Raw genomic sequence first — 72,089 nt, forward strand, 5'->3', positions numbered from 1 at the left:
GAGTATTTTTGCAGAGAAAAACAAAATTATTCTTTTATATTAAAATATCACAAAAGGTTTCATAAACTCAAATATCAAGGGGCAAAAAAACTCACAAATAGAACCATTAAGTGAAATTTAACAGCTTATTGCAATTGTTGAAGTCTAATAACATGTAAAAATAAAAAAGAGGAAAAACGGTATAGTATGTTTCCAAATAGTATATATCATTGAATATAATGACACATTCTTTTGCAAAGGTCTTCCCTTCTCCCCTTCTCATAAGAATTTGTATATCATGCTTTCATCTTCTCTAAAGATCATGAAAACAAGAGTCCATTATCTGTGAATAAACATTTCTTGACCACCTCATTCTCCCCTAACGTTTCTTTATTTGCAGCCCATGAAATATTATTTGAGCAAAATTAAACATCTTCACAGAGGAAAAATCAGGATGCACAGTCTATTATAAGAGATACTTGTGTGTTATAAGAACTGGCATAATGGCATCCTATTTCATAATGACTGTTGCCAGGTATAGAAATTACAGGCATCTTTTACAACCAGGCAGAATTCTGACCATCTCAACTGTGTCTGTTTTCCATCTTTCAAGCTTGATATTTATTTCTTTCATAAGGACAATGAGTGCCACGCTTGATTATACAACCCAGCTACATCTGTTCTCTCTTGTTTTCTAGATATTACATTCATTGTATTTCACACCATGAGCCCCCAATCAAGATCCTGAATATTGCTTCATGATAAATGTCGCAGATGAAAAAATGGTCCAGCGCCAAAGTCATTATCACAGCTCTAGCCCATCTTCTTGAACAATGCCTCTCATTGCTGACATTTTTCCTTGGACAAAGGTACCATAGAAACTGCGATTTCAAACTAAGAAACTTTCTGTCCGATATTTATATAAATATGTCAGTTGCGAATTGGCTGATATGACTTGCCTGAACACCACCCTATTTGGATTCATTCTGTTATTCTGCTTGTCATCCCTCTGTGCTCACCATCCCATAGCATTTCACTCTTCAGGGTAGGAAAGCACCTAATAGAGGGCATGTCACATGGAACCGCATGGCCTTGCCCCAGAGCTCTTTGATGAAGCAGGGTCTAAGGGGTTCACAGTATCAGCCAGAAAGAGATTTTTTAGGCAACCTGTAACTTCAGCTAACCAGAATGCCCAGGATTTGGTGCATTCTAGAATCATAGACTTAGAAATTGTCAAGGGACCTTAGAGCTCAGCTAATTGAACCCCTCATATTAGACATAAGCATATGGAGGCCCCGACAAGCTAAATGAGTTCTGTCGACTCACATAGCTGCTTAGTCACAGAGCAAACACTTGAAATCAGAACTCAGCTTTCTGGCATGTGCTCTATGATGCCAAAAATGCTTTGTTACTTACACTAAATGGAAGCTTCTATTACATTTAAGAGCCAGATTTGTTTTCTGTTATTTTAGACTTTCAAAAACTTATCTCTAAAAACATTTATCAAAATATGAATTCAATTTTTATCCTTGTACATTAAGTGCATTAACGACGATTGAACTTTTCTTTGATGATTGGTCTCCCCTAAAGTTGGCATTTTGTAGCCAAGTTATCATAGTAGAGTGAGGTAAATGGAAATGTCAAAATTATAGGTGATTAGATAAAACCTATATTGGCCTGAATCAAATTACTGCTTTAAATACATACTGATTATTTTCTTGTGGTTTTTCTTATTTTCCATAAGGTTAAGGACAAAAATAATTTGAGTTAGCTTCTGGTGTCACATAATTGAGGTTTTTCCGTATTTATCTTGGGCATCTAAAAAATAGGACAGATTGGCCAGGAGTGGTGGCTCATGCCTGTAATCCCAACATTTTGGGAAACCAAGGTGGTGGATCACGAGGCCAGGAGTTCGAGACCAGCCTGGCCAACATGGTGAAACCCTGTCTCTACTAAAAATACAAAAATTAGCCAGGCATGGTGGCACACACCTGTAATCCCAGCTACTTGGGAGGCTGAGGCAGGAGAATCGCTTGAACCCAGGAGACGGAGCTTGCAGTGAGCCAAGATCACGCCACTGCACTCCAGCCTGGGAGACAGAGCAAGACTCCATCTCGAAAAAAAAAAAAAAAAAAAAAAAAACACAGGACAGATCCTGATATAACGGTTAGCCCAATTTTTCAACTCCAATTTTTTTCATATATTTCAACATAACTCATATTTGATTTAATCCAGCAAATGTTTTTCAGTTCTTGTGATACATGTTTGGGAGAAAAAGAGAGAGACTGAAATAATCCAAGGTACAGGTGTTCTATTCTATAATCTTTCCTTTCTTTTTCGCCCTACTGATATAGAATTTCTAAATTGTGCTTTTGGGTTTTTTGTTGTTGTTGTTGTTACCCTTAAATCTTAAAATAGTGTCATCTTCCTGACAAAGACGTTAATATGTTTCTGGACTATGACCCTTTCCCTCTTTTCTTAAAATATAAATCTCTTTCCTTCCAGATTAATTTATTCTTACTGAAATATCATCTTGAATAGTTCTTCTAATAATGGCTCATAGGTAGCAAATGCACTCTTAGTCTTTATAGGTCTGTAAATGTCTTTATTTCTCCCTCTCTCTTGAATGATAATGTAGCTAGATATTGAATCTCAGACTAACATTTATATTCTCCTCAGACATATGAAGATATTACTACACTGTCCTCTGGCATCTTTTATTGTTGTATCTTATTAGTCTAATTTTCATTTTTTGAAGTAATCTGTTTTTCTCACTGACAGCCGTTAAGATTTTCAATTTATCTACATCTTCAGTTTCATTACAATGTCCATAGTTTGAGTTATTTTTTATTTATTCTGCTTAGATCTCAAAATGCACTTTTATCTGAGGACATTGACTTTTTTAATACTGATAAATTTTCAGCTATTTTCTTTTCATATTTTTTCTGCCATTCCCTCTAAGTGTCTTATTTTGAAAGCCTATTAAACATATATTAAAGTCTCTCAATTATGCTTCCATATCCCTTATCTACTCTCATATTTTTAAAAAATCTTTCTACATCATGGTGCTATGTTCTGGGTACATTTTTCAATACTATCTTCTAATTAGCCAATTATTTTTCAACTGTATCCAGTCTTGAGTTTATACTAAATGTTGGAGTTTTTTATTTGAATGATTAATTTTTTCATTTGTGAAATTTCAAAGTGGTTCTTCTTCATATCTACATGGTCTTTTTTCATTTATGCCCAATCATGTTCATTATTTATCTGCTTTATTTTTAAATGTTATGCTTTCTTTCACCTTGCTGGAGCTCTTAAATATACAAAAACTTTTTTAGACGATACTTCATTTTTTTACAAGTAGAGTGAGTTTATTTTCTATTTGACGATTTTCATGACTGTCACATTTATTTTCTGTGAGTGAGTTAAAACTTTGGTTCGGAGACTCATCTCGCATATGAGTATTTTTCCTCACTCTGTATGTTTACCTACCTCTGACTAGATGTCTGGTTATTGCTTCTGTCAGTTCTTCAAGGGACCCTCAGGCAATCCAATAGGACTCTTGATCCATAAAGAGGTCTATCATTGACAGGGTCACTGAGCTAGTCGGTGGCTTATCTCATATCCTAGCTACTAGGCTGCATCAGGGATCTTTTGCTCCCCTAAGCACTCATTTATAGCTTTTGTGGACATTTTCACCCCAACAGAATTGGACACCTAGCTAACTCTCTCTACCTCTGGCCCTGGAGTTCGGAACTATTCTCTGCACACCACCTTTTATTTCTGTTCAATTTTGGGGCCAAGGTGGTGTTGATTTCAACATGGCTATGATAATAATAATAATAATAATAATAATAATAATAATAATTTCCATCTAACAAATATTTCCACCTTTCCTTCCAGGCACTTGGTAGGATATTACTTCTCTACCTTAGACATGGCCTTGTTATTTGCTTTGGTAAATAAAATATGAGTGGATGTGGCATGCGTCTCCTTTAGGTAGAAGCTGTAAAGAGCTAGTACCTGATTCATCATGCCCTCTTTCCTCAGCTATAGCAACTAGCAATGCCCCAAGTAGTAGTCCTACCATCCTCCTGGATGTCAAGGTGAGGATATCATGAAGCAAAGCCCTGAATCAACACACAATGGGAATATAGTGTGAACAAGAAATAAATCTTTCTGTTTTAAGCCACTGAGATTTTGGTATTGTTTTCTATAGCAGCCTAACCTAGACCACCCAGACAGATGTATTTATGTCTTTTAAAATTTTTTCTTTTTAAATTTTAATGTTACTGCTATGCGTTTTTAGCTAAGAGAAGTTTCAAAGCATGAGTTTACAATGAAGCCTTGCTCTAAATCCAATCTAAGTCTTCAAGGAACTTTAAATAGTGTGGTATTAAACAAAATAAATGTGCATAAAATATTAAGTGAACAATGCAAGTATGTGTTTATGTGTCAAAGTATGTGGTTTCAGTAATAAGTGCTACAAACTGCTAACTTGAATATACTCAAGTTCTTCACTTGTTTCCGTTCTAAATGTATTTCTTATACTTGAAAAGCCTTTCAATCTCTTTTTTCTTTTCTGTAAAAAAACCTATTATTAGTAAATTTATCACTTTTGTATTACTCAGAAAATTCCACTGTATTTTTTTCTAAAAGTCTCTAGTCAGGAACTTTAGTGGATAAAGCCGCAAATAGTCATTTCCCTCTTTTCCTTTCTTTGTTCCTTTGTTTCTCTGTTTCCTTTCTTTGTTCTTTTCTCTGTAGCATCAGGTTGCAGTTGCAGACAAAACAGAAGGAAATGGGAAATTCCTCATTTGGCCCCTGAAGATAATTCTTTTGTTCTTTTCTTCATAAGTTCCTTTATTTCCAGTGGTAGAGAGCAATAGATTTAACAGGGATTTTTCCCTCTGTGTTTTATAAACAATACTCAGAGTAACAGCTAGAAGCCAGGGACCTAATCAAGTACTAGAAGTACGGTGATTCTGCTTACAACTAAATTGACAAGATGGAAACATTACAGAGGAATTATGCCAAAATCACCCAGGAATTTTGAACTTCCCACTTCCATCTTTAGATGTGGAATTCCTTCCTTCACTGATTCTTCATACCCCTTCTTCTAATTCAGCACTCACCTAAATCTTTTCAGACCATGCACAAAAGTGCATTCTGTATATGAGCATAGCTGTATAACTTGGTACACAGAACCAAGATAGACAAAGGTATTGCCAATTTTAAAAGCATAACCTAAATAATATTGTACTTTATACTTTTGTCTTAATTAGTATTCTATTAAGTTTCTTAAATTCAATATTCTGTAGATAAAAATAATATTATTTTTCTATTTAATCTCTCTCTCTTACATTTTCATGAGTCTCCATGTTTTCTATGGTTCCTCTAGAGAACAAGATAGTATGTTATAATTCACCCTTTGACTGGGAATATCCCATTTTCCATATAAACCATTCAGAAGGATTTCTGAGGCAGGATGAAATGGACTTTTGAAATGTACACCAGAAGGGCCTTTCCTTAACTTAATCACGGACTTTTAGTGCAGAAAAGGACCCCAAAAATTATCTAGTCCAGTGTTTCTCAAAGTGTGTTATGCATTCTGCTAGTGGTATAAATTGCAAACTGCATAAGTGATGATAATACAATTATGGAAACATCATTCTTGATACAATTTTCACTGTTGGTCCTCAAGTGTATCTCCTTTGATTTTTATTTATTCATTTCAGGGTTACATTTATTACAAGTGGACTGCTTTTGTGCTTGTTATTTTAAGTTTCCTTTTCAAATATATATATTTTTATGAGTTAGTTGAGACAACGAAATATGGTAGGTTAAAAAGCGGACAGTTAGTATATAAAAGTGTAAAGGCCTTGAAGGGGGTACATAAATGACCAAAGTTTGTGAAACAATGATTCTAGGCTTCTCATTTGATATATGAGAACCAGGGAGATGAGGTGATTTGTGCAAAATCATCCAACTTCAGAGCTGCATCCAGACCTCCTGCTCCTAGTCCTATTCCTTGTTCCTGTCTATCCTACTGCCTCCTTAATGCTCCTACCTCTCTTAACAAGAATATTCATTCCTATGTACAGAGTAGGACAAAGTGAACTCTTGTGAATTAGAAACGTTGCAAAATTAAGTGAACATATTAAAAGTTTCTTCTTTTACCAAAGTAGCTGTCCTTTTCCATCAGAGGTAAGAAAATTAAGTTGCTGTCCTTCACTTGCCCAAAAACGATCGTTATGCCATTTCTTATGGGTGCACTGAGCCAGAACTGCAGAGATAATAGGTCATTATAGGAAAATTTGGCTTTGACATTTGTATGATAAATTTGGAGTCAATTAGATGAAAAATACTCCATTAGATAAAGTGAGTGTACCAATTACTGTGAAGATGGCCTACTGCTAATAATATAATTGAAATTTAGAGAGAGGAAGTCTCAACCCTCCAGAAACTGACTACATCAGGGACAGTAATACAATCATGTAAACATGTGTGCTTTTAGCCATTTTCACTTGCTTTCCGAATTCTCCTAATCGAATGTCTTTTTCATGTATATATTAAAATCCCACCCTGTAATTAGCTCCAAGATGAGGGAGTGCTTTGCCATAAAATGTAAAATGTAATGAAACAGCTAGACATCTCCTCATTCTAATGCAAGACATGTAGACACGTAACGTTGGTAGCCCAAATATGATATTTTTGAGATAAAAAATCAAGCCTGTAGCTAGGTAAGTAATGATTGCTTTTTAGTTCATCCTAGAAGGAGGATATTTTAGACTAACTGGGGAAAAAGCAACTCATCCACATAGTGTGCTCTCTACAGCTGTGAAGTAGCTGTCAGGGTCCAGCTGCCAAGGTACTTCAATCTCAATTGAACAAAACGAGAACAAGTACGTTCTAAGAAACAATACTGCAAAAGGATGGCCTAGTATTGCATTCTTTTTCATCTTCAATGATTTTGTGGCCCATATTAATTTAAAATGTAAAATGAAATATTTATCAACAATCAAAAACAGACATGTCCGACTGCGTTATCTGAATTCAATGCTTCTTTCATCTCAGAAAACAGAAGGCTCCTCAGAAGTGCATTCACCTGCGTCAGTAAAGCATCCTTTCAGAGGATACGCTATGAAATTTTAACCCCATCATCTCACAGGGGCTTATCTAGGGAAAGTTACTTTAAATTCAAGTGAGAATTAAACACAAGGTGCCCGCTATCTTACCCAGAATTTAAAATTCTTTTTAATTAGTACTGTAAAATATAATAGCAATAGCTACTATTTTAAGCCCTATTGTGTACCATAGACATTCATACATGGTTTGCACCCTTTTACTTATTTTATCTTTACAAAAGCCCTGCAGAGTAGTTGTTAATATTTATCACTTCATAAATGAGGATAGTGAGGCTTAAATATGTAAGTAAATTATCAGCTACTAAGGGGTAGAAGCTACATTTGGACTGAGATCTGTTTGTCTTTTAAATACTGTCTTCCCACTACCATGAGGCCCCCTTCCACTCATTTCCAAAACTTTTTATTTCTTTATTCTCTGCCTATATGCCTAGAAATACCTCATGATTCTTACTGCTAACAGGTTTCTATTTACATCCTATTGGTCCTGGAATCTTTTGATGGCATAAAGGTGGATATTTGGTCCTAATATTTCAATGACCTTTTTCGCCTGTGTGTTTCCCACCCCATACTGCTCTTTGCCATTTCCACATTTTGATACCTCATATAAAACTCTAATTCCATCTGCTACCTGGATCTCCTGGCCATGACTGAGTCACTTCTGCAAGGATAAGGAGGATTCTCATGAACACCGGTTCCTGGTAGTTTCCAGAAACACCTTGTCTCTCATTCCTTAACACTATATCTGGACTTATATAAGCAACTAATCTAGCTAGTTCTGCCCACCCCCATATTACATTGACTAGTATGTTCAATCAAACAAATACAATCTCTTTGACCTAAACTCTAAAATGAACTGAAAATTATGACTGTCCTTGAAGCTACCTAGAAAATTCATAGGTATTCTTTGTGGTTGTCAGATTCTGTCTTATTCCATGTCTTTCAAAAGCTTCCCTAAAATCTAGACAAACAGGATATAGGCACAAATATTAGAGGAATTTGCTGCTTTCTTAACATGTTTAGGCTGAGAAGTTTCCAAACTTTCAAATTCCTCTTTTGCTCTCCAATAGACTCTCTCTCTATAGAGTATGGTGCATGCACGTGCACACACACACATACACAGAGTCTGAGGCGGGGCTAAGCAGAGTTGAAAAGACTCAGACTACCATGGCTGCAGTTTTAAAGTTGTTTTCCTCCCTGCATGGCACAGGCAATGAAAAGACCCATTTTCTCTGTCTTTCCACCACTGTCTTCATAGGTCATTTGTATATGAGTGCATTGGTTACACTGCTTATATCCATAAAAACAAAGGGTATGGCTGGGGGGTTTATGTTAATAATTGTAATGATAAAATTGATAGCACCTAAAATAGAGTATACACTAGTCTTAACCCTTTAATTGTTTTTACAGATGAACTCCATAGTCAAGCATGTATCCTATTTAATATAGACCGTCAATAAGTGTTAAAAAAATGCACCCTGTCTTTGCCAGAAATATATTCTCTGTTGGGCATATTTTCTGGCTTAATCCTTATGAACCCATAGAAAGATCTGTATCATTCCTATTGTAAAGTTTAAAAACCAGAACACAGAATATCATAATTCAGGTCTATCTTCAAAGCCCATACTCTGTTTCACCTCAATCTTTTGCTTCCTAATCAATTTCTTCCATTTGTCATATCGCTCATCGGCCAATATATTGTTTTGCCTAGGTGGTAGTGATGAGCTTTTCTTTTTTCTTTGTCACATCATTAATGAACTAGGATAACTTGCCTTACATGTGTCACAGGCAGGTACCAAACAGAATTACAATTTTTCAACCAGCTTGTGCTATGTGTTTTTAAAACCCAAAGCAAATGTCATAGTGTGCACTGCCAGTGGGCTCCTCTTTGTTAGCAACATCAGAAGAAGTCCATTTCCCTCCAAGGATAGGAGCCTCTTTTCTTTTATTCAATAAAGCACACAAGACAGCAAAGCCTCGGTAGCACTATTTATGGAAATCATTTATGATTTCACTTGGACCTTCAAGCAGTCAGTTCTGCCCTGGCTCCATTCACAACTTCCAGGAATCTTGCCAGCCTGATGCACTCACATTCCATACATTAAGACTTTATTTTTATTGTCCTACTGGTATCCTATCACTGTTGCTGTAATAAGAAGTTTTATTTCCAGAACCAAACAATTATTTGCTAGAATCTGTGGAAGCTGGAAAATTGGTTTGTACCTCAAGGAGCAGTGAGAATGCAAGAAAATCTCTCTGGCTGCTCCATTGATTCTTGGTTGTAGAAAGAAATGGATAAGAATTAAAATGCCCTCCATCCAGAGAATTGTTCAAACAGGTTTTGATTAAGCATGGAATCTTTTCCGAAGGGTTGCTAAAACAATAGGCCTAGTTTTAAGTCAAGGAAGCAGTCAGACAAATTGATACTTAAGACCAAATATTCAAATGCAGAGACCTATATTTGTACCTGCTATGAATACAGAGGGAAAAAGAAGAACAATTCCCTTACTGCTCACATTTTTAACAACTTACTAGGTATTTCTACTTGAGTTCAATCATTCAATATGTAATTCATTAATTGTCTTCTATGTAATATTAACTCTGCTTGGGAGTAGTAGACTAGGAAGTTCCCAGTCCCCTGAAGGAGGAAGGCAAGTAAACAAATCATTGTAACACGGGATGATGAATATTCTGGTGGAGGTTTAATTAGAACTTTATTGGATCCCACAGGAGGCATATTTAAACCTAGCTGGAGAGTAGGGACATGGAAGATTTTCTTATTCATCCTAAATTGAGTCTTGAAAGACATGCAGAGAGTACAGTGGCTCACACCTATAATCCCAGCACTATGGGAGGCCGAGGTGGGCAGATCACCTGAGGTCAGGAGTTCGAGACCAACCTGGCCAACATGGCAAAACCCCATCTCTACTAAAAATACAAAAATGAGCCGGGTGTGGTGGCACATGCCTGTAATCCCAGCTACTAGGGAGGCTGTGGCAGGAGAATCGCTTGAACCTGGGAGGCAGAGGTTGCAGTGAGCTGAGATCATGCCACTGCACTCCAGCCTGGGAGACGGAGCAAGACTCTATCTCAAAAAAAAAAAAAAAAGAAAGAAAAGAAAGACACGCAGAAATTAGCTAGCAATGAGTGAAGGAAAGGACACAGGCAACAGCACAGAGAAAAAGAGATAGTGTGGTGTTTGGGAAACTACAAATGTTTCAGGATAACCAACAAAACTACATGGAGCCACCCAGATGTCCTACCATCACATTGTTCACATATTTAAAAGTAAATTTATTGCCCTTCCTAAACCTCAAACTTTCCATTCTTCTTGAATTTACACCAAGCTCAGTACCTTGGGTTCTCTTTTAATTTTTTATTTTGCTTCACTCTCCCATTTAATCACCAAATTCTATCTCTTCCAATACCATATCATGTTTGGTCTTAACCTCTTCCTTTTTAATCTCATTACCAATATACTAGTCCAAGCCTTAGACCTTATTCCTAGACTTTGGCAACTGCTATCTTCTCTTTCTATTCCCCCAACACATTCCACTAACTGACATTAGGCTGAATTTCTTGATCTCGATCACATTGCTCTCTCCTCAAAACTCTTTAATGCTGTATAAGATAAAGCCCATTCTCCTGTCCAAACAGGCAAGTGATCCTTAACCCAACCCCTACTGCTTTTCTAATCAGAGCTCTTGTTATGCTTCTGCGGACCCTTCCCTTCAGTCAAATGGGTCTGCTCCCTCATTATATTTTTCCTACCCTAAATTCCTTGTTTCCACCATAGACCACATTTTAAAATTCCCAACTGAATCCTGCATATTCTTAAACTACCTCACTCATTCCTTTCATGCAGCCTTATCAGACCAAACCTTGGTTCTTTCTCCATCCTAAGAACTAAGATATTTTGATGTTTTAAGAACAAGTTTAGTAAAGAAAGGAAAGTGAATGTTTATTGAAAACCTATAAATACCAAGTTATTTAAAACTCTGTGCGTTAAGTGTTATATTAAAAATAAGGCAAACTGAAGTTAAAAGAGGCTAAGTAACTTGGCTGCGACCACACAGCTAATGTATTTGAACACAGGTCACTATCATGCAGGATTTTTTTGTTTCTTGCTTCAGCTAAATCCAGATTCTTGTTTTACGACCAGGAAAAATTAGGCACATGGGCACATTGAAAGGTGAGGAGAGCAGAATTTATTAAAAGAAAGCTCTCAGCGAATAAAGGAGGTCCTGCCAACAGGCTGCCACCTCTCAGATAAAATACCACACACGAGCTGAAGAGGCCAAGCCCCTTCCCCCTGCATAAGGCACAAATTTCCAGTGGCTCCACCCCACCCTCCCAGTGTGCAGACAGGCCCTTAGTCTGAGCCACTCCACATTGATTTATTTCTCTTACTGGGCATGTGTTAAGGGACAGAATTTTTCACTGTGGGCATGTTTAGGCAAGCTCCCTGTGCACAATTCCCTGGGTGGCATTTTGCAGTCTCCTGTCTCTCTCAACTATAACTCCAAAGCCTTTGATTTTTTACCTATGCCATACAGCCATGATAAGTTAATCATCGTTATCATTGTTACCAACAATCTAGTGCTTAGTATGTGCCAAATATGTATTAATACCTTGAGATGATCCCAAAAGTGTTGAATATGAGTTCACAAAGGAAAGACCAGAGAGAATGGGGAAATGATAATATTCAGAGATAGTAACTCAGAATATCTTAGAACTATTGAAAGATATGAATTAACTCTCACATACAAGCCTTAGCACAAATCTAAGCAGACTAAATAAAAAAGAATTCACTCGGCCGGGCGCGGTGGCTCACTCCTGTAATCCCAGCACTTTGGGAGGCCGAGGCAGGTGAATCACGAGGTCAGGAGATCGAGACCATCCTAGCTAACACGGTGAAACTCCTTCTCTACTAAAAATACAAAAAATTAGCCGGGCGTGGTGGCAGGTGCCTGTAGTCCCAGCTACTCGGGAGGCTGAGGCAGGAGAATGGTGTGAACCCGGGAGGCGAAGCTTGCAGTGAGCCGAGATCGCGCCACTGCACTACAGCCTAGGTGCCAGAGCGAGACTCCGTCTCAAAAAAAAAAAAAAAAAAAAAAAAAAAAGTATTCACTCTTGGACAAATTGTACTGAAAACACAAGACGAAAAGTTTGGTTTTTTTTTTATTGTACCTTATCCTCCAAGTATCCTCTTTTCAAATGTATACACCCTTGAAAGTAACAATATTCAGTAATTTATGGATAGCTAGGAATAATTGGTTGGTTGGTTTCTACCCACATCACCTGGATGAGAGGGTTCTGGGGCTTTAGTGGATGGAGGGTCATTTGGGGACATGAGCATTCACTCTGAAAGCCAGTTTTGAGTGACTTGCAGTAAAGGCCTTGGATATAAAAGAGCACAGACAGAATAAGAGCACTTGATGCTGAGAAGGAGAAGGAAACACAGAGAACAAGGGAAGACAAGGCAAGGGGGATGATGACACATTCTACCTCAAATTTGGCTTCAAATTTCTATTTGCTGCTATAAGAAATTTTTAGAAAATTATCATATGCCACATTTACCTCTGAAGGTCCCAACAACAAATTAGGCTAATCCTATAACAAACTATACCTGGCAAAATGATATAGCAATGACATTACATAACAGAGAATACACCTAAGAGCTGAGTTTCAGCCTTCAGTCCATAGTATGCCGATTGTGTAGTCTTAGAAACTGTGCTACACCAGCATTAGCAACTATAAACAGGTATAATGCTACCTGCACTATCTCATTTATGAAAATGAAATGAGTCAACAAATGTAAACATCTTATTCGTCTATGACATGTGAAAACATGTGAAGTATTGTGGTTGTTATGTCAAATGAATCGTGATAGAGTGGTGAAGCATCCACTTACATTCTGTGTAACTAAAGCCTATCATGAGCCTCCTAAGAAAAGCCTTGGCCTTATGTGGCGACCCTTCAAAAGCATTTAAACAGACATTTCCCATGCCCTAGAATTCAATCATTTTCAAGGTCATAATATAGAACCCAAAGTAGATTCAAAGGTCACCCAGTCACCCATGAGGTGTGTGATGGTAACAGCATTTTTAGTTCCTTCTGAATGATCAGACCCAAGTTGGGTTATTGTCTATAGGTGGCCCAGACTGGTATTTTTCTCTCTCTGCATCCTTCCTTCCAAAAAGCATTGGAGCACATAATTACTTGATTTTCACACAAATGGCCAACTGTCTCAAATAACAGGGAGGTGAGGCTAATTTAATTCTGAGAGCACAATTTCAATGCGTGTCATTGAAAACATATCCATTTCACTTATTTTTGTTTGATTCAAACAAACACATTTTTAAAAGTTAAAATAAGTCTGATTTGCTTATTTAAAAAATTCTCTTTACTGACAAGCTGATATTTGTATTGTATCTTAGATTTGTTCTGAGCCGCTGTGTTAAAATAAAATCAGACCAGATATAATGAGAATGAATAAATTTAAAGGACAGCCTTGCATACGTTTCTTTAGGATTGAAACATGTCATCACTAATTCTAAGGATCAAGTAGAGTAGACAAGGGCAATATTTAGGAAATACTTTCACCACAATCATGCGGAAGGTCTCTAGGCTGTTTAATAAATGTTTAATAAATCCTCTGAGCTGACATGTCCATAAGGTAAAATGCTGAAAGATGAATCAGCTTCTCCACAGCTCACATCCTCTAGCTACAGAAATATTCTAATGCCAACACTTAAGCTATTACAAATAGTGAAATAAATTCCTACTCTAAAAGGAATCTTGGCGACACCCTATATAATTTGTTAACATCAAATGGCAATGGGTCTTCCCTAGGCATTTATTTTTCATCACCCTTTGTCCTATATTACCCTGGAAGAAAATATAAACAACTGAAAAACTTCACTGGTCTCTGACATTAAAAAATTCCAGTTACAAGATTTTATCTTTAAAGATAGGGATTAAAAGCCCTGACTCTGGAGACAGGTATCCCTCATTTCAAATCACAACTCCTCCTCTCTTATTAGCTACAGAACATAGCACAAGTTCACTGGGTTCTCTAATTCTGATACCTGTTGTATAAATACAAGTGGGGATGATATACCTACCTCCTAAGGGTGTTGGGAGCATAGCATTGTGGTTAAAGGTATGGATTCTGAAGCCAGTCTGTCTGGATTTCTATCCTGGTTCACCACTTACTAGCTGTGTAACCTCAGACAAGTTACACAACCTTTCTATACCTCAATGCTGCCATTTTTAAAATAAGCCTCCTGGGATTGATGAATTATTAAGTAAGATAATGAATATAAGTAAGGTTGCCAGATTTAGCAAAAAAAACTACAAGACACTCAATCAAATTTGAATTTCAGGTGAAAAACAAACAGTTTCTTGTCTCACAATTATACCAAAATTATTTGTTTTCATCAGAAATTCAAATGTAACTATGCATCCTGTCTTTCATCTATTTTATATATAATGTACTTAAGTAAATGTTAGGCCTGGCAAGGTGGCTCACGCGCCTGTAATCCTAGCACTTTGGGAGGTCAAGGTGGGTGGATTGCTTGAGCCCAAGAGTTCAAGATCAGCCTGGGCAATATAGCAAGACCCCAGCTCTACAAAAAATATAAAAATTAGCTAGGTGTGGTGGTGTACGCCTGTGGTCCCAGGTACTTGGGAGGCTGAAGTGGGAGCATTGCTTGAGCTCGGGAGGTGCAGGATGTACTGAGTCGAGACTGTGCCACTGCACTCCAGCCTGGGTGACAAAGCAAGACTCTCTCTGAAAAAAAATTAAAAAGAAAGAAAGAGAGAGAGAGAGACAGAGAGAAAGGAAGGAAGGAAGGAAGGAAGGAAGGAAGGGGAAAAGGAAAAGAAAAAGAAAAAGTGCATCCTGAGTAATCAATATGTGAGCTGGTATTTAAATTCATGAACACAGGGCTTAGCACACACTAACTGCTCAGTAAATAAGAAGCACTGATAGAAATCCACCATTGGCTCTGCCTCTCTTTTAGTCTGGGCTACCAGCAGGCACAGAGCTGGGTTCAAATATAAATTTTAGGACAAGCGCAGTGGCTCATGCCTGTAATCCCAGCACTTTGGGAAGCTGAGGCAGGTGGATAGCTTGAGCTCAGGAGTTTAAGACCAACCTGGGATGGTGGTAAAACCATGGTGAAACCCCATCTCTACCAAAAATACCAAAAACAAATTAGCCGGGCATGGTGGCCTGTGCCTGTGGTCTCAGCTACTCCAGAGGCTGAGGCGGGAAGATGGCTTGAGCATGGGAGGCAGAGATTGCACTGAGCTGAGATCGCACCACTGCACTCCAGCCTGGGTGACAGAGTGAGACCCCATCTTAAAATAGAAAAAATAACAATTAAAAATTAAAAACAAAACCCAAGCAAATATAAATTTTAAATACACTTTGGCACAATAACACTGCCCCTCCATTCACATTGAAATAATCAGGCCTTGCTCATCCAAGCACTTATTTATTCAATAAACGCCAACCATTCATTAGATAGTTATTATGTGTTAGACACAGAAACTGGTTCTAAAAGCATGAGAAAGCTAAGAAAGAGAAAGGTAGGGAGTGTTCCCACAAGAAGCAAGAGGTTACCAAGTTTCCTCCCACATCTCCAAAATCATTGTTAGGATTACATAAGATATCACAGGTAAATTACTTTGCACCTTGCCAAGTACCTGCTACATGTTCAGAAAATGGAATTGCCATTCTTATTGTTATTTATTTTATTTTTGTCAATCTTAGCAGATAAAACTAAATCAGCTTGTATATCTCACATATATTTTGTTTATCTGTTTTCTTTAAGAAAACCAATTCTTATATCTTACTGAGCAAAAACTATCTTCTTTGTGACATGGTTAATTTTATAACAGATGTTAGCTACATATATATTATGCAATAGTATGCATTGTAGTGGGATAATCCAATATGCCTTTCAGATGATAATCAAAATTCTTTCTACAATACCCCCAAATGATTCCAGGTATCTAAAGATATACTCACAAATACAGTATCTCACACAGCATTTCATGGATAGATGCCATCAGAAGACTTTTAACTTCACTGGGAAGCCAGAAATTGATTACCTGTTTATCAGCTGAAGTTTTCTATAAGTTTCCCAAGTTTCTCTTACTATAAAATCGCTTAAGATAAAACAAAAGAACCTTGTCACCCATCATCTATGGTATTCATCTGTATAGAAGTTTCCAAATGAATAGGGCAAGTGAAATTTAACAACACAGTCATACAATGTAGATACTGGAAAATTCTTGAAACAAGATTTAAAGACGTGTTCATAGTCACCCAATCACAGCACAGTTGCACAGGTAACATTCAGTGAGCTGTTCATAGTCACACAGCTAATAAGTGGCAGAATCCAGCTTCTGAACTCCAAGAGCAGGTACCTTTCAGTTTTGTGGCTTTAGTGTCTGTTGCAGTGAAGTGTGTTGAAGACAAGAATTGCCTGTACAGTAGCATTTTAAGTTCTAGTAACCATCACCACTCGGTGGAGAATAGAAATATTCTGTTCTCCTGGAGAACAGAACTATTAAAATTGTTGTTTAAATAAATTGGCTTTAAAAATGCAACCATGTCTTCCAATCCCAGGAAATCCTATCTGGATCTCAGCACTGTTGGACCTGGAGTTTTCAGAGTGAGAGAAAACAATTTTTGCATTCTAGGGTGGATGCTGAAATATATTTTCTTCTTAAAAAGCTTGACAACACTGATGAGCCCTTATGGTCAGCCAAAGAAAGGCAACAACCTACCTACAGTTGGAGGGAATTCTTGAACTAGCAAATTTATTCCAAATGTAGGAGATTCATAACAAAATGTTTAAAAAATCTATTTAATGCAGAAAATGTTTGACTTTACTGTAGGCAAAGTACATTGCTCGAGAGATTATTGTGATTTGAGTGTTGCTCCTTCTGGATAGGTTAGAGGAAAAAAAACAGTCTAGATACAAGGATCAGAACCCCTTTCTAGTAACAGAAACATAAAGAATAAGGAGACAGGATGGTGTCAGAACTGTCTAAGGAGCCAGACAGCCAACAGGGGGACCTCCTATGAACGGGACCAGCTAAAAGGCTAAGAAAAATGATACCCAGCGGGGTGACACTGTAATCTCCTCATGGTGTCCTCAAGCCTTCAGTAAAACACTATTAAAAACAAAATGGGTCCTCTCAGGATACAAAATGCATGAAAAGAGCTGTAGCAAAAGAGAATGGGCCAGAAGTCATCAGTGGAGAAGCCCAGAGTATGTCCCTGGAGAGAGAAACCAGCACATCCAATGTAGATTTGTGGAACATGTCAGTGCTCCCCAGTGATTTTCAGAAATACTTAAGGCAAGAGTAGAGCTCCTGTGATCATGGAGTCCAAAGCCTGGGCTATATGAGCTGGTACTTAAGAGAAAAGCAACCTGGCCCTTCACCTCATTTCATCTTTACTTCACAAAGGCAGAAGAACTTGGGAATGTCTGGGTTATCTCTGCTGTATCTTCCAAAAGTATTTTACCAGGAAAACGCTTACTTTGAAATAAGTTCTGTGTACTCTCCTTATGAATTCCACCTTCTCTTTATTCTACTCACAAATTCAATCTTTCCTGCTGTTCCCAAATTATCACTTTTGTTCCATTACATGTTTAGAGATGACTTCACTTTGCTATGCCTTCATTTATTCGGATCTGATTGTTGGAAATGTTTTCAATCAATGTGCTCCATGCTTTGTTTTGGCCTTTTTCTTTCCCCAGTAGGGAGGGTAGTGGGAAGGGCAGGAAGGACCAGGTGCTTGAGGAATAGTCCTAAATGTATTCAAACGGAAACTAAAATGAAGCAAAATATGTGCTCCAAGCTTTTTGCATTTTTAATACTTCCATTCAAGAGAAGAGCAATGCTTTTGTAATGCCATTTTCTTAGGCTCCTTTCACTATTTGTCTTGCATAGCAAGTTGTCTCACTTCCTTCTTCTCCCACAGAAGTGCTACAGTCTCTGTTTAGTGGTCCTCCAGGATCCTGTATAATTCACCATATTGCCTTCCAACCAGCTTCTGTGTAATCACTGCTAGATGAATTGCCCAGGCTACAGATGTTTCACTAATTATCTTTTCATCATAACGATATGCAAACCCATTTGTATCCCTCCACACCCTCACTCATTATAATAATAATGTCTCCTTCCCTTTCTACAGTGTCTCCATGCTGCAGGACCCCAGAGTGCTCAAGAAAAACAGGAATCGTTTCCTACTTCCCCTACTATTAGTTAAACATTCCTCATGCTAAGAAATCCCTAGCAAAGTTAAACAATTGAAGAGCCAGAAGTGAGAAGAATTTATTTGATTAAGGTCTCAGGAGACCACTATTTGGCAAGAGTAATTCCTGGGAGATGGGCTTTACTAAACCCAAGCCTGAGTGACACTGGCTGCAAGCAGTGTCTTAGATTTTGTTTCAAGGGCTTCAATGGCACAAGCTCGTTTGTATAAAACCTATTCTGTAAGACATGACTTGTAAACAAACTCTAAACCTTGCAGATGGGTTGTTCATGATCAGCTTTGCACAGTGATAGATAAACTGATGTGACTGGCCCGTTCATAGAAAGAAGGGTGAACTGAATCATGGGGTCATTGTGACATTAAGTAGACAGCTTTCTAGTTCCTTCTTAATTTCTCCCATCTATAAAATAGTTACTTCACTTGTTCTTCTTCCTAAACTGCAAAAAAATCATGAGCTTTTCAAGCTACAGTTCAACTTTCACTAAGTTTCTTGCTGTCTCTCAAGTACTCCATACTATCTCTTTTCCTCCCTTTTCACATCCTGGTCCATCTGTGTCCATTACACCTATAAGCCCACTCATCCTTCCAGGCTCATTATAAATAACACCAGTTTTTACTTAACATCTATTGTGACGGGTTCTGGAAATACAAAAACTGAAATCATTTCTGCCATCAAGGAGCTTGTAATATAGTTAGGAGAAGAAGATACGTAAAAAAGGAAGCATTATAAAATGTGTAACCTGAATATGACTGGAGAACCTCAGGGTCCATTCTCTGTGTCACAATGATTAAAAGAAACTACAATCTAGCAAAACTAGACAATTGAAAATAATTCCAGTTTTTACATGATCCCTTGAGATATTATATAATCCCAAAGGAGTGTGTGATAAATAATTCCTTGAAGATTATCTTCCAGCATGCTTTGTTATATCCTTATTTATAAGTATTGCTTATAGTTTGTCTTCTCCCATAAGTATGTAAATTCTGTGAAGTCAGGGGCTTTTGTTCTGTTCACTGAGTATCTTAGGAGTGTTAATGATACCTAGCTCACCATAGTCACTAAGTAAATAATTATTGAATGAATAAATTGCCTTATCTTTTATACTCAATACATTCTGACCAGATGAAGCTGTTCCTCAGAATTCACTACAAAAAAAAAAAAAAAAATCCCACGACCAGCTTTCAGATGCCCCTCCTCACTGAACCACAGCTGCAATAAATCTCTTTTATCTTCTCCTGCTAGGCAATATAGAATGCTAAACAGGGAGGCAGGGAAGACTTCAACTCTTCTAGAGTTGTTGCTTCAAGATACCGGATGTAGACTGTGAAGCAGGATCTATTGTTTCATTGTAAGTATGCGTGTGTTTACTTTTGAGTCAGCTTTTCCACTGGGACATAAGAGCCCCACAATGCTTTCTTTAATATTGTAACACCCAGTGCATAACTACGTTTTTTTAAAAAAGGAGGTGCTCAATAGGTATGTGTTGAAAAATTTAATGAATGAATAAACTAAATTTATATGCAGGCAAATTGTTAAGTTCTGGAGCCTCTCACACTAGAAGAACTGACCTGGAGTCAATTCTCAGAGTAATCGACTCTACATCTAAATATGTTCATCTTTGAACAAATTCGAAGATGGGCATGACACACTTAAAATGGGAATTATTGTGTTGTTTCCAGCATTAGCTATGATTGATTTCTTCGAATGTTAGGCATTTTTCTGGAAGGAGATAAAGAGAAAGCTGATGATGCTACTGTTAAGAAATGTTGGCTTTCTCAACAAATGCCACATGATTTCACTTACAAGTAGGAGCTAAATAATGTGTGTGTACACACGGACATAGAGTGTAGAATGACAGACAACAGAGACATGGAAAGGTAAGGAAATGGGAGGAGGGTGGACGATGAAAGATGACTTAACGGGTACAGTGTACATTATTAGGGTATATCCTAAAAGTCCTAACTTCACCACTAGGCAATTTATGCATGCTATAAAATTACACACTTTACCCCACACATTTATACAAAAAAGTTTGCTTTTTCAATGTAATTTTTAAAATATAAAAAACTCGATCTATATATAATTCAGCACATAGGACTCCTGTCATTTACCCAGATTGTACAATAAGGTGTGTGTGTGAGTGTATGTACGTATATGTGTGCATACATTTAAAAATCTGTGTCGATTATAAATGATAAAAGAGATCTCATAGTCTGTGAGGTCTCAGGGACTTATTGGGTTTATTAGCAGGACAAAAATTTGTTTGGTATTAAGAGGCAATGTCCCATAACACCAAAATTCCTTCTCATTCTTTCAGGCCACAAATCAAACAAGAAAGTAAAGCAGAATTCCTACTCAACCTGTATGGCTATTTCATAGATCTAGTGCCAACAGTGTTTTCCTTAAGCAACAGAAAAAGGAGAGAACAGGATGTTTTAATTTATATGTATTTATGTACACAAACACACACACACACACAGATACATATTTCTATAATTGATGGAAATGCGGAGCAGATAGCAATTGAAAGCGAAAAATGGGGACTACGTAAGCAACCTGAAACAAATGAAGCTCCAGATAACTAGGGCAGAATTTTTAAAACTCACGTCTATCAGTTACTAGGTATCACCTCATTATTATAACTTGATATTTGAGGCAATAAATCAGAACCTAACAACTTAAGGTAGAAATTAGTAGAGTATAACATATAGAACAAATGCAAAAATTAAGTATGAATTTTAATTAAAGAGCACCTTTTAAAAGTCTTTGCTTTGTACTTAATCTAATGAATTCCTCTCTAAGAGATTGCATTATATTCTCAAAATTATTTATCCCTCTTTCTATTCTCACTTTTTAATAATAGGATTTTGGACAGTACGTTTTCCTGGTCTTCTGATATTGGCCTTTTGCTTTGTCCAAGAGAATGTGAACAGAAATGACTAGGTCCCTGTTGCGAATCCAGACTTTAAGAGTCATTCCATATTTCTACTTGCCCTTCTTCTCACTTCTGCCACCAACATGAGAAGAGCCTTCACTGATTTTCCTGTTGGACCAAAAAAGATGACAAATACACAGAGTTGCCCTTGCCCTAATCAGCAGTTTGGAGTCAAGCCCTGCTGATTCCAGCTTTGATCAACAATCTCAGTCTATCTGCAGATGTGAGACAAGGAATAAAATGACATGAACTGCGAATTTTATCCCTGATCTTAACTCCAAAAATCTTCAGTAAATTTCCAAAAATTGTATGTGGTTTTGTGTAATTGAGTTCTTTGTTAAAGATGATTAAAAAAAAAAAAAATCTGGGATTGTACCCAGTCTAGAATAGGGCTGAAAGAGATACAGCTCATATAGATGAACAGCCAAAATCTGTGTGACAAATGAGAACATAAATCTACCTATAATTTTTTATAAATATACTTTAAGGTAAAAAGTATAATTTTGTGACTCAACTTAGTGTCTCAGTGAATTCTGGCTATAATTTATAATTTGACATGACTGAATGATTATTGAGATTTCTTATTTCTTTCTGAAAAAAATACATTCATTGATTTTCATCATTGTACTGCTGGGAAAAAATATTAGAAAAGTAGACTTGGTGACAATGGGGCAGAATTACTATATAGTAATTATCTTATCTATTCAGACTGCTATGACAAAACACCATGAACTGGGTACTTTACAAATGACACAAATTTATTTCTCAAAATTTGTGTAGGCTGGGAAGTCCAAGATCAAGGTATGCACAGATTTGGTATCTGGTAAGGACCCACTTTCTGATTCATAGATGGTGTCCTCTAACTTCTCCTCACAAGGTGAAAGGGAGAATTAGTCTCTTCAACTCCTCATAAGGGCATAATACCATTCACAGGGGCTCTACCTTCATAACCTAATCACCTCTCATATGCTCCACCTTCTAATACCATCACATCAGGGATTAGGAAGCTACATATGAATTCTAGGGGACACAAATATTCAGACCAGAGGAAAGGCTAAAACTATAACTGCTATGGGAGCATTGTCAATCTTAGCAAACAATGTGGTTGGATTTTTATAACTATGCAAAATGCAGAGGACAAAGTCCATTTCCCATTAACAGGATAGCACTACATAACTTGCTCCATCAAGTTTCTAGCTTCTTAGAGGAAGATGAGTAGAGAAAACTGAATTGACCAAGGAAACCTAGAAGTGACTGACATTAACCTGAGTTATGTACAATTAAATTTCTGCCATGGGGCTAAGTGATCCTTAACACAGAAATTAACTTCAGTTATATGAAAATAAAGAAAGAAGGTATTTTGATATAACTGAGCAAGTGGTTTATAAAATTCATACCTTTTATATGTGTATTGAGTACTTACTATATGCAAATCACTGTGCTAGGTGTTTGTGGGATACAATGCTGAGTCAAACACCATCCTTAAATGAGTCTAGTTTGTACAAATTATGTGATCACATACAGTGATTCTCTCAATGTGAAGCAGCTTAGGAAGAGGATCCACAAACTCTGCAAGTGTTCAGGAAAGGGAAGAAATTATTTTGATATGGTATATTCTGGGAAGTTTTATGGAAGGAAATTGGATTTTAAGGAAACAGAGATGAAATTCCAACATTCTGGGTGCTCCTTTGAGAATGTAATAAAACATTTGAATTTACAGGAATTAGATTTGTACAAACATGTGGCTGAAACATAATCTGTTAATTTAATTTTGCTTTTTCTCCAGCACTGTCACGCACTTGCTAGCTTGAAGCTGCTATGAAAGCAGTTTTGGGCATTTACATAATGAAGCACAAGCATTAAGAAATGGCACTTAGAGTCAGGATTTGAACTGAAAGTAGTAGCACTAACAAGCAAATATACATATAAGCTTTAATGCTTTCACCTCAGCTTTTACTATTTTCTTCCTTTTAACTACAACAGAAGTCAACTAAGAGATTGTCACATTCCTGCCACCATGGCAGTTCCTAGCACATGAAACAGGCCCAGCAGGCAGGCAGGCAAAGACGCTGTGCAAAGGCCACAGTGCAGGACAGAGACCAAGTTAGGAATAAACCAGGGGAACTCCTGAACACAGGCTCACTGAATCCACATGGCATTAATCATAAGAACAGAAACCAGGAAGAAAACAGACCAGCCTAACCAGTTGAATGTGTTCTCAAAGTCGTGTTATGTTGATTGATTCTCTGGATCACTTGCCCACCAAAATAAACGAGAAAGAGGAGACAAAAGATAAAACTTATCAGCTATATTCTGAGACAAGCTAAATACAAAATCATGAACAAGAGATTCTGGTTTCTGAGTCTCTGTTTCCTCGTTGATCAGAGGAAAATTAACTGGATGATTTTCAAGGTGCTTTTCTGCTGTGGAAATTCAAATCCCAATACAACTGAAAGAGTAAACACACACACACAAAAAAACTATAAAAAAATCTAGAAGAGGAGGTGAAAACAGATGAAGGAGGAAATGGGTGAAAAAGGAGAGGGGCAGAAAATTTCCTTCTAGGAGCATCCATACACAGAAATGAGAAAGAACCAGTGCAAGAACTCTGGCAAGTTATATGGCCAGAGTGTCTTATGTCCTCCAAATGACTGAACTAGTTCTACAACAAGAGTTCTTAATCAGCCCGAGTTGGCTGAAATGACCCCAGAAACAGAATTCAGAATACAGATAAGAATGAAGATCATCAAGATTCAGGAAAAGGGCAAAACCCAATTGAAATAAACTAAGAATCATGATAAAAACAATACAAAGCTGATAGATGAAATAACAAGTATTTTAAAAAAAACTGACCTCATAGAGCTGAAAAACACACTATAAGAATTTCACAATGCAATTGCAAGTATTAACAGCAGAATAGGCCAGGTGTGGTGGCTCACACCTCTAATGCCAGCACTCTGGGAGGCTGAAGCAGGTGGATTGCTTGAGCTCAGGAGTTCATGACCACCCTGGGCAACAAAGTAAGAGAAACAAAGTTTCTCTACACAAATTTCAAAAATTAGCCAGGAATGGTGGCACACCTCTGTGGTCCCAGCTACTTGGGAGGCTGATGTGGGAGGATGGCTTGAGCCTGGGAAGCAGAGGTTGCAGTGAGCCAAGATTGTGCCACTGCACTCTAGCCTAGACAACAGAGCCAGACTCTGTCAAAAAAAAAAGAAGGAGGGAAGGAAGGAAGGAAAGAAGGAAGGAAGGAAGGAAAGAGAAAGAAAGAAAAATAGACCAAATTGAGGAAAGAATATCAGAACTTGAAGACTGGCTGTCTGACATAAGACACTTAGATAAAGGTAAAGATAAAAGAATGAAAAGAAATGAACAAAACCTCCAAGAAAAGCGGTTTTATTAAAGAGGCCAAATCATAGGCTTCTCTGAAAGGAACAGACAAAAAGCAAACAACTTGGAAAACGGTTCAGAATATCATCCATGAAAACTTCCCCAACCTTGCTAGAGAGGCCAGCAGTCAAATTTAGAAAATACAGAGAACCCCTGCAAGCTTCTACACAAGAAGATCATCTCTAAGACACAGAACATCCCTAAGACATAAAGATCATCCCTAAGATTTTTTCCAAGGTAGAAATGAAAGAAAAAATGTTAAAGGCAGCTATAGAGAAGGGGCAGGTCACCTACAAAGGGAACCTCATCAGGCTAACAGTGGATCTCTCAGCAGAACCATACAAGAAAGAAGAGAGTGAGGGCCTATGTTCAACATTCTTAAAGAAAAAAAATCTTCAACCAAGAATTTAATATCCAGACAAACTAAGCTTCCTCAGCAAAGGTAAGATTCTTTCCAAATGAGCAAATTCTGAGGGAGTTTGTCGCCACCAGATTTGCCTTACAAGAGTTATTGAAAGCAGCACTAAATATGGAAAGGAAAGACCATTACCAGTCAATATAAAAACATATGTAAGTACACTGATCGCTGATACTACGAAACAATCACGCAAACACGCCAGCATAATAACCAGCTAACAACATAATGATAAGATCAAATCCACCCATATCAATATTAACCTTGAATGTAAATGAGCTAAATGCCCCCATTTAAAAGGCACAGCAGTGGCAAGCTGGATAAAAAAGCAAGACCTAAAGTGTGCTGTCTTCAAGAGACCATCTCACATGCAAAAACACCCATAGGCTCAAAATAAAGGGATGGAGGAAAATCTACCAAGCAAATGGAAATCACAAAAAAGTAAGAGTTGCAAACCTAATTTCAGACAAAACAGACTTTAATCCAGCAAAGATCAAAAAAAGACAACAAAGGGCATTACATGATGGTAAAGGTTTGAATTCAACAAGAAGACCTAATGATTCTAAATATATATGCACTCTACACAGGAGCAACCATATTCATAAAGCAAGTTCTTGGAGACCTATGAAGAGACTCAGACTCCCACACAGTAATAGTGGAGATTTCAACATTCCACTTACGTTATCAGACAGATCATCAAAGCAGAAAATTAACAAAGATAGTTAGGACCTGAACTATACATTGGACCAAATGGATCTGATAGACCTCTACAGAACTCTCCACCCAGAAACAGCAGAATATACATTCTTCTCATCACTACATAACACAGACTCTAAAATCAACCACATAATTGGACATAAAACATTCCTCAGCAAAATGCAAAAGAATCGAAATCATACCAAATATACACTTGGACTACACTGCAATAAAAATAGAAGTTAAGACTTAAAAAATCACTAAAGTCCATGCAATTACATGGAAATTAAACAACATTCTCTGAATGACTTTTGGGTAAATAATGAAATTAAGGCAGAAATCAAGAAGTTTTTTGAAGCTAATGAGAACAAAGATACAACATACCAGAGTCTCTTTTACACAGCTAAGACAGTATTAGAAGGGAAACTTATAGCACTAAATGCCCATACCAAAACATTACGAAGATCTCAAATTTATAATCTAATATCACAACTGAAAGAATTAAAGAAGCAAGAGCAAAGCAACCCCAAAACTAGCAGAAGATAAGAAATAACCAAAATCAGAGATGCACTGAAAGAAACTGAAACACAAAAAGCTATTCAAAAGATCAATAAATCCAGGAGTTGGTTTTTGAAACAATTAATAAGATAGATGGGCTGATAGCTAGACTAATAAAAGACAGAAGATTCAAATAAATACAATTAGAAATAACAAAGGAGATGTTATCACTGACCCCACAAAAATAAAAATAACCATCAGTAACTACTATGAACACCTCTATGCACACAAGCTAGAAAATCTAGAAGAGATGGATAAATTCCTGGACACATACACTCTCCCAAGACTGAACCAGGAAGAAATTGATTCCCTAAACAGACCAATAATGAGTTCCAAAATTGAAACCATAATAAATGCCTACCAACTAAAAAAAAGCCCAGGACCAGATGGATTCACAGCCAAATTCTACCAAATGCACAAAGAAGAACTAGTACCATTACTACTAAAACAACTCCAAAAAATTGAAGAGGAGTGACTCCTTCCCAACTCATTCTATGAGGCCAGCATCATCCTGACACCAAAGCCTGGCAGAGACACAACAAAAAAGAGAACTTCAGGCCAATATCCTCAATGAACATTGATGCAAAAATCCTCAACAAAATACTTGCAAATCAAATCCAACAGCACATCAAAAAGTGAATCCACCATGATCAAGTATGCTTCATCCCTGGGGTGCAAGGGGGGTTCAACATACACAAATCAATACATGTGATTAATCAAATAAACAGAACTAAAGACAAAAACCACATGATTATCTCAATAGATGCAAAAAAGGATTTTGATAAAATTCAACATTGCTCCATGTTAAAAACTCTCAATAAACTAGGTATTGAAGGAACATGCCTCAAAATAATAAGAGCCATCTATGATAAACCCAAAGCCAACATCATACTGAATGGTCAAAAGCTCAAAGCATTCCCCTTGAAAACTGGCACAAGATAAGGATGCCCTCTCTCACCACTCCTATTCAACATAGTATTTGGAAGTCCTGGTCAGAGCAATCAGGCAAAAGAAAGAAATAAAGGGCATCCAAATAGGAGGAGAGGAAGTCTAACTATTCCTGTTTGCAGATGACATGATTCTATACCTAGAAAACCCCACAGTCTTAGCCCAAAAGCTCCTTCAGCTGATAACATTAGCAAAGTCTCAAGATGCAAAATCAATGTACGAAAATCACTAGCATTATTACACAACAGCCAAGCCAGGAGCCAAATCAGAAACACAATCCCATTCACAATAGCCACAAAAAGAATAAAATATCTAGGAATACAGCTAACCAGGGAGGTGAAAGATCTTTACAATGGGAATTACAAACACTGCTCAAAGAAATCAGAGATGACACAAACAAATGAAAAAACATTCCATGCTCATAGATAGGAAGAATCAATATCATTAAAACAGCCATACTGCCCAAAGCAAATTACAGATTCAATGCTATTCTTATCAAATTCCCAATGACATTCTTCACAAAACAAGAAAAAAAACTGTTTCAAAATTCAAATGGAACCAAAAAAAATTCCAAATAGACAAGGCAAGGCAAACCTAAGCAGAAAGAACAAAGACAGAGACATCACATTACCCAACTTCAAACTATATTACAGGGCTATAATAACCAAAATAGCATGGTACTGGTACAAAAACTGACACATAGACTAATGGAACAGAGTAGAAAGCACAAAAATAAGGCCACACACCTATGACAATCTGATCTTTGACAAAGCTGACAAAAACAAGCAATGGAAAAAGGACTCCTTATTCAATAAATGGTGCTGTGATAACTGGCTAGCCATATGCAGATGATTAAAACTGGACCCCTTCCTTGCACCATACACAAAGGATTAAAGACTTAAATGTAAAACCCAAAGCTGTAATAACCCTGGAAGACAGACTAGGCGATACCATCCTGGACTTAGGAGCAGATAAAGACTCCCCGACAAAGATGCCCAAAGCAATCACAACAAAAGCAAAAATTGACAAATGGGAACTAATTAAACTTAAGAGCTTCTGCACAGCAAAAGAAATTATTAATAGAGTACACAGTCTACAAAATGGGAGAAAATATTTACAAACTATTCATCTGACAAAGGTCTAACATCCAGCATCTATAAGAACATAAACAAATTTACAAGAGAAAAACAATGATTAAAAAGTGGGCAAAGGACATGAACAGACACCTTTCAAAAGAAGACCTACATGCAGCCAACAAGCATATGAAAAAAGGTCAAAATCACTGATCATTAGAGGAATGAAAATCAAAACCACAAAGATATACCATCTCACACCAGTCGGAATGGTCATTATTCAAAGGTCAAAACATAACAGATGCTGGTGAGGTTGCAGAGAAAAGGGAATGCTTATACACTGTTGGTGGGAGTGTACATTCGTTCAACCATTGTGGAAACCATTGTGGTGTTTCCTCAAAGAGCTAAAAATATAACTACCATTTCACTGAGCAATCCCATTACTGGGTATATACTCAAAGGAATAGAAATCATTCTATCATAAAGACATGCATGCGTATGTTCATTGTAGCACTATTCACAATATAGCAAAGACATGGAATCAACATAAATGCCCAGCAATGACAGATTGGATACATAAAATGTGGTACGTATACACCATGAAATTCTAGGCAGCCATATAAAAGAAGGAGCTCATGTCTTTTGTGGGAACATGGATGGAGCTGGAGGCCATTATCCATAGCAAACTAATATAAGAATAGAAAACCAAATATTGCATGGTCTCACTTACAAGTGGGAGCTAAAAGATGAGAACACGTGGACACAAAGAGGGGAACAATGAACACTAGAGCCTACTTGAGGGTGGAGGATAGGAGGAGGGACAGGATCAGGAAAAATAACTATTGGGTACTAGGCTTAGTACTTGGGTGAAGAATTAATCAGTACAACAAAATCCCATGACACAAGTTTACCTATATAACAAATCTGCGATAAAAGTTTTTAAAAAATAGAAAATTTCCTTCTATTTTCTTTAAAGTGGACATGTGTTGTCTATATAAATATTTTAGTAGTAACAGGCAGTTTGCTATACTTTCTTAACCCATGATGTATTCTTGATCTCATTAAGACCCAAGCCCAGGCCGGGCATGGTGGCTCCCGTCTGTAATCCCACCACCTTAGGAGGCCGAGGCAGTCAGATCACTTGAGGCCAGGAGTTCGAGACCAGCCTGGCCAACATGGCGAAACCCCATCTCTACCAAAAATACAAAAATTAGCCGGGGGTGGTGGCACACACCTGTAATCGAAGCTACTCAGGTGGCTGAGGCATGACAGAATCACTTGATTCAGAGGCAGAGGTTGCAATGAGCCAAGATTGCACCCCTACACTCCAGCCTGAGTAATAGAGTGAAATTCTGTCTCAAAAAAAAAAAAAAAAAAAGACAAATCCAATGCCTTGTAACTCAACTCACATTGACAAAATGAGATGGTGGAGTAGAGAAAAACCCAGGCATTTTTTATAGATGTGGACATCTTATCTCCAAAAAAATTTAATCATGCTATGTGGTATTCCTGTGACATGCTGTCGCAATTTTCATAAAAGCTGCATTATTTTCTTTTAATATTTCTTTATCAGGGCTATATTTCCCAGTTACATTTGGTCCTATGTGCATAAAAGTCACCCCCTGTTACCAGCAGGTCTCATTTTATTCACCAAAGTGGTACATCACTACACACTTATGTCTTCTCTATGAGAAAATTCCCAGTTGCTCAGAAAGCAATAAAATACATCTCTGTTTAAAACTTCGATAGTGTTCGTACTATCTCTGAACACAATGCTATTGAACCATGTACAGACTAACACAGGCATTCTTTTATTCCCCAAATAAGCAAGCACTAATATAGACATTAAAGAGCTTCCAAGTCTAACTTTATTTTGTTAGCCTCAGGCTGGGTGCCGACTTGCCCTGAAATGCCACGAGATAAGTTTGAAGTAGACCTATCACATTCTTCTCCAATAGGAGCTCATATTCAATGACAAATTTTTCATGCAGATGACAAATCTCCAAATATCTGTTTTCAACTTACCATGTATAATTTAAAATAATATTATACATAGACATAGTACATATATGATATATAAATGTACATATATATTAGACATATTTCATAAATTATTATTATACCAAAAATTCTAATTATTATGCCCCAAACTGTAAAGAATACTGAGTAAAATGAGGCATTAATTTCCATGGTCAAGGAACCCACAAACTGGTGAAAGAGACAAGATTATAGGAACACTTTTCTACATAAAGTATTAAAAAAATACTTAACAATTATTGATTATCCACTAGATACCAGCCACTTTTGCACATTACATGTGTGGAGTTATTAAATTGACACAAAAACCCTGCAAGGTAAATGCTGTTATTAAATTCATCTTATAAATAAGGTAAATGAGGTATAGAGAGATTAGGTAAATCACATACAGCACATAACGGTCAGTAAGGATTCTAAGCCAGCATATGTTAACTACTATACCATACTGCCTCAATGCAACAAAAGAAAACAGGATAAATGAGGGCAGAATGCAGTCAATAATAAACTGGCAAATGAGTGGTGCAAATAATATATACTTGAGGAGAATTTAACACTTGATGAGCCCCTTGGTTCTACATGCCCGGCTTTGGGCAATGCAGAACCAAGAAGCTGAATATTCATGCTTTATGCTGTGGGTTTTACACCAATGGTTTAATGTTTGATTATCTACTTTACACAGAGCCTCAATGTGCTATTGCATAAAATAAACCCCATGTTTGTCAATTACCAGGGACCTAAAATTTAGGTCATTGCTCATTAACACATTGGAGATTTCATCAAAAATATTATCTTAAAGGCTTCTGGATCTCAGAAGTGGGAAAAAAAAAAAGAGCCTATGCAAAGCACAATTCCTCTGTTTGGATTCACCTTGAATTATCTATATAACAGTTCATTCTAGAACAGTTATCACAGTGAAGTCTATGCTATATATACCCATTGATATCTACAATCAAAACAGCAAATCCTCTTTATGTTTTCTCCTGTCATTTTCAATGCAAATATACCATGTATTCAAAGCCAAGTATTTGGCCTGACTAAGGTCTCATGAAATTGAATCTTTACATTGTCTTTAGGGGCAAAGCAAGGAGTAAAAATATGTGATGAGCTTTGGTCCTGAAGTACACCCAAGACAATGAAATTGCAATTATTATACTTAAATATCTTCATTTTTCCCATTTGAAATAGGGTGTACAGGAAAACGGAAAATGTAATTCACTGTGAAGAGCCAAATTCGCTTTGTAGATAAGAACTAAACGTCTGTGTGGATTTCACCAGTCTGCCCTAATCTCCCAGGGTCCTCAAGCAGATGATTAAATAAGTCAATCAGCAGTTAGCTTTGCTAGCCCTGCAAAAGTAACCGGTGGCCTTTCCCTGGCTAGCCCAGTAAGTAACTAACGGTGAGATTGATACAATTCCTGGGAGCCACTATCTCCTCTTAACATTTCCAGCAGCCTCTATTACTTAAGAGAATTCCACACACTTTTCTCTAGTGTCTAAGCCCACTTCCTACGTTACAGATCAATTCAAGCCCCACCTTTCACATGTAGGCATCCATGGCTGCCCCACATGAGAGGACTTACTCTACTCTGGATCTCTGTGATGTTTGTTTTCCGCACTTTTTACCTTGGTTCTGAGCATGGGGTCCCTGTCTTCTTGTGCTGGCTACATTTGTATGTGCATATGTTTTATTTCCTAACTAGACACAGGGCATAGCACGAGGCAATGAAAGTCTACAATTGTGTGAAAACCATGGTCTTTGAAGACACACAGAGCTGAGCTGAAACAGAGCATATAGCTGCAAAGGTGTACATTTCTTAACCTAAATAAGCATGGGTTTTCTCTTCTACAAATAGGCCATGAAGGGTTGCCACAAGGAAAAAATAAGAAATAAATGTAAACTAGCAGAAGCAGGGGTGCATGCATGAACAAACACATCATTAACAAAAGCGTATACCTTTCCTAAGCACAACAAATGTTTTTCTTTTTTCTTTTTTTAACTTTGAAGTTCAGGGATACATGGGCAGATTTGTTATATAGGAAAACTTGTGTTATGGGAGTTTGTTGTACAGATTATTTATTTATTTATTTATTTATTTATTTATTTATTTATTTGAGACGGAGTCTCGCTCTGTCGCCCAGGCTGGAGTGCAGTGGCATGATCTTGGCTCACTGCAAGCTCCGCCTCCCGGGTTCATGCCATTCTCCTGCCTCAGCCTCCCAAGTAGGTGGGACTACAGGCGCCCGCCACCACGCCTGGCTAATTTTTTGTATTTTTTAGTAGAGACGGGGTTTCACCGTGTTAGCCAGGATGGTCTCGATCTCCTGACCTCGTGATCCACCAGCCTTGGCCTCCCAAAGTGCTGGGATTACAGGCGTGAGCCACCGTGCCCGGCATGTACAGATTATTTCATCACTCAGGTATTAAGCCTAGTACCCATTAATTATTTTTCCTGATCCTGTCCCTCCTCCCACCACCTTCTGTCCTCTGATAGGCCCCAGTGTCTATTGTTTCCCTCTATGTGTCCATGTGGTTCTCGTCATTTGGCTCCTACTTATAAGTGAGAATGTGTGCTATTTAGTTTTCTGTTCCTGCGTTAGTTTGCTAAGGATGATGGCCTCCAGCTCCATCCACATTCCTGTAAAGCACATGATCTCATTCTTTTTTATGACTGCATAGTATTCCATGGTGTATATGTTCCACATTTTCTTTATCCAGTCTACCACTGATGGATATTTACGTTGATTCCATGTCTTTGCTATTGTGAATAGTGCTGCAATGAATGCACACGTGCATGTGTCTTTATGATGGAATGATTTATATTCCTTTGGGTATATACGCAGTAATGGGATTGCTGAATCAAATGGTAGTTCTATCTTTAGCTCTTTGAGAAATTGCCACAATGCTTTCCACAATGGTTGAACTAATTTACACTCCCACCAACAGTGTACAAGCAATAATTTTTCTCTACAATCTCACCAGCGACTATTATTTTGAGTTTTCAATAATGGCCATTCTGACTGGTGTGAGATGGTTTCTTACTGTAGTTTTGATTTGCATTTCTCTAATGATCAGTGATGTTGAGCTTTTTTTCATATGCTTGTTGGCCACATTTACGTCTTCTTTAGAAAAGTATCTGTTCATGTCCTTTGCCCACTTTTTAATGGCGTTGTTTTTTTCTTGTAAATTTGTTTAAGAACACGATACATTTTTGCTTTAAGTTCCTTTGTATCCTTCAGCTCAACTAGGACATTGATTTGCACATAGTAGTTACTCACAACTTCAGAACATTTTTTAAAAAGCAGAATTTGTTAAATAAGTTAAGTATACTCTTTGCAGTGTACTTAAAGGACTTCATTATTCAATACAGTACCACATTTACCAAGGAGGTATGATTCTGAGGCCTCAGTGTGCTTCAGAGACTTGGGCAATTTGCTCAGCTAAACTAGCAAACAACATTCTCTGCATCTGTAAAAGGTTGGCAAGTTCATATTCAACATCATGAAAACACCATAAAAAATTTTAATTATTTTAAAATTTCACAAATCTAGCATCCCTCCTCTAAAGGTATTTTTATTTCCCCTATGTCTCTGTTTTATTTATTTCCTTAGCTGCTTCTCTAAAACAGAGAAATTAAAAAGAAGTTTTTATAAATTATACCAAGAAATAACAGAAGAATCCAGATGAGGATTTTTCCAAGGAAAAGGGCAGGCAGAAATAGAATTTGGAGGCTGGCAGTTTTTAAATTACCATCAGGGTAAGGATTAGGATGACTTTGATTTCAAGTGATAGAAAACCAGCTTGAGCCAAAATAAAGAGAGGAAAGGAACATTTAATAATAAGGATTCTTAGTACTCATGAAATCCAAAATCTATGGAGCAGCTCAAATCAGTTAAAGTGCCAGCAGTTCTCTCTCCATTTCTCACAGCTCATCATTGCTACCTCTAGCATACCTGTTTCATTTCTCTCTCTTTCCTGCTTGCTCACTCACTCACCCTCACTCTCTCTCAATTGCCTTCTTACTTCTCTTTCCAGATGGCCATTAACTTAGCCACCAACAACTCTCAGGCAGCACATCTTCCAGCTTTAATTATCAGTAACTTAAGATATTTCTCAGTTTTAGTCCAAAGTCTTAGGACAAAATGCTAATTGGCCCAGTTTGGGCTGGGTACCCAAATCTGGAACTACAGACTGTAGCCAGAGGATAAGGTCACATTGCAAGGATAAATCAGAAAAAGGGAAGAGAGAATCTAAGCAGGATAACGAAATGTTCCATGCGCATATTTGGCCTTAGGTACTTCTCATACCTCCAACAGAAGGCCCTTTTTGTTGTTCCTTATCTGTCACATTGTACCATGAAACAAAATGCCAAAATGTCTTTACCCAGGCATAAGGGAGTTTCAGTCACCCCCACTGGAGATGATGATCATAAATTCCTGCAGACATATTCAATGATGAAACACAGTGAAGAATTCCTGACTCTCTAGAAGAATAGAGATGAAATAATCTATTAAAGCCTAATGATACTTATATAACTTCATGGTATTTCAACAAACTACTTTGCAGCCATTAAAATCTTACTTTTTAAAATAATCGAATGATACACAGCAACGCTCACACACCCAAAAAAGTTAAGTAAAAGGGCAGGTGAAAAATTTACATAGCACAATTCCAAACATGCCATAAGCTGAAAACACACCAATAGGTATATCTGGATGTCAGAATTATGATATTTTATTTCTTTCACTATATCCTTTCTATAGTTTCTAGATATTTTACTAAATACATATTATTTTATAACTATAAAATTAAATGGTTAAAAGGTTTAGTAAAGGGTTAGACATAGGTCACTAGAGGGTGGATTGTACCATAGGTACCAGGAAGCTATGGGTCAGGAGTCCTGTCTTTCTTTTTATAATTCTCCTCATTTTTATCACCAACAATTAGCCTGTAGTTAAGCTGGAAAAGATTTGTCAGAAAAAAAAAATGTACTAAGCTGTTGGGAGTAAAGAGGAGGCTGAGGGAAGGAGAGAAGTCTGAAGGCAAGTCAACCACCCACCCCAAGTCCCATACACAGGTTTCCCCGCTTCACAGACACACTGTGAACCCAGGCCTGCCACATAGACTTCCTTGTCTCAACAACTCTTTTGTGGCTGCATCGCACATGGACTTTCTAGGCTCACTATTTCACTACTGAAACCAAAGAAAAATTTTTTTTAATTCATTGGTGTTGCTTTTTGCGAGGAGCCATTATGGCCTTGCTCTGCCTTAGCCTCTGGTCATGGAACTAGATCAAGAGAATGCGTTTCAAATCAGCAGCAATGAAGTCAAAGATTCGGGCCAGGCTCCACCCAGGCTTACTGGACATTTATAATTGGATTTATAATTTCCTACCCTTAAGCACTGGGGATCAACCACTTCTCTGTGGTCCAATCTAGCACTTAGATTGGTAGTATCAGCTCAACTTTTAATAAGAAAAACAAAGTTAAGAGCTTACAAATTCTCTGAGTCTGTAAATTTCAAGAGAACTCTCCAAATGTATAATCCAAGATAGCTTTGATAATCACAGAGTCATACATGAGTGAACATTTAAATGGTGCAGACTCTTTCTTCGTGTTTACTGAGATGGACATTCTGGCAACCTTTGTCTTCCCCAGTCTCTCAAACTTGAGAGCATTTGAGTGCCAGGTCAAATACACTCTTCCCCAGGTGGCTAAAGCAGCTTTAAAAAATATTGTTGTCACTGTGTCAGATCAAGTGGAGAGGAGCAGAAATATGACTTGGGAGTCTCTATTGGTATTAGGCAGCAGGTTAGGTAGAAATTAGATTTCATTTGCTGGGATTCCATATAATGCCCTGAGAGAGCAAAACTGTTCAGTTCTCTTTATTGTGCTAGATTTATAGTTCAAAATGAAGATTAAATTAAGAAAAAATATCAAAGTTAATGTTCTAAAGAGCTCTTTAAATTCAAGATGTTCAGTAATGTGCTTTAGCATCTGATCTGGCATCCCCAGCTCCAGAGTCGCTCTTGAGCTAATCTGTCGGGCTCATTGCTATTGAACCAGTTTTTATAAATCTACTATCATCATGCCAGCCCTGTGCTTGGAAAACCGTAATAGCTTTTTTTTTTTTTTTTTTTTTTAAGACGGAGTAGCCAGGCTGTAGTGCAGTGGCTCGATCTTGGCTCACTGCAACCTCGGCCCCCCAAGTTCAAGCAATTCTCCTGCCTCACCCTCCTGAGTGGCTGGGATTACAGGCACACACCATCATGACTGGCTAATCATAATAGCTTTTGAATGCTCATGAAACAAATCTGGATTCCTCTGTCCAGTTCTCAGGAACTTCCAAAACTCAGACTAAATCTCCCTAGTCCACCTCCTCAGCAGCTGCTCCAATTAACCTTCTTCCCCCGACCCCACCTGGAAGGTGGTTCATTGCCCTACAGGCTGCAGCCACAACCAGCCTTATCCCAGCATCTGGCCTTTCTTCATGCAAGTCTTCTCCACTTTAAACATCAAAACCCACCCTCAATGCTTGGTCAAGTCCTAGCTTTCCTTGACTTCTCCAGTTCACAGAAGCCTCACCATTTTCTGAACTATTGCAACACTCATGGGTCATTTATTAGTAGGACTTTAAGAGAACCCAAAACGATGAGAGGTATTCAAATGAGAAGGGAGGGAATACATCCTGCCCACCAAATACACGGAAATAGTGTCAGAGTTCCTATGAGCTTAAGTTTAAATTATTTACACATTAACTTCCATCATTTTAAATATTGAAAGGTTCCCCTCATTCTGATATTTCTTTTACTTTACCCGAAGTCCTACGTTTACTCTTTCCTCTTCTAGACTATGCACTGAGAGCTGAGCAGAAGTTTCACTCCCCTTCCTATCTTCTTTTTTTAAAAATTTATTTATTTATTATTATTATTATTTTTAGATGGAGTTTCGCTTTTGTTGCCCAGGCTGGAATGCAATGGCGTGACCTCGGCTCACCGCAACCTCTGCCTCCCGGGTTCAAGCGATTCTCCTGCCTCAGCCTCCCGAGAGGCTGGGATGACAGGTATAAGCCACCACGCCGAGCTAATTTTGTATTTTTAGTAGAGATGGGGTTTCTCCATGTTGGTCAGGCTGGTCTCGAACTGCTGACCTCAGGTGATCTGGCCCCTCAGCCTCCCAGAGTGCTGGGATTACAGGCGTGAGCCACCGCGCCCGGCGCACCTTCCCATCTTCTAATTCCCAGCACCGTGCTAACACCATGCCATGTGCCTCTGGTAAACAATCAGGAAACTGAATTTCTAGAAATAAAAAATATGACAAGAATTTCATTTGGTTACGTAATTAGGGCCTTTATTGGGATCTAATCTGTGCTGAGTACTGTACTAAATATTTTAATATATATTAGCCTTAATTTTCATGACAACCCCACAAATTAGGATTTTTACAGATGAGGAAAAAAGCTTGAAGTTGAAAAGCTGACCAAAGTCACACAGCTGTCAGTGGTAAAACTAAGACTCGGATGCGGGGGTATCTGACTACACCAGGCTGCCTGCTTAAGTGGGTGCAGCGCACCAGCATGGCACATGTATACATATGTAACTTACCTGCACATTGCGCACATGTACCATAAAACCTAAAGTATAATAATAACAATAATAATAATAATAATAATAATAATAATAATAATAATAATCATGCAAAGCAAAGGCCGGCAGCCCCTCTGTGCTGGCGGGTAGACATCCGGACAGGGCCTTCTCCAGGGCCCCTAGTGGAGCCTGTGTTCTCCAGCGCCATCTACAGCCCTTGTTCATAAAGAGCCCGTTACACGGCCTCCTGTTTCCCCAGGGTAGCAGTTAGAGGTTGGCTGCTGCAACTTCAGCTGCCAAAGTTTTTTAAAAAGCAAATGAAATTAGAGTGGAAATTTGGAAATTCCTGTGCCACATGGCCTCTGCAGTGCTCCATCTGTCAAGAGTTGGTTGTGCAGACTTTAGAAACTGTCATTCATCTGATGGCTTTGCATTATTTCTTCTGGGAAAACCCATTGCCGGGCTCAAGGCATTATCAATTTCATGTCCTCCTTGCCCTAAACTTCCCAGAAAAAAAAAAAAAGAAAGAAAGAAACGTTGCTGTCAAACTTCCTGTGGAAGAATAATTAAAAACTCTGTTCCTAGACCATCTTTACTTACAAACGTACACACCATATTTTCAAATGGAAAGGTGTTTCCTTCCGTTTCTTTTTTTCTTTTTCAGATGAGTTATGCCATTTTATAACAGCTCCCAAGAGATATTGAGGCCTGGAGAGAAAACTGCTTTTTCCAAGTTTTTTGCAAAGACATCAGTAGGGACTTTAAGTCAGGGTTGACCTAATACTAATAATCAGATAATTCCATTCTCTCAGCCCCAGCAAAGATTTCATGAGCTTTTGTAACTTAATAAAAACTATCAAAATATCTTAGAAATCCATCTGCCTCTAGTGAAACAGTTTACTTGTTACCAACGCTACAAGGCTATCCAGAAGTCTAGGTTAAAATAATGAAAACAAATAGGGAGAAGGTGTTACTTCAAAGCATCTGTCGCAACTTTTGCAGGGGACTAATGATTGTCTGGATCTATGTTTTATTCAAATAAAGAACGGTTCAGGGCACATATGTCTTAGAATTGCACTTGGTTTCTTCATTATTTTATCTTCTTTCTTCTTGAATACAGACATAAAGAATTCTAGAGTCTCTCTGTAATTCTCTATAATATGAAAAAAAAGGCATTGCAAGTGTTTTGGGTATAATTGTATATTCTGAATTCATTGTTAAGTGTTGTGACCACAATTACTAATTGGATCTAAGAATTTCCTAGAGTTTTTCATTTTCTTTCCCAGATGCACAGTCTTCAAAGCACAGATTTTACGGTCTAACAGACCTAGTTTTGACTTAATAAGTCCACACCCTTCCCAGCTGCATTAAATCTATATCGTTACTAAACTTCCTAGAATATCAGTTTCTTCTTCCATATAATGAGGACAATTAGACTTATCCGCAAGTGATGCTGTGAAGATAAAATGAGATATATAAGTAAAATACCTCACATAGTATCTGGTATAGTCTAGTCTCAATAAATAGAATTTGCCCTACCTAAAACTATAGTTCCTGCTTTTTTACTTTGTTTTAACATGGCAGGTTTTTAAAATAAAGCAACACAAAGCAAACATATATTGATTCTCTTTTTCTGTTGTCTCTCTTTGAAATCTTCACTTTATGAAAAAGATCCTGTAATGCATGCCTATCATGTTTCCTTTCATGTAATAACTTAGATTGGTGATTTTCTCAACAATAATCATGTCAAAATATAAATGAATAACTGCCATAATTCTGTTTTTGACAGATTTAAATAAAACGCCACATGAATATAAAGTCATTTTTCATATCTTCTTGTGGATGATGCTACAATGAGAATAAGCTTTCAAAAAACACATGGAGAAAATGAAAACAAAATCGCTCACTTTTAATTCCTTCCTTCTTCTAACAAGAGAAAGGCATTAATCAAAATATAAAATAAAAGTAAGAAAAGACAACATTATGAGCTAATACTTGAGTATTCATAATTTCATAACAGCATAGTGACACTCTAAAAAGAGAATCTTGTTTTCAACTTTAGTAGTAAAAACATAAACTGGAAAGAAACTGGGATTTAGTCCTGCCTCTGCCATTGTCACATTATTATTTAGGGGACATCATTTATCTTGCTCTGAAGTAAAACTGTAAATAAACTCCCCCAGCTCTTGAGACAAGAGCTCCCTTGGCTAATGGGGACAACTAGATTTAGATAACAGAAACAAGTAGCCATGGTGGGGTGAGAGAAGAGTCACACGCTCTCTGTTCTTAGAAAAGGCAGCTTTTGACAAACATCCTTTTTGTTGTTGTTTTTGTTGTTGTTGTTGTTTTTGTTGAGACAGAGTCGCACTCTGTCACCCGGGCTGGAGTGCAGTGGCGCTATCTCGGGCTCACTACAAGCTCCGCCTCCCGGGTTCACGCCATTCTCCTGCCTCAGCCTCCCGAGTAGCTGGGATTACAGGCGCCCGCCACCACGCCCGGCTGATTTCTTTTTGTATTTTTAGTAGAGATGGGGTTTCATGGGGTCAGGATGGTATCGATCTCCTGACCTCATGATCCGCCCGCCTCGGCCTCCCAGAGTGCTGGGATTACAGGCGTGAGCCACCGTGCCTGGCGACAAACATCCTGTTTTATACCCTTAAGCTAGAATAGTTCTTGTGACGGGAGCCAAGAGAAGCCACGAGAAAACCCCCAACTCCAGCCCAGCCTTTTGGAAGGAACATCTGACAGACTTCTGGTTTTGGGATTGGGAAGCCACCCAATCAGAGTTTGACTATCTGCCAATCAGAATGAAATAAGCTTGAATCTTTTGTCTACATAAAAGAACATGATTGGCCAGGCACGGAGGGTCATGCCTGTAATCCCAGCAGTTTGGAGGGCCAAGGCCGGCAGAGAATGAGGTCAAGAGATCCAGACCATCTTGGCCAACATCTTAGCCAACACGGTGAAACCCCATCTCTACTAAAAATACAAAAAATTAGCTGGACATGGTGTCGGCCCCTGTAGTCCCCGCTACTCGGGAGGCTTAGGCAGGAGAATGCCGTGAACCCAGGAGGCGCAGGTTGCAGTGAGCCGAGATCCCACCACTGCACTCCAGCCTGGGCAACAGAGCAAGACTCTGTCTCAAAAAAAAAAAGAACATGATTGAGACGTGGGCAGGAAATTTTCCTGCTTAAGCCAAACTCTTCCTTTACTCTTTGGAGAGCACACCTTCACTTGTATTGAAGGCTATGCCTCCCCAATCTGCAGATTGTGTTTCATAGAAAATAAAACTCTTCCTTTTTCCTCCACAAATCTCATGGCCTTTTGTTAACATTGCTGAATGTCATGCTAGAGCTTCTGTCCAGCTAGTGCAGGTGTTGGCCCACTAGCCCCATGAGCCAAACCCTGCAGGCTGCCTGTTTTTGTAAATAAAGGTTTATTGAAACACAACCACATCCACTCATTACGCATTGTCTACAGCGTCTATTGCACTGCATTGGCAAAGTTAAGTAGTTGCAACAAAGATGATTAGGCCCACGGAACCTAAAATATTTACTATTTGGTCCTTACATAAATTTTTCATTTTGATGAATTTCAATTTGACTACTTTTCCATGGTTTGTGCTTTCTGTATTCTAGTTAAGAAATAATCAATCCTAAAGTCACAAAGATTTCTATATTTTTCCTAGTTTTAGAGTGTGGCTTTTACATTTAGTTCTACAATTAATTTCAAGTTACATTTGTGCATACTGTGAAACAAGAATTGACAATTTATTTTGGGTAATATTGATATCCAGTTGCTCCAGCAACATTTATTGAACATACTTTCATTTCTTGTTGGATTGATTTAGCACCTTTGTTGAAAATTAATTGGCCATGTATTTGTGGTCTATTTCTCAACTCTATTGTGTTCCACTAATTTGTATCTCACCTTATGCCAATACTATATGGCAGTGATTATTGTGGAATTACAGAAATCCTTGAAAACAGGTAGGGTAAGTTCTACAACTTTGTTCTTTTTCAGAATCATTTTGGCTATTATAAATCTTTTGAATTGCTGTATAAATTTTAGAATCAGCTTGTCCAATTCTAAAAACATTTTTATTTTTAAACTTTATTTTTAATTAATAAAAATTGTATATATTTATCATGTACAATAGATGGTTTTAAAATATGTATACATGCAGCATGACTAAATTGAGCTAAAAACACCTTGCTGGGATACTAGTGGGAATTGCATTGAATCTATGCTGTATATCAATTTGGAGAAAACTGACATCTTAACAATATGAATGTTTTAATCCATAGACAAGATACAAATCTTCATCTATTTGTATTTTCTGTCTTTTTTTTTTTTTTTTTTTTTTTTTTTTTGGAGAGACGAGGTCTTGCTACGTTGCCCAGGCTGGTCTCAAACTCCCAACCTCAAGCAATCCAGCAATCCTCCTGCTTTGGCCTCCCCATGTGCTGGGATTACAGGTGTAAGCCACTGTGCTCAGCCTATTTTCTTAAATTATTTCAACAATGTTTTATGGTCTATGGTACATACGTTTTTACATATTTTGTTAAATTTTCCCCTAATAATTTCATGTTTCTGAATGCTTTTGCTAAAGGTTTTGGTTTTTTATTTTTAAATAGATCATGTCTAGCATATAGAAATATAATTATCTAAGTATAACTCCCTTGTATTTTCTGACCTTGCTGTTTTGTAAATCACTTAGGATTATCTATGTATGCAATGTCAACATTTAGTAAAGGCAGATTTACTGCCTGCTTTCCAATATGAAGATATTTTATGTCTTTGCCTTGCCTTATTATATGACTAGGACCTCTAGTGCAATACTGAACAGAATAATCAGAACAGACGTTCTTGTCTTGTTCCTGATGGTTGGAGGAAAGCATTCAGTCTTTCACCATTAAATATGATGCCAGCCCTTTATTAGGATGAGAAAATTCTCTTCAGTTCTTAATTTGCCGTGATCTATCAAACGGTTGTTTAATTTTTTCAAATGTCTTTTTTCTGCATCTTTTAAGGTGATCGTGTGAATTGTTCCTCATTACTAATGTTAATATGGTGAATTACATTGATTTTTTCATGTATAACTTCCTGCGATAAACAGTAACTACTTTACTGATTTAGCTACATTTAAAAAATTTTGCTATGTTTTATTTTTATTCAGTTCAAAATATTTTCAAATTTTCTCTATTTTTTTACTTTAACCATGGGTTGTGTAGAAGTATGTTAATTTCCAAATATTTGGGGATTTCACAAATGTATTACTATTTCTAACATAATTCCACTGAGATCTGAGAGCCTATATTGCATGACTCCAATCCTTTAAAATTTATTGAGACACGTTTTAATGGCATAACATATAATGTATCTGAATGACCACATATGCTTTTTAAAAATGTGTATTCTTCTGTTGTGGTGTGGAATATAAATGTCAAATAGATTAAGTTAGCTGACAGTATTGTCTAAATCCTATATGTCCTTAATGAGTTTAAGTCTTTTCATTTTATCAATTACTGGGATAAGAGTGTTGAAATTACTAACTGTAATTCTTACTTTGTCACCTTTTTTGAGTTCTGTAAGTTTTTGTTTCATATATTTTGCAGCTCTGTTATTATTTAGGATTGCTATGTCTTCTTCATGAATAAAATTTTTATCATTATAAACTGTTCTTCCTTTTCCCTAATAATATTCCATGTTTAGAATTTTACTTTGATACTAACATTACCATCTTGGCTTTCTTAGAATTTACATTTTTTTTAGTCCTTTACCTTTAATTGCTCTGTGTGTTTACATTTTAGTTTAGGTTCTTTAGAATGCATATATATTTGGGTCTTACTTTTTTATGTAGTCTGTCAATTTAGCTTTAAAATCGAGTATTTAAACCGTTTATATTTAATGTAATTACTGATACAGTTGAGATGAAAGAACTGTGTGTTTTCTCTCATCTCCAATACTCTGTGCTTCTACTTTATTGCATGTCACAAATACTTTTTAAATTTCAGAGATCATCCATATCCATTATCCCATTGATCTTCACACCAATCTGTGAAGAAAATAGATCAGGTCCTATGATGCTTATTTTCAGATAAAGAAATTACTCTCCAAAGAGTTAAATAAACTTTTCCAAAATCATGCAATAAATTAGTGTCAAAATGAGCATTAGGCAATAAATGGCCAAATTTTTATTCTACCGCTCATCCTATGACATCAACAATTATATTACTTTCTTCTTAACAATTTATTGACTACGTTCTGATTAAATAAACCTTACAGGAGTACTTTCCAAAGCTAATTAAAGCATATTAAAAAACTAATAATGGCAAAATATTTATAAGGAGAAAGTGATACAGCAGTCACTTTAAAATGAGCGGTGCATAAAACAAACATTCAATGATACATTACTAACAAATTTTCTTATACATAAAATGATATATATCACATTCTCCACAGATTTGTATAAGTCATTTAAAGCAAACTCAGCAGCAAGCAAAGCTGAAGGCTATCCTCAAATTCTAGTCCCCCCACCCTACCCCAGAAGATCAATGTGAATGATTTTCTGTAGAAGTAAATTGATACCCAGGACAATCTATAAGAGTTTCAAGCACAAAAGACTGGCCACGCTCAAGGAAAACAGAATCTCTGAGTAGACTGCCTGGCAGCCCCAGATAATAATTTAGTGTTTTGGGATCAACCACTCAAAACATTACACTTCCTTGGCATGCACACTGACATCTTAGGCTTTAACTGAGCATACAGAGCCCTACATGTCACTACCAGACCAGGAAAATAGCCACAGTTCTCACGATGAAAGGATTCAAATGAACTTTATTTGTTGTCTTAGTTAACAAAGTCTTAATGTTATAAAACTCATTGTTTCCCATACAGCTCATGCTTCCATAATACATGGATCACTAATTCAACAAGAGGTGATATATGGAAGACTAATAAGTGTTTAGTTTAAGAAAGCATTCAGTAAACTTGTTCTGTATTCCTACACAAAGAGTATAACAGCAATATATTCCACAAGCGTAAAGCAAAATAAGTGAAGTTATTCCAAGTAAACTAAATTAGCAGGCTTTTCCTGAAATGGGTAACTATTGGAACTAAGCTGATATGGGGTTGTTAGCTGATTGTAATGTGCCCAGAATTAGAATACTGACCCAGATTTTTACATTACCCATCCCTCTTGTTCCTTCTGAGCAGCAGTCAGAGATCACTGGTTGGTTCACAGGAATAAGCAGGGTTAGCCTAAATTGCAGAAACAAACTTAAAAACAACTAATGAGACTAGAATTGAATAACAAGTATACCATAGTTCTTGAAATATTTCTATCTCCAGTTTCCCATTTTTACTAAAGACAAATTATAGTAAGACTGATTTGCTTTATTATATTTGGCCTGATTATTTGTATAAAGTACAGCAAGAATAATTATTTTTCACATAGGCTTTTTAATTGGTTTTGATGGAACTCTGTTTCATAAGGAATCTCAGATAAGGCTTTTTTAAACCCAAGCCCTGCCATGGATTTGTACCCTCAAATACCTATGAGTTGGGTAAATTCCTCTCCTTTTGAAGTCCTAAGATAACTTGGGGATCCTGGACCTGTGAGAAAGTGACATTCTTTACTTACGATAGGTCAGAAACCCTGTACAGGGACTGTGTGTGCAAGATATGAGGCCAGTTCCCCAAAGGGCTTTTATTGGCTCTACAAGTCAAGTTTGATTCCTTAAAGGAAATAACCCATTCCAGTCAAAGCCTTGGTAAAATAACTAATTTCTCCAATTGTGTCCTGTTACAAAAGGAAACAGATTCTTATTGCACTAATGCAAATAACTACATTGCCGTAAATTAAGAATATTCACAGTTTCTAAATATTGGAGAAATCAGGTAGAGAGAAACAAACATGCTCCAAATTTTGTTCACAGGAGGATACTTTACTCAATTGCTAAAAGCTGTAAATAGCTCAAAAGAAAAGTTTTCTTGACTCTGGAAAGCAAAAAAAGGATCAGCAGCATTTTAAGCAAAGTTAAAAAAAAATCAGACTTCTTCAGTTTAGTCCATGTAGTTATCTTCTAACTTCTACAAGATAGTTGAAAATTCTCACATTTTAGCTCTCTATGAGAGTTCTCAAAGTTTTATCCTTTATTCTGATGTCACAATCTCCAAAGTTATTAGAAAAACCTGCATTTAAGAACGCCTGCTAGAGTTCTATAGTTGATTATAAACCACCTTCTAAAGAGGATTAAAACAAGACAACAATTGTCTGTGGATGATAAAAAGTTTTAGAATGGCCACTATTAAAGCCACAATTGATAAGGAAATTTGGTTACTTCTGTGGCCCACAAAATTTTACATAACAATTATAATTATTAATTGCATACACTAAGTCATAGTAGAATCACAGGAGTTTCTCATAACTTTAGAACATATACCAATAACACATTTATGCAAATACAGAATCTCTTTTAGAATTAATTTTTCACAAACCTTCCACAACTGTTCAAACCTTTGGTTTTATTCTGTCTAACTTACAGCAATTCTTTAACCCTTTAGGCAAAAAAATCCACATTCTCATGCCTTTTTATAATCTTTTACCAAAAGTACATTCTACTTTCCTTACACACCTTACATGTAAAACTATTTCCTCAATAATCTCAATTACATGTTACAATGTTAATTTTTAGCGACTTTTACTTTTGGTGAAAACCCTGGTTAGTAAGCAATTTTAATTATGTACCAGGTGTGGAGCCTAGCCTAGGACACACCGGGCAGAACTGCAGATAGGGGATGACTCTCCAGCATAGCTAGGGGGAATGGCTAACTCCACATGTCCCCAGGCCTTATCTAGAATCTAATGTCTCCAAGGTAGGTAAATTAAACAGTTTTCAAAAGTCAAGAAATAATTTGACCTTAAAGCATTTAGCAAATCTGATATCTGACCTTAATTTAGACCAAATGTCTACATTTTCAAGGCATTTTCTTTTACCAATAATCTTTAAAACTGTCTTTATTTCCAAAAGATTACTAAAATCAGGTGAACAAAAAGGTATTAAAGTTTTTCTTTTTCTGACAAAGTATTCGATTTAAGCACTTATTTTTCTAAGTCAATTAATTAGAGCTCTTTTATATATAAACCTACAATACATATAAATAGACAGAAGATTCAGCACATAGAAGACTTTTCATTGCCAGTTTCTTAAGTGGATTACTGGCTTCATGGTGGAGCCCTTGGAGGAACAGGGCCAGGAAAGTATGTGTTTCTAGGGCCATATAAACAGCTGAAGGCAAAGACAGATCCCCAAAATTAAGGGTGCCATTTTATACTGGATCCTGGATCCCCAAAAGGAGGGAAATAGGAGCAGACAGTGCAGTGCTTCTACTCTGCATTTCATTGCAAGGCAGCCCAAAGCCAATCAGCCCATGTTGTAATCAGCCCATCCCTAATGAGAGTCCCATCTCTCAGTGAGGGGTGAGTATGTTTCCTTATCTTCCAGCTGGCCAAGAGCATGCTTCTCTGATCCGAGTGTGCAAAGAGTCAAGTATCCCTCCGTAACTACTATTAGCCATCTTTAAGGGATGGCCAATAGTATATATATATATATGTTTCCTACCTAGTTATTACACAGCAAAGCTCTCTCATAATGCGAAGTAATTTCTGATACCCCCAAAACTCAAAACCGTCAGATAACGCAATGCAAAACAGAACAGAGCCTTTGATTTTGAGAGGAATCTATCTGCTTTTAATTCCTGGGGTTTCATAAGGAAAACAGAGGTTTTTTTCCAAAATGGGGTCTGTGGTGCCTCTTCTGTTTTTCCCAAGGAGTCCCAGGCTACCAGAAGTTATCTCTCTGTGTGTTCTCTCATGTGTGCATTAAGAGTGGCAAGACATGTAATCCCAGCACTTTGGGAGGCCGAGGCGGGTGGATCACGAGGTCAGGAGATCGAGACCACCCTGGCTAACACGGTGAAACCCCGTCTCTACTAAAAATACAAAAAAATTAGCCAGGCATGGTGGGGGGGGGGGGCGCCTGTAGTCCCAGCTACTCGGGAGGCTGAGGCAGGAGAATGGCGTGAACCCGGAAGGTGGAGCTTGCAGTGAGCCGAGATCGCACCACTGCAATCCAGCCTGGGCGACAGAGCAAGACTCCGTCTCAAAAAAAAAAAAAAAAAAGTGACAAGATAATAAAAATGGAGAAAAATAATTCAGTCGACTGAGAAGAAAAAACCTTTTCCAGAAAAACAAGTTCCAAGAAGAGAAAAACATAAAGACCTTTTAAATATATCTATAGCTTGTTTATCCACTTTTAATTAAGTTGACTTTTAACCATAGTGCTCTTTAAAAAAAAAAAAAAGAAAGAAAGAAATCCTTTCAGATCTCTTATTACCTGACTTTAGCCATGCCAAGCAGCCAATATTTCTAGTTTCTGAGATTTACTAGAGGTAACCTCCTAGGTGCTTAGAGAAAGGAAAATTCAAGACAGTCCATGGAGGAGAACAGAACAGACAAAGTCACACAGATAATAAACCAGAAACGACTTACTTCCTAGGTGGGGAATCGAACCCGGACCACCACTGTGAAAGTGCAAAAAGCCTTAACTACTGAGCTACAGCATGGAACAGTCTTTAGTTCCTGTCCCAGAAAGAGTCTAGAGTAGTTAATTTTGAGCTTGCAAAGGCTTTTAACTATTTAATATAATTTTTAGAGCTGACTATGACATGAACCCTAAAATTCCTATTCCCTGGAAGGCGGAGACAAAGAGACAGTACTGCCACGTGATTAAAAGATCAAGTTCCCAAGGACCTAAAACAAGGTGGAAACTTCATCCAGTTTTTTTGTTTGTTTCAGGGACCTGCAGCCAAGCTTGTTACTGACCAGCTTGCCGGGTCATCTTGAAAAGCGGGCTTACAGGTGTTCTAAGCCCGTGTTTTATCCTAAAGTACCCCTCAACACAGAAAAACAAATTCATAGCACAAAATACACCAGCTTAAGACTAGCCTTAGAATTCTTTTTCGCATTAATCAAAACTTTACAGAGGAAATAAACACTGATTTTTTTTTTCTTTTTCACCATTCATTCAACCATTTCCACAGAGAAAGAGAGAGAAGCCAGAAATCTGACTGGTAAGAAATTCTTACCCTTTTGCCGGCATGCCAGGCTTCTGGGTTCCCTTTCCCTGACCGGCCATAGTGATCCTGCCTGCAGCACCATCGCCCTGGGGGCCAACCCTCATCATAAAGAAAAGTTATTATTTTTTGTTCTGGCTAGAGCAAAATATGTGTGATAAAACATAGACATTAGCCATTCTGCTTAGCACCCAACATCAAACCGGCAAGGCTTAAATTTGCCCCCAGATAAGCCCCTTCTTCTTTAATCCAACCTCCGACTTGGAGTTTCAACATGTCGTCTCTGGGCAAGATGGTCACCCTGAGTAACAGAAAAGATAAGAAAGAGAAAGGAAAAGCATAGAACGAAAGTATCGCCTGTGGCAGGGTGGGAAAGGCGAAATGATAGGGAGGCCAGAGAAAGGCCCCCTCTTGCAGCAACACTGAAAAGTTCAGGCAGCTGCAGCTGTGGTCACGAAGGGATTTTTTTTTTTTTTTTTTCCAGCAGTCCCGTCAGCTGTCAGGTTTCCCTTTTTAGAAAGGAAAAAGCTCCCCATGTCCCACGATCCTGTACGTGCCTAACCCTGTCACCCACAGCTATCAGCGAAGACTGCAAGGCAGATTAATCCAAAGAGAATTAACATCCCATAGTGCCGAACCTGTTCTTAAAGGGACTTTACTGAGAGGGACCTCTAACCCCCTAAATCTTATAAGGGACTCTAACCCTCCTAAGTCAGTCCTTAGGAGGTCAAGAGTCCTTGCCTTTTATTAAGAGGGGTCTCTAACCCACTCTGTCTTAGGAGAGACTCTAACTCCCCTAAGTTGGGCCTTTAATGCAATCCCATTCCGTACCCAGGTATCCTATCACTTACCCAAAGTCACCCAATCAGTGCTCCAGTCTATTTCCTTTGGGTCGGGGAGCCTCCTCAGTATTGTCTCTTTTGTGGTTTCCGAGAAAGATGTTACCGGACCCCAACACTTACCCAAAGTTAGCCTTTGGGTCGGGGTTTCCGCAGTATAGTCACTTCTGTGGCCGCCAGAAATACATTACAGGACCCCAGCACTTATTCTAAGGTAGCCGTTAGGTCACGGTTTCCGCACTATAGGCCTTTCTGTGGTTGCCAGAAACATGTTACAGGAAAGGGGACCCGATCCAGACCCAAAGAGAGGGTTCTTGGATCTCTCGCAAGAAATAATTCAGGGTGAGTCTGAAGTGCAAAGTGGAAAGCAAGTTTATCAAGAAAGTAAAGGAATAAAAGAATGGCTACTCCATAGACAGAGCAGCCTAGACACCTTTTTGGATGTATGTCTTCTTAGCTCATAAGACCATTTTCTATTAAAATTCAAGTGTCTATTAATCAAGGCTTTTTTTTTTTGGCTTTTACTATTGTTATTATTTTCTTTCTTTCTTTCTTTTTTTTTTGGTCTGATAGCAGATGGCATAGATTCTGATTAACTATATGTAGATGATTTCGATTATTTGTTTCATTTTCCCAGTCACTGATATGCAGTATAAAAAATCTACCATTGGATTCTGATATATCAGAAAAACATATATAAAGAAAGTGTAACTTAAAGTTAAAAGATAGAATCCAAGGCAATAACTTCTCTTAATCACAGGAAACATATTAGGTATTTTGTTGGCCTAGCTCCTCTGGAAATTCTGGGACCTCTGAGGCAAGAATTAAAATGCTAACACTTCATTTGGAAAGCAGAAACCCAAAATGGTGAGAGCAAAGAAAAGAGGGAAGGAAGGCAAGGGAAGATAAGATGCAAAGATATGCAATGTGTGACCGTGCTGGCTACATTTCACAACTGTAATGAAAAGAGACATGCACGCATATTTATTCAGCACATGGAGAAGGTTGCAAGGAAGACCTGAACAAGAATAGGTTTTATTTATTAACCACTTACTAAGAAAAGAAGTTAATATCAATATTGTCTCAAAGGCTATATTGTTCAGAAACTTCTGAACAATATTGTTTAGTTTAGGAACTTCTGAAATTCACTTATTCAACATATTTCTCAACAGATTATAGTCAATATATTTCTCAGTACATTATAATATTCAATATATTTTTCAGTACATTATAATATTCGGATAAGATTCAGATTGAGATAATGGAAAGCAAACAACAATAAAAACTTCAAAGAAATCCTTTTCAATTTTATAAGAGGAAGATTATGTGATTGGTATGACATTCAAAGAAGATATCAAGGCAATTGGTATTTTCAGAAAACTTCAGACATGAAATATGTAAGGAAAAAATACCACCAAGGAATTTCTAATTAAAACCTTTCTTTTTGATCTAAAAATTTCTCTTCACTGCAGCAATAAATATTTATGAGCATTAGAAAGCCTAATATTTACTGGGTTAATTGCTTTTTTAACAAGTAAACACTTTTAGGGCGGTCTTCTTAGGCCAAATTTTGTTCTCTTGAGCCACTCACCGCTCATACACGCCATCAAATAAATGGGCCACTCAAGCATGTTTCTAGTATGTGAGCCTCTCCACCGCGTATCACACCTGATTAGATAAAGAAAACTCAACTAACACACGAAGAGCTCGTCTACAGACAGCTCTGTGCCAATCCCATTTAACAGTTACATAAGAAAGGCTTAAACTGTGAGTACATTCAAGGAAGGCACCATACGCCTTCCTAGGGAATTCGAATTGACTGAGAAAATGGGTCAATTAGATTGAGACACTGAACTTTCCAGATTCATGTGTATTTGGAGCCTTGTCAGGCAGATCTGGCAAATTAGGTAGAGAAAAATTTGTCTGCAAAGAGAGAAAAGAACGAAGAGGCCCAGAGAGAAAAACGGTCTATGCCAGCCTGCAAGGAATAAGATATGGTAACGGTGCTGCATCCAATTCAGTAACTGTCCAGGTTCTGGGACTGGCCCTGTATAAGAAGAGTAACCACACAATTTGTCTTCTAAGCTTGGTGTGTTAGTTGCCTAGGGCTGCCATAACAAATTACACAAACTTGGTGACTTAAAACAGCAAAAACTCATTCTCTCACATTTCCAGATGTGACCACTGGGCCAAAATCATGGGGGCAGCAATTAGCTGGGCGTGGTGGCGGGCGCCTGTAGTCCCAGCTACTGGGGAGGCTGAGGCAGGAGACTAGCGTGAACCCAGGAGGCAGAGCTTGCAGTGAGCCCAGATCGCGCCACTGCACTACAGCCTGGGCGACAGAGCAAGATTCCATCTCAAAAAAAAAAAAAAAAAAAAAAGTCATGGCGGCAGCAGGGCCACCCTCCATCTGGAAGCTCTAGGAGAAAATCAGCTTCTTAACTCTATAAGTTTCTGGTAGCTGCCAGCATTCCTTATCTTGTGGCCATATGGCTCCCGTTTCTACATACCAAGCCCTCCTCTGCCTCTCTCTTACAAGGAGATATATAATTGCCTTTAGAGCCCAGTGGGAGAATTCAGGATAACCTCTCCATATCAAGATTTTTAATAATCGCATCTACAAAGACCTTTTTTCACTATAAGTCAACATTTACAGGTTCCAGGAATTAGGATCTGATATCTTTTGGAGACTTTCTATCATCTACACCAGGACATCTTTGAAAGTAAAAAAGAAGGGCTAATTTGTAACACTTCAAGGATAAAAGACAAAATCTAGGTCTGGCAAGGGCATAAGAATGATACAATGGACTTTGGGGACTTGGGAAGGGTGCAGGGGTGGCGAGGGAAAAAAGACTACAAATAGGGTGCAGTATACACTGCTTGGGTGATGGGTACACCAAAATCTCACAAATCACCTCTAAAGAACTTATTCATGTAACCAAACACCACCTATACTCCAATAACCTATAGAAAAATAAAATTTAAAAAAATCTAGGTCTGACCCAGGCAATCTGGATATATGGTCTCCCTGGAGTCCCAAATGAACTTCTAGACCCTGGGCCATAACAAAATCAGTTATCTCACCCCTGCACTGATTATCAATGTTCTCCCTGAAGCTACCATAGCAAATTGATGACAAATTCACTTTCTGCCCCTGAATTTTAAAAGAGGTCGCCATATCTTTCTGATGTATTCTCTTTTTTTAAAAAAAAAAAAAGATCTTAATTGGCTTTTTGAAATTTTTTTATTTTTAATGTTTATGAATACAGAGTAGGTATATATATTTATGGGGTACATGATATATTTTGATACAGGCGTATGGGGATGATTCATGGGTATAAAAATATAATTATATACAATTAATAAGATCTATTATTTGATAGCACCACACAGTAACTACAGCCAGCAATAATTTGTTGTATATTTTAAAATAACAATTAGAATGTTCCTAACAAAGAAATGATGAATGCTTGAGGTGATGGATACCCCCATTTAACCTGATATGATCATTACACATCTCATCTGTTTTTATAAAACCAGTATGAGTTTCAGTGCTTTGCCATCAAACAGCCATTTATAAGACACAGGACAAAATTCAAGAGTCAAGTTTCCTTGCCTCTTCCATTTTTAAACATATGGTGCCTTCCTTGAATGTACCCACAGTTTAAGCCTTTCCTATATAACTGTTAAATGACATACTTGAATTTCTGTTTAATAAGTAAGCAAATAATAAATATATCTTCCAGATGTCAGCAAATAAGTGAGGAGAAAATATATAATGACAGAAAGATTTTTCAATTTTTCATGAAACGGTATCAACCAGGCATCTGCCTTTTCACTAGCTAAGTTAACATTACCTCCATTAGACTACATGCAAATCCAGTAACTTTACTTTCAGTGACTATGACATAAAAGATGACAGAAACTCTTCTGCACCACATTGCTTACTTTTACAATAATTCAAGTATTGGGTACCAGAAACCATTACCAAACAAGCAAGTTCCAGTACCTTTGGAGGCACAAACAAACAAATGACACTCTCTGGAATAACTTCCAATATATTTGCACCATGAAAAATATAAGAATCTCAGAATATACAGAAATCAAAAGAAAGTTTTTATCTACATTACCAGAGATTTTAACACTAAATCTACTGAATATTTTCCTTACCAACACAATAATCTATGCCACTGAACATTACTATTTGGCTGGTCACTAATATGATGGCCTACAGTGCAAAGAGCCATTCCAATAAAACCTTCCCACTACGACTGCACTGCTCTTAATGGTTTTATTTCTAGGAACATTGCATGGCAAGAGATGCCACTTCCCTCTTCCTCCTATCAGACTTTGCATTTCTTTGATATAAAGCACCATTCATAACCATCTTTTTGTTTTCTCGCATTCCTTCCTTTGCAATAACAAAGGTTAGGATTGTTGGATAATTCAACATAATGTCAAAGTACTAAGTCAGTGTCGCATTTTTAGCTGAACTACCCAGAATTTTCACTCAAAGGAAGCCACATTAATCTTACAAAATCAGGGAATCTTCAAGGAAAAATAGGGCAGGTGCTGTGTAAAAGAAAACGAACTGCCTCTTTTCTTGAGAAGATAATTTGACATACATTTCTTGAGTCTACTCAACACCAGACACTATTCTAGGACAGAGATAAAGTCTCTCTCCATTAGGCATTTGCAAACACTTAGAGGAAACAAACAGGATAATTGCAGAAAAAAATAAAATTTATTAGGTTGTCAAATCCAAAACAGAAGACTATGTGTTTCTTATGTACTAATGAATCCTAAGTCCTTAAAACATAATAAAGACTCAATAAACAGTTTCCAAAATAACAAAAATCAAGTAGTACATCATGCATAATGTCACATGAATAGTTGCCTTTAGAAAGACTTAGAAATGTCTATGAGAGGTCACGCGGTGGCTCATGCCTGTAATCCCAGCACTTTGGGAGGCCGAGGTGGCAGATCACCTGACGTCAGAAGTTTGAGACCAGCCTGGCCAACGTGGTGAAACCCTGTCTCTACTAAAAATGCAAAAATTAGCTGGGCATGGTGGCGGGTGCCTGTAATCCCAGCTACTCGGGAGTCTGAGGTAGGAGAATTGCCTGAACCCAGGAGACGGAGGTTGCAGTGAGCTGAGATCGTGCCACTGCACTCCAGCCTGGGCAACAGAGCAACACTTTGTCTCAAAAAAAAAAAAGAAAGAAAGAAAGAAAGAGAGAGAGAAAGAAAGAAAAAAATGTCTACAAGAGTTCAGAAGGTGAGAGAAATTACTCTGGTTGCGGAGTTTCAAGCAGATGACACCTGGAAGGGAGGGTCAAAACTGGATCCTGAAGGGCAAGTAGAAATAGTGATACCCAGGAGAAAAATAAAAGTTGCATTCAACCAATGAAGGAGAGGTTAACTGGGCCAAGCCAGAAATGGAGTGTAAAATTAATGGTTGCTAAGACTAGAAGCAGTAATTGGGGAAAGATCGTAAAAAGTGTCTTCAACCACACTAAAGAGTTAAGACGTTTTTCTGTTCTGCAACAGTAGAACTATCAGCCACACTAGAGGAGACCTGGGTTATCAGCCACACTAGGGGAGACCTGGGTTCAAGTCCTTGTTCATTAACTAACTAGATATAGAACTTGAACCAATTCATTTTTCTTATATGTAGTAGGTAAAAGTGAGCTAGGGCATTTCCCAGTCTTGCTAAATATAAAAACCACTTTATAAAGTAAAAAAATTACATTATTTGAATGATAATAATTGTACTTTTTAAATAATACATCGTAACATTTAAAAAAGACATTGACTGCGAAATATAGAAAAGGCTATTATGAATTTAACATTGCTTTTAACATATTTCTACTCTATTGCTTACAATAGCATCTATATTCATCTGAAAAGTCCTGATAGGTATAAGGCTGATCACATTATGGCTTAATTTGCATTTCTCTGATTACTAATGGATTGTGCATCATTTTGTGTATTTATAAGTCATTTTGAATCTTCTTCTATGAAATGCCTGCTCATGCCTTTTGTCCATTTCTTTATTGTGTTGTCTTTTATAACTGATTTAAATAATACTTTGTATATTCTATTAATACATACACAGTTCTTTTCAATATTTTTCTTTGTAAATGTTTTCTCCTAGTTTGTGGATTGTCACTTTCTTTATGGTGTCTTCTAATGAAAAGAAAGTCTTTGCTTTAATGAAGTTAAATTTATCAATACTTTCCTTTATGGTTTGTACTTTTTGTCTCCTTAAGTAATTCTTTCCTTCTCCAGGGTTATAAAGACATTCTCCTACATTTTCTACTAAATTTTAAATTTTATCCTTCATATTTTTTCTTCATATATAATGTACATATATCAATGTATAAATAATATATGCTCATTTTTAAGAATTTAGAAAATAACACAGAGGCAATGATATGGTTTGGCTATGTCCCCAGCAAAATTTCATCTTGAATTATAGCTTCCATAATTCCCACATGTTGTAGGAGGGACCTGGTGGGAGATAACTGAATCATGGGGGCGGTTTCCCCCATATTGTTATTGTGGTAGTGAATAAGTCTCATGAGATCTGATGGTTTCATAAGGGGAACCCCTTTCGCGTGGTTCTCATTCTCTCGTATTGACATGTGAGACGTGCCTTTCGCCTTCCACCATGATTGTGAGGCCTCCCCAGCCACATGACACTGTGAGTACATTAAACCTCTTTTTCTTTATAAATTACCCAGTCTCAGGTATGTCTTTATCCACAGTGTGAAAATGGACTAATACAAGCAATAACTGTTAACCTTTTAGTATATTGTTTTCAGTTTGTTTCTATGTTTGTATATTTTTAATAAAATTGAAATCAGCTTCTTAGTCTGCTACTTTTATTTAATATTATTGTATAAGCATTTCCAATGTCATTATTCATTAAATATGATTTTTTCCTTTCAACTTCATTATGGTTTAATTAACAATTTAAAAATTATACATATGGTGTACAATGTGATGTTTCGATATGGGCATACATTGTGAAATGTGTATATATATGTATATATATATACCACTTTTTTCTTTCTTTATCCACTGATGAACACCTAGGTTAATTCTCTACTTTGGCTAAAAACTATAGTAAGCAAAACAGCATGGTGCACACATAAAGATAGATATATAGACCAGTGGAACAGAAAAGAGAATCCAGAAATAAATACACACATTTATGATCAACTGGTCTTCAACAAAGCTGCCAAGAACACACAATGGGGAAAGGATGGCCTCTTCAATAGTGTCGGAAAAACTGGATAGCCACGTGCAGAAGAATGAAATTGGTCTCTTACTGTCACCATACACAAAAATCACCTCAAAATGGATTAAAAACTTAAACATGAGAACTGAAACTCTAAAACTACCAGAAAGTTACCAAGGGGAAAGCTTCTTGACATTGGCCTTGGCAAAGAGTTTGTGGATGTAACCCTTAAGCACAAGCAACATAGGCAAAAACAGACAAATGAGATTGCTTTAAACCCAAAAGCTTCCGCGCAGCAAAGGAAACAATCAATAGAGTAAAAAGCAAACCTGCAGAATGGGAGAAAATATTTGCAAATCATACATCTGACAAGGAATTGATATTCAAAAATATATAAGGAACTCAAACAACTAAGTAGCAAAAAAACAAATAATTTGATTTTTAAATGGGCAAAGGACCTGAATAGACATTTCTCAAAGAAGACATAAGAACGGCCAACAGATGATCATCTAGTCACGAGAGAAATGCAAATTAAAGCCATAATGAGACATCATCTCATACCTGTTAGAATGGCTATTATCAAAAAGACAAAAGACAGCAAGTATTGGTGAGGATGTAGAGAAAAGAGAATCTTTGCACACTGTTGATGGGAATGTAATCTGTTCTAGACATTATGGAAACCAGTAGAGAGTTTCATAAAAATATTATAAATGGAACTATCACATGATCTAGCAATCACACTTTTGAGTACATATTCAAAGAAAATAAAATCTGTATGTCAAAGAGATATCTGCACTCCCTCATGTCTATTACACCATTATTCACAATAGTGAAGTTTACTTTTCATACATACTTTTCATATCAGTGAAGTCCACCTGATGTACGTTTGTTGTAGTGTGAGATGGGTATTCATGTTGATTTTTCCAAATAATTATCCTGCATAATTCCTGAATATTCCATTCCCCTCCACCTGCCACTGATTGGCAAAGCCATGTCTGATGATTAATTTTAAGTGTCAATTTGATATACAGGTAGCTAGTTAAACATTATTTCTGGGTATGTCTATGAGGGTGTTTCTGAAAGAGATTAGCATTTGAATCAGTAGACTGAGTAAAGATTTTCCCTCACAATCATGGGTGGGCATTATCAATGAATCACAAGCCTGGATAGAACAAAAAGGTGGAAGAAAGGCAAATTCTCTTTCTCTCCTTGAGCTGGGACATTATTCTTCTCCTGGCATTGGACATCAAAGCTCCTGGTTCTCAGGCCTGAGCTTACACCAGTGAACTTCTGGGTTCTCAGACTTTCATCCTCAGACAGGGCATTACACCATTAGCTCTCCTGGTTCCCAAGCCTTCAGACTCAAATGGAATTACACCACCAGCTTTCCTGGTTCTCCAGTGTGCAGATGGCATGTTGTAGAAAACTTTGACCTCCATAATCACATGAGCCAACTTTCATAATAAATTTCCATATATATATATACACACACACACATATATGTGTGTATACATAAACACACACACATATGTGTGTATATATACACACACACACACGTGTATATATATACACACACACGTATATATATATACACATATATATATACGTGTGTGTGTGTGTGTGTGTGTATATATATATATAAAATCCTATTGGTTCTGTTTCTCTGGAGAGCCCTGACTAAAACACCATGTCTGCCTTACATATTTCTCTATTTGCATGGATTTGTTTAAGCATTCTTTATTCTCTTCCACTGGTATAGTTATTTAAATTTCTGCCAATGCCACACTATTTTAATCACTACAGCTTTGTAATAAGTCTTTATATCTGCCCAAGCAAATACCTCCACATTATAAAGCTCCATTAAATATCCAAATATGCCATCGTTCAAAATGCACCCTGTTTGGATACTCATTAATATTCACTTACTAATAAACATGACATATTATCTTTTCTCTTAGGTGGGGGACAGAATGAACAAAAGTACCTAATTTAAATATTCAGTCACTTATGAATAACTGGAAATAAATTTAAATGATATTCTGGGCTCATATTTTGAGAATGCTTTTGTTACCCACGCAATACATAGAGAAAAGCAAATGCCAGATTACCCAGGCACATCTAAGTCACCTGTATGAGAAACTACCCAAATAATGACTCTAAAGCAAAATAAAGCATACCACCTTTGGAGACAACAAAAGTCTTTATTTACCTTCTTAAAGAAGTGATAAGTTCAATAGGTGGTGAGAAAATATCTAAAAATAACTGACTTATTTCAAAAGTAGTCTTAATCTTTAAAGGCCAAAGGATACCCACAGGCCCAGTTGTTAAACATGCAAACACATGTGATTTCCTTTTGACTACGTCATTTACATGGCAATATACGTGCAATACTATTTATAAATAAAACCTTGAATAAGGTTATGGTTTAATATGCATGTCACACTCTCTCAGTCCTTCTGGTATAAAATTTTTTTCAAGTAATATGCCTCTTCATTCATATGCTACATTTTTTTCTAAAGGTTACACAATAAAATGAATTATAGTTGAGTGCATAATTCTACTTGAATAATCAAGCTCATTTGGGAAGTCAGTTCTAATGTCTGCAGCTGGGCTGAAAAGGCATTACTGGGCTCACAGCTACAAGAGCGTCAATGTCAGCAGGCGAACACTTGGAAAATGGGTAACATCTTCCCTTCACAGCAGCACTTTTGGCTAAATGGAATGTTGTGCTCTAAACTAAATTACTTCAAGTCTATTTGTGAGACTCAGTTGGATACATGTTTCTTATATAAACAACGGCTGGAGATAAATCTGCCAAAACTGGCATGCTGATTTGTATTTTTAGTTATGTAAAACTTTTAGGCCCAGAAATGGAATCCAGGAAAAGCATGTTATTCTAGCCCCCAAAATTTCTTGGATATTTTATTAAATACATTATAATGCTTAATGCATATATTTACTAATGGTCTCCTGGTACTACAGAAATTATACTTATTTCTCTGGACTGTCCCCCAACGACCAACTTAGTTCCAGGGCATTTCAGCTACTACAGAGTAAAAATTGGTAACTAGGGAATTTAAGTAAGCTGCCAAAACTCTTCAATATTAAAGACAACAAGTAAGGGCTTTCCTCAAGGGATCAAGACTTAACTACACTTGGAAACAGAGGAAATTCCTTCTAGTGTTTTCACACATATAAGGGAAGGGTATAGTTCAGGAGTTAGTGAGCTATAAATTAGGCAGAACACCACCATGGTTTCACCTACCGGGAGGTAGAAATGTAAGAATAAAAATCTAAATAATTCGTTTATTTCCATTTAAAGAGTGAAGGAAAGTATGCAAAATTTTGGCAGGGAGAATTGAAGACTTCAGAATTCCAAAGGCTTGTGGTGCAGCATAAATCACTTCATTCTCCTCTGATAATTTTTTTAAACCTAACTTTGTAGCCTCTAGTGTATTTTTCTCAGCATTTCCATCACCTATGCCTCCTCCTCCCATCTCTAACATAACTGCTATAGTGATGATCCCAGAAATCTCTAACTATTGTTCAGAGAGAACAGAAAATCCCACACCAGTAGAAGTGAAATGGAAAGTACAGTAGGAGTCAAATACATTTTAGGAAACTATGCTCTGTTCAGGTCTTAACTGATAGAAGAGGAAGACAGCATTTGCTGTTAGATGTAAAGTGCTCTGCTGGTCATATATAAACTTTTCAATATAGCATCTGATTTGGTGCATGAGAAAATGGAGAGATACAAGTGCATTGGCCACGCCTCACAGCCCTCCCTCCTATGACAGGTGGTGGGTTTGCACTTTCAGCACCTGTTCCAACCCCCTACTAGCATGCCAAACCAGGCAAGCTGTATAATTATATTTCCCAAACTCTTACAGCTAGCATTCTACGTGTTATTCAATTTCCACCAATCAGGGATTGGTGCAAGACCTTGATTTGGAACTGGGTCACTTGGAGAGAAAAGCAGTCATTCAGACTTTGACTTGAAATGGGTTTACATGAGGCAAGCAAGGCGAGATGCAGGACACCTATTTTCCTGGTGTAGAGCCTGGCAGAGTCGGCGGGTTCTGGTGTCAGTAACTATGGTGGTGACTTCTTGAATAGCAGCTTTATCCTCCTGGCAAAGGCAGCAGCTCTATTGTTTGCTCGTCCCTGCACTACGGTTCTGGTTATAGCTCCTCCTACTTGAGTGTGTCTCTTCTCAATGAACCTTTGAGGCTTCTCAATGGAACTTTGAGGTCTCTATTTGTTTCTCTCAATCAATGCTTTTCTAGTTAAACAAGCCATAGTAAAGTCAATTGTGTGTACGAACTGTGGCTACTAACATGACTTAAAAATCTATAAAATAGCCTAGAGTTAAACAGAAAACCGTTCTTCCAGCCTTCATCTTTCTCCACTGCTGGATGCTTCCTGCCCTTGACCATCGGACTCCAGGGTCTTCAGCTTTTGGACTCTTAGACTTACACTACTGGCTTGCCAGGCAGGGGTTCTTAGGCCTTCGGCCACAGACTGAAGGCTGCACTGTCGGCTTCCCTACTTTTAAGGTTTTGGGACTCAGGCTGGCTTCCTTGCTCCCCAGCTTGCAGATGGCCTATTGTGGGACTTTACCTTGTGACCCTGTGAATCAATACTCCTTAATAAACTCCCTTTCATATATACATCTATTCTACTAGGCCTGCCCCTCTAGAGAACACTGACTAATACAACAATCATTGAATGAAATAAGCTTTTAGCACTCTAAAAATTAAGTAGATTAAGAACTAAGCCTTATTTAACAAATGGTTTGCATATCTTCGTAAAAAAATATATATCTGTAAATTGGTCAAAAATGATGAACTTTGCTTTAGACACCAAGAAAATATGAACAATCCTAAAACTATAAGCAAACTATTCTCCCAAAGTATACTTGCAGTAGATTGGTTGTGGCCTTGATTGTATTTGTACAGAACATCAGTGTTCTAAATGGTGACTGAATTTCTGTCACCTCAAAAACATTACATAAGTTGTACTAGAGCAGAAATGTCACAAAATTACCATTAAAAAAAGAAATTAAAAAATCACCTTAAGAAAATAGTGATTATACAAAACAGAAACAAATTAAATAAGAAAAAATTAACTTACTGTGAATGCTGGTTCTTGAGGGGACAAATGAGTTTAATAAGATGGTGAAAATTTAGAAATCATTGTTAAGCTTCTCAACAGAATATTAGAAAGCATGGTACTGATTCATTTTTATGTCAATTTCTTTTTCAGAAAATTATTACATCCATTTTCAAGGGATGAATGTGCCACTAATATTACACACACAGCTTTTCTGTTTTAATTAGTGATATTTTGAGGATTCATAAATACAATAGAAAAGGGAAGGCCAAAAGACATAAGGAAAGAAACCTTTTCTGAGATAACTATTCACTTTTTAAAAATGAAGATAGTTGTGTAAATGTGCAATAAAAGGTTATCTCAGCATGTCTGTGATGTTCAAACTCTATACATTCAACAGAAAGGAGTGGCCCTTAGTTGGTGCCTGGGAAATAAACCATAAGCACTTGGAATATCCTGCCTGATTAGATTCTTTGTATATATGAGGTCTTGGACCACACCAGACAATTTATGCTAATGATGCAATTTATGGAGCGTGCCTATTTTTGTTCCCCTGGAGTCCTGGGTCATGCTATAATAGTTTGGCCTCTGGGCAGGGTGTCATGGGCACCCTGAACACCAAGGCTCCAGTGAGCTTCCCCGGTAGGTCATACATCATACACGTCATCTCACATAGTCCCTCGGAAAATTAAGAGTTGCATATGACTCTGCTAGGAGGGAACAACAGGAAGTTTGAGGCTGGTTTCTGCTGGACTCTACCCTATGCATCTTTTCCACTTGCTAATTTTAATCTATCTCCTTTCCCTAAACCATGAGTATAAAATCATTCTAAGTTCTGTAAGAATTATCAAAACTGGAGGAATCCTAGAGACTCCCAAGACAGCAAATTTAAGAATATGGCACAAGGTAGAGGTAGTAAAAGGATATTACATGGAGTAGAGTTAATAGAAGACAGATCACAAAGAAGAATAGCATTTTTTCACAGATGGAAAAGAAAATGATTTTGATAGTCACATGACCTCACCCATAGATTTCTGATTTATTACAAAGAGGATAACATGCATCTAAAAGGGAGAGCTCTGGTGGTCACTGTCCTGATCAAGGGATCGAGCTCAGAATCACTAGAGAGTAAGAATACAAGGACCTCCTGCGATGCAGTGAGAAGTGCCTAACAACATCTCCAAGGCATTCTTGCTGAAAATGTTTGACTCGCATCCAGTCAGGAAACAGACAAACATGTACCATGAGATGTTCTGCATGACAGCTTTATTGCACTTTTCAAAACATTCAGTGTCATGAAAAATAGAAGGAGATGATAAAGCTGTTCTGGTTTAGGAGAGACTAAAGAGACAATGTGAATGAAATAATGCATCTCCTTTGATTTCGGAGCTAAAACAACAATAATAATGATATAATGTAATATGACACAATATAACAAACTATTGTGGACATTTGGGGCATGATTGGGGCAATCTGAATACGAACAATATTGAATTAATGTTGATTTTCTTAGTTGTAGTGAATACCTGTGTTTGGAAAGATGCATGTCATGCTGAAGTATTTAGAGGTAAAATATGATGTCTGTAATTTATTTTCAATTGTTTAGCAAAAGAAAAATGTACGTAAATGGTATTACCAATGAAAGACAGGTTACTTGAGGCGAGTAGATTGAGTGTGATTTTCCCACAGATGAAGAGAGAAAGGTATGTAGATATTCACACAGTCTCAAAGTTTGGAGAGAGAGAAAAAGATTGGGAAACAGAATGAGAGAGAGAAAAAGTGGGTGTGACAATATGTTAACAGATAACGGGTTTGCTTTTCTTGTCCTTTCCATTTTCCTGTGGATGTAAAAATTTTCAAATGTTTATCTTTAAAATAGTTTTTTTCTCTTTAAAAAAAGAAGAAGAAGAAGCAGAGGAAGAGGAAGACAAGGAAGAAGAAGAGAAGAAGAAGGAGGAGGAGGAGGAAGAGGGTGAGGAGGAGGGGGGAGGAGAGGGAGGAGGAGAAGAAAATAGGAGGTCATGCTGCTTTCTCATATGCATGCGTCAGATGATGAACCAATAGTTTGTGTGGCTGAGGTTGCTATTTTGTGTGTGTTGGGAAGTTGGTGTGTAGAATTAGGACACAAGTACATACACAAACAATATTCACACACACACACACACACACCCCTGTCATTTACATGTATTGAATTACATTTTTGCAATTCAATTATTTATAACATTAAGATTGGATTAAGTGTAGAAAAAATGTGGGAAGGGAAATTGCATTTTTTTCTTTTTTCTTTTTTGGAGACAGGGTCTTGCTCTGTCTACCAGGCTGGAGTGCAGTAGCACAGTCTTGGCTCACTACAACCTCCACCTCTCGGGTTAAAGCAATTCTCCTGCCTTAGCCTCCCGAGTAGCTGGGATTACAGGTGCATGCCACCATGCCCGGCTAATTTTTGTATTTTTAGTAGAGATGGGGTTTCGCCATGTTCGCCAGGCTGGTCTCGAACTCTTGACCTCAGTTGATCCACCCACCTCGGCCTCCCAAAGTGCTGGGATTACAGGCGTGAGCCACCGCACCCAGCCAGTATTCTTGCATGTAATTATAGTTGAGTGTCTCAAATGGAATAACAGTATAACATCTTAAAGTCTTTTCCATTGTATACACCCATAGAAATGTAAAGTCTTGGAGCTAAGTGAAAGTTTGGAGATTTGTATCACTGGAGAATTAACACCCAAAGACCTCTCTCTTTGGGTAAAATATTTTGCTAGTAAATGTTCTGGGGTTGGAAATCAAGTAGATTTAAAGAAACAAGACAGCATAACCCCTGCTCTTAAGAAAGTCAAATTCTCATTGGAAAGCTCTGACACATTGTTTTTGTAAAGATTATTTCATTTCCACAAACATCTTTGAAATTATCCTATTGGAAGATTACCAAAATCCTAGAATAACCCAAACAAAACCGTTACTTTAAATCTCCCTTAGAAGACTAAATTATTGACATTTCAGTCCCAGTGCCCAAGTGTCTGATTAAAATGCTGCAGAGAAACACCGTGAGAAGTTGAAATGTTATTACCTTGAGAAGATCCCCACACTAGAAATGAGACAACTGAAAAGGGAGGAAAGAATTCTGGGCTGGGAGTCTTCGGAACTTCGCCAGGTCCCATCTCTACAGTATGCTGTATGTGTCAAATGGAGAAAATCAGCCAGCATCTCTAAGCCTTAATTTTCACTATAAAGTGATGTCCATAATAATTCTGATGATTGTTATAAAAATAAAATAGCTTAAATACACCAAAGCCTTTGTAATCAATTCAGCATCCTGAGTATATTAGGTGAGGAGAGTTGAAGATTTTGAGAGTTGATTCCCAGTCACCTGCTCCTTGACCTCTACCTCTCCCTTTCTCATCGGTTCCTACTTCTCTTCACTCAAAGTAGAAGAGCTCATGCTAACATTCAAATAAGCAGCACTTCATCAAGGAAAGTTCTAGAGGTTGTAAGAGGAGACATGGACCTACTCTTCCACATCAAACATCACTTTTTTTAAAACAAAGTACAAACATATACCAAATTAAACTGCTTGAACTAGGAAATACTTTGTTCTGACAGGTTGTAAGGATCATCTTATGCTGTTTACTTTTGGAAAAATCAAGAAAGTGTTTGAAGTGTTTCTTAAATTGATGAGGCATGTTCCTATACACTTTCTGGAAAAAAAAATGCACAATACACTTTTCTCCACATTAACTGATTATTTTATGAATGCTCAAATATTAAAGAGAAATGTGGCTCTCTATTTAAATAAATGCTCCTAAATCCAAGAATGATAACTAGATAAAAACTATTTAAAAACCCTTCAGACTAGCTGAAAATCAAAGCCATTTGTGTGACATAAGAACATTTTAGGGGACAATCATTTTGTGATCCTCTCTGGGAGAATGTTAAATAAATTTGTGTACTTTTTCTCCAGTTTAAAAAAAAGAAAATTTTAGAAGTGTACTTTTATTCCTCTGAATGAGTCAGGATTGTTATGATTGGAAAGGGTGTTGAATTTGTAAACAGTTCACTTGGGTTCGACCAAGGCTTGACAATTGATTCACTTGGCTTTAAACAAATCATTTGATTTTCAGGGCCCCAGTTTTCTCCAGGTAAACTAAATGCATGTAAAGTATTTTTTCAACTGTAGCATTTTATGAACATCATTATTTTAAACTTTGATTCTAACTCAAATTTCATTCACAATTTTGCATTTTCTAAAACTGGAAAATTGTGAGTTGGTCGTCCAATATAATTATTCGCCATCTACTTGATGGAAATGGATTTTAACTTCAGAATGAAATGCTTTTATTGCCTAACCCTTGACACAGAGTGCAGTAAAATTTCCCATCAGCGTGCCAATGAGCCAAGCACATACTGAGTTTATCCCTTAAAAATGCATTATTACTGAATACTAATTTTCGTCATTCAATAGAAAATATCATAAATTGAAATTATAAGTAAATGCCTTATTTCAAACTGCAAGGTAACTTCTGAAATGACTCCATTACTGATTTGTACTGACATTTTGCCAGGCTGTGACATAACTGCACTATTGTGAATTAATTTATCTTCTCTAAAACTGGTATGTCTCCCAACGCACCTGTCCCAATTACCATGACAATTTCCTTCTGCTTCAGCCTAATGATACAGCATTCATTGCTCTGCCCCTTCTCTCTTATCGGTGGACAACTTGAAAGGCTAAAAAAGCAAAGGACTAGATTCTATATCCAACCTCTCTGAGGCTCTATTTCTTCTTTTCTAAAAGAGAGATTATTAATATAAATATGTTGTTCATATTAATTCAAATATATATCAGCCGTGTTATTACCTTCTAATACTTTAGCAAGCTATTCACTCAACATTGACTATCTAAAAAAAAACCCATTGAGTGTTTCTTTGTATTTCCCTTTTTTCAGCAATTTCTGCCCATGTCCTAAACAGCAAAACAGTCATCCAACACAGAGAGTCATTTGTTAAATTCAATTTTACGAAAATATTTATAATCTCTACCATGTGGTCTAAATCCAAGCATTGTACTAAACTCTAGAGATGCAAAGATAAATAAGACACTACCTCTATTTTCATGATGTTTCTATTTAATGAGAGGATCATAGAATGAATAAAAATAACTAAAATTGTATATATGCACATATGTATATTATTTGTTAATTGTAAGTGCTACAGAGGCATATCCATACAAAATACTGTGGCAATGCCAAGGAGGGGGCAGTCACTAATTCTTGCTAGGGAGTTCCAAGGAAATTTTGCAAAGAAGGTAACATTTGAAGATTGGAGAAGTTACTGGAGCAGAGAAGGAAAAAGAGGAAACTTATGGAAGAAAAATCAACACAAGTAAAACCAGAGGCCAGCAAGTGTGTAGAGAATGGGATAGAACAGATTAACCAGAGTGAATGACTGATGGGCAAGACACCAAGAGATGACCTGGATGTTGAATGGCAATACCAAGGCTCTTAAATGTCATCTTATAGAAAATACACAATGAACAAAGTTTTTAACCAGAGTTGCATGATCAAATGTCTGTTTGTTTTGAAATGCTAACTCTGCAGACAATATTATAGATGAACTGGAAGTGAATAAACTGGAGATGAGGTTTAAAGCAGGAAGAGTAGGGAGATATTCTCTTGGAGACAGATAGAGAGAGAGAAGATAGACTTCAGAGACATTTAAGATGTAGACCCCACAGCACATGACCAGATGAGAGTAGAAGTGAAAGTGAAGGAATTAGAAAGAGGGAAATGTCAAAACCAATTCCAAGGTATCTTGGGGAATAGGGGTAAAGGAGCAATGATGATGGGAGAAGAAATGTTGAGATCAACATCAGGCATATAGACTGTGAGGTGAGGTGTCTTCAACATAGAAAAGTGAAAAGTTTAGTTATTTGCTGGAAAAAATGCAAGTGAAGTCCAAGTAAGAGGTGTATGTTGGGAGATGTTATAAATCTGAGGCTCACTGGTGTCTAAGGAGCAGCAGAGGTCCTGAAGGTAGACGCAATAGCCTAGGAGAAGTTAGATGGGAAGAAAAGAAGAATGGCAGGGCCTGGGGAACATGTAGATGGAAGAGACAGAGAAGGAAGAGAAGAATGCAAAAGAGAATGAGAGCAGTGGTTGAAGATGTTGAGGTAGACCTATGAGTCGTCGTGTGAAACTGAGGAGAGCAGAGCAGACCACGACGTAAAAGAGCAGTGAAGGGCTGTTCCAGGAAGCAGTGGAGAAAATAATTATGGCTGATTATTCCATTGCCCAGTAATTTCCAGAAATACATACCAAAGGGAGAAGTGGAGTGCTGGATCCAGCCGATTGTAGGGTCTGTACTAACTCCTGGGATGCAGGCCTATCGACAAGGTCTAAGGTGAGTGTAATAGAGGACTACTCCAACCTAATCAGAGAGAGGGGTGGGGAAAGATCCTCTGAGGAAGTGATGATGTGGCTGAGATTTGATCAGGAAATGAAAGTTAGCTGAGTGAGAAGGAAATGAAACAACATTACAAAACAGGGATCACCAGGTGCAAATTCTCTAGGGCAGGAGGAACAAGGGCCTGAAAGGGGACAGCGAGGCGTGGGCTCCGAGCCTGAAGGAAGAGCAAACATACGAAGCTGGAGTGGTGTCAGGGAACCACACCATGGAGGACCCAGCAGCCAGTGGTAAGGAGAGGCCATTAAATGGTTTTAGATAGGGAAGGAGACAGAGTCAGATTTTAAATTTTGAAATGATCTAGTCAAGTGGTTTAGCAGGTAAGTGTAGGTGGCTCCACAAATATAAAAATATAATTTTTCAAAGATGACTAATCCTAAGAATGATTCATCTTAGGTTTCATGCTAAATGTGCTCCAGATTCACTCTTGCTCAATGAAAGATAGTATGAAGGATTATTCTCCACCCCTCTAGGGCAGGATAGATCCTTGCTTGGCAAAGAGCAATACCTGTTTGAGATGTGGATGTAAGTCACTGGAATTAGAATTGAAAATATTCTGAAGAACCAAGAACTTATGCCCCTGCTTCTTCAAAGTATATACAAACTCCCAAGCTAAGTAAACTAAAACTGGTTACGGCCCTTCATAATCTGGCTCTGGCTACTTCAACTTCACTTCTTCCTCCTTTCCCTCTTCACCTTACACTGAAGCCATACTCCCACTTGGAGCTCCCTGCTCACGTTAGTCTCCCCAGTTTGTGGATCTTTGTCCCTGCCCTTTATTTCTAGCTGGGTGATGCTTATGTGTCCATCCTTCAGGTTACAGTTTAAAAAATGCTTCTTCCAGAATTCTTTCTGAATCCTCAACACTGACATAAACAAATGCCCTATGCTTCCTACATCCATGCACACATTGCTGGTCTCTGTAGGCATGCCGTGTCCCCTTCCAGATGTCATTCAACTGGCAGCTATGGGGAAGACAGAAAATTCTGTGGGTCGAGTACAGGTCTATATAGGAAAAGTGAAAATGATTGGAAGCCAGGGAGATCAGAAACAAGTCCAGGAGTGAAATCCACTACTCTGTAGCTCAGAGAAATGAAAAGAGATTATTCTGTGCTCATAACCCTCATCTACTTCTTTTAAAGTACTTAGAGGTAAGAGTAACACAGTGGGAGGTCACATCAAACCTCTTCCAATAGCCAACAAGAAGATTCACTAGAAATCTTATTCATTCCAACCAACTGATTTGCAAAATGGAAGTCCAGTTAATCATGTAACTGAATTTCTTAGGAGATTTAAGGGAGGGTGAAATAATTTACAAAGAAGAGAAAGGGATCTTTGGTTTTAGAAGTTTCAATGAGGATTGACTGAGGATAACAAAGACTGGAGGGAATAAAATATTGCCTCCCCTCTAATAGATAGAGTGGCATTTTGGGAATGGCACTGTGATTTCTTCCAACTCTTTGACGTTGATCTGGACTGTTTTTTTTTTTCTGTCACCCATCACGGCAACGTGACTGTTTTTGCTTTATTTGCATGCCATGTCACACAACCACACAAACTGAGAATCAACACTAACACTATTATCATTTTCAGCAAATCCATATAGCCATTTAAAGAAATTAGAACAGATGATGGGGGCAGACTCTATGACAATTCACAGTAATGTGACCAAGCAATTTATTGAGAAACAGGGACTGCCAGAGATACTGAAAAATCAGTCCCAGGACTTGGAGAATTTTACTAAACTTACAGACAAGTTCAAACTGCCAAACTCGCCAATGACTGAAATGTGAAGATCAGCGGTTGGTCCAAATGGTATCATTTTTGCCCTGCTCTGGAAATTAAGCAGCTCTGAGCTGATAGAGTCCATAATTTAACACGTAGGGCAAATTGCTAAAGCACTTAACCAGTGAGGTACTAATCTTCCTTTCCTATGTGAACTCGAACTGACTCCTGACAGCAAAATCAATTGAAGAGATTTACCCTAGGGATATCTTCTAAAAAGCAGTGTAATCAGGAGATAAGAGAATTGGATGGGTATTGCGTTATCACAGCCCTCCACCAACCGCGCCACCAGATGCCAAAGGCTTCCCACAGCCTTGAGCCTGGAGCTGCACTCCTCTCAAGCAAATCCCGCTGAACTCACGGTACTTGGAGGTCAAGAAACCTTTTCCCATATTGATTTAATCTTGTCACCTGAAACACTTGAGGTCAAGCAAATTCACCACACTGGTTCCCTGGGGCAGTTAAGGGATCATAGAAGAACAATCTCTGCTTTTTTGTGTGTTGCAGAATGCCTTGAGCTACCTGCTCAATGTATTTGATGGCTGAAAAATTTGCGTGGGTCATATGGCTTCTTAAAGTGAACTGTCTGCTTTGAACTCACAGGGGTTCTAGAAATCCAATGTATTAATCTTGCAAACTTTTTATTAGAAACAAATAACATTTGTTACTTAAAACAATGAAAAGATAGTCGCGGGCTCATTGCCACTTGTTATGTCTTGAGACCACACCCTGGCCCCCATGTCTAACCACACAACAGAGTATGCAGTGTGGTGTTACAGAAAAGGTAATATATGTAAACATGAATTGCTGCTCTACGCCTTGCCAGATATGTAAACTTGGCTCAGTACTCAACCTCCTACATTGTTCTCTTACCTGCATCTTATCTCATCTGCCTCCAAGAATTGTTATGGGGATTGAATGAGATAATATAAAGTACCTAGCATAGACCACGGTACAAAAAAGTATAAACACCATTTTCCTTTATTCTCCCATTAATATTAATGTTTGGTCTGAGTGTTGAATAAATTTAAGTTTCTTGTCTAGTATCAGAACATATTTAGAGTAATATCAGGAAAGGACACTCACCCCTAGGGCTGAAATTCCCATAATTCTCTCTGTACATATTCTTTAACCAACCCATTCATTACACAAATTCTCCCAAACCTTTGTCTTCAGCTTTGTCTTCTCACATGCCTACTCATCTCTACTTATGTTTGCCACTATTACTTCAAACCATTCCACAAGCCAAATGGATTTCAAAATGAATGTATTTGTGAGGGAACTTTAATGTAACTGTAAAGGTTATGATGTCTAAAGTTAAATTATGACTATACTGTAAGATTATACATATATAAAGACTATGGGTTTTCAGTGAAAGTTTATAGCTGGTCAGATGGAATAACTGAGAAAAGGAAGAAATGGAATACTCTTTGGGGTTTATTGAGGGTCT

The sequence above is a fragment of the Pongo abelii genome, chromosome 2, assembly GCF_028885655.2.
Source record: "Pongo abelii isolate AG06213 chromosome 2, NHGRI_mPonAbe1-v2.0_pri, whole genome shotgun sequence".
Classification (NCBI taxonomy): Eukaryota; Metazoa; Chordata; class Mammalia; order Primates; family Hominidae; genus Pongo; species Pongo abelii.